Here is a 51,351-nt window from a genome sequence, read left to right as displayed (position 1 = left end):
CTAGTTCCTGGGGAAAGTTCCTGCGGTGGAAATGCGGCTTAATTGATGCTTCCTCATTTCCTCGCTCCAACATCCTCAAGGCCGGAAACCAATCGAATTAAGCAGTCTTGAAGGACATCTCAATTCTATAATTGCACCCCCGAGGAGGCGACGAATGAGCGAGGTAGCTTACTGAGGAGTCATGAGCGAGGTGTATCCTTATCTTGCATCCTAAGGGGGTAAGGCTAAGACACAAAGAAAGGAAGCAAGGGAAGGAAACGAGGATGCACAAATTAGAAATGAGAAGCTCCCCTTGCAAAACTCTGTGGGGAAGTGAATCTTGAGAATCTTGAGTTGAGAAGCCCTGATCTACAACAATCTATGAGATTATCAAAAGATGGAGCAGTGCCAACAATATGGACCCAACAGCAAACCCACAAGCTGTAAGTAATTGTTTTTGCTTCTTCACCAATCAAAGTAGAGATACTTTACATAGTCCTTAAAGGTGCTGTAGCAAAAACTGCAAAAGGCTGTGACTTCTACAGGTCAGAGAGAGTGGAAAAGGGTTGTTTTTGGTACAAAAAAATCTTGACACAACATATACAAAGGATAAATTAATTTAAGTCTGTGGTGGACTCACGCTGCAAGGTGGTATTTTTTGTACACAAAGTCCAGTTTGAAGAAAACATCTGGCTGTATGAGAACTGTCTGCCAGGTACTGAAATACCGGTGGATCTTTATCAGCAAGTCTTTCTCTGCATTGAACAAGTATAAAGAGAGACGTTAGTGATTTTACATTCTTAATGTAAAGGTGGTCAGTCATGCCATAAAATAACCATTTATGTTTCCCCAAAGAAACGTTTCAATGAACATTATAAAAAGAATCATCTTTCCAAGAACATTTTAATATTCTAAGTAAACTTTTGAAGAATGTAAAGGTTTGATGGATGTTAAAGGCTCTTAACGGAACCATACACACTAGAAAAAAAAGGTTCTATATGGCACCAAAAATGGTTCTTGGCTCGTAATCATAGGGGAACCTTTTTTAGTGCTATATATCACCAATTTTGGTGCTTCAGTGGTTCTTCAGCGGTTCTTCAGAGGTGCTATATAGCACCTTAGTCAAAGAACCGGTGAATAACCTCTGAAGAACCACTGAAGCACCAAAATTGGTGCTATATAGCACTAAAAAAGGTTCCCTGTGATTACGAGCCAAGAACCATTTTTTGTGCCATATAGAACCTTTTTTTTTTTTGAGTGTATATGCCAATAAAGAACCTTTATTTTTAAGAGTGTACTGTGAAATATTCAAATCTATAACTTTCTAAGGTCATCCATGTTAATCTTAAGTATCAAAGTTATATAATTTCCCAGCATAATCAAGGGTTTTACAGCCTTCTCCTCTGATATAATCTGACCAATAAGATCAAAAGAATATAGTTCCAAAGAACCATATCACTCTAAAAAAAATGGTGCTATATGGCACTAAAAGTGGTTCTTGGTCATAATCATAGGGGAACCACTTTTGGTGCTATATAGCACCATATCTTAACATGTTCTGTATATGGTAGCGGTGCTATATAGCACCTCAGTCATCCCAAAGAACCGGTGAAGAACCGCTGAAGCACCAAGATTTGGTGCTATACAGTTTAAAGAGGTTCCCCCTATGATTACGAGCCAAGAACCACTTTTAGTGCCATTCAAGGACCTCATATACACCTTTTCCACCAAGGCAGTGCTAGAGCTAGATCGGAGCCAGAGCCTAGTTTCAAATCGGTTCTTTGTGTTTCCACACCCAAAGCACCAGCTCCGAGCCAGGAAAAGTGGTTCTTAAGTAGCACCAAAACATTGCTGGGCTAGAACAGGGCTAGAAGTAAGATCCGATTACGTCAGGCGCTGGGGGCGGAGTCAACAAGACCAACACAAACTTGAGCTCCGCCATTGTTGAAATAGCAGCTAATGGAGCTAACAGCTGCTGCTCGTTTGTAATCTTCGTCTATACAAATTATGACAAACTGCATGAATGCGTTTCGTTGTGTTTTGATGCCGATGTAGGATCGTAAAGCCATGTGAATCACTTGTAACGCAACGTTTGCTTTGTTGATGGAAGGCTTGTTCGCAGCGGTGCTGTGCAGACCGATCGCCGTTTGATAACGAGTCCAGCGAGAGCATATGACTCCTTATGCTTTTGATTCACTCATGCTTTTTTTTTTTTATATCATACGTGGATCGGTCTGCGCAGTGCCGATGCATCTCGAACAAGCCTGGTGTGTTTGTGTTTCCCGCTGCCCAGGGTTGCCAGGTTTTCACAACAAAACCCGCCCAATTGCTGCTCAAAACAAGCCCAATCGCGTTTCAGGGGGGCTTCCCCGGTAAAAATCACATTTGGGGGTAAAATATGTGGGGTTTTTTGGCATGGTTGCCTACTAAAATTTGCATTCCCGGGGCTAAATATCACATAATTGGGGTCGCTTCAACCCGCGGACATGAAAAAACAGCCTGCGGCAAAACCGCGGACCTGGCAACACTGCTGCCTCGCTAGCGTCGCTGAGAGAGATGAGACGTACAGTGACGTAAGACATGGCTCTGTTGTGGCTCTCAGAGCATGTGGAAAAGCAAACAGTTCTTAGAAGGCTCCTCAGTCGAACCAACTATGAACTGGGACTAGCTCTGGCTCTGAAATAGCTCTAGCACTGCCTTGGTGGAAAAGGGGTAATTGAGCCAAAAATGGTTCTTAATTAATAGAGTAACCCTTGCTAACACAAAGAACCACTGGGGAACCTGTGAATAATCAAATGGCTGACCGCTGAGAGGGATTTTTAGGAAGAGTCTATTGGAAACGTCCACCACAATACAGCGCAGAAGATTGAGCACGTCCACGTGTCCTGAGCGGTCCGTGAACTCCTGCAGGACGTCAAGCTGTTTGTTGGTGGCGCTGACACACACGTCTACAGACTTCTGGAGACCTGGACCTGTAAGAGCTACACAAACACATGAACAATAGATTGTGACGATTCAGTGTAGGAACTGATCTGAGACCAGTGAATAACACCCACCTTTGGTGAAATATGTTCTCACTTTCTTCCACAGTGTGATGTTGCTGTTGAAGATGATGCCTTGTTCAAACATGCCAATGCACTGCAGACCTTTTGTACTGGCAAACCTCCCGATGTAATTATTGCTCTTCAGAACATGATACACGGCGGAGGACCTGAAACAGTTTTATGGGTTTTTTTACGCTAAAATTTGACACCATGCAAAATGGTGCCCTCATACGTTGCACTCCTCATTTGAGTCAACACTTAGGCCGTTAACACGACACCATTTTCAATTAAAAACGGAAACCGCTTCATGTGTTTTGGCCATTCATTTACATTGGGCCTGGAAACGCAATGGATTTGAAACAATACCGTTATCGTCTCTCTGTAAACTACAAAAAACTTTGAAACGGTGACGTCATGCGCATGTTTATTATGTGTTCAGTCAATATGCGCGTCATGTAAAGAATACAAAGTGACATTGCCAACTACTGGTCTGGCATGCATAATGCAGCGTTTTCAGTCGTTTTCGCGGATCCGTGTGAACGGGGATCAGTTTGACAACGTTGTACACGAAAAACACAAAGAAAAAACTATCCCGTTTTTAGTACATCGTTGTCGTGTAAAGGTACCGTAAAGGACATAATTGGGCTTTATGGACTTGAGTAGCAGACTGTACCCAAAAAAATTGGTTTCGCCTCATAGGGGGCGCTCTTGAGTACGTTTTTGAACAACAAATTTAACTATCAGTTAAGGTGCGGTGACATTTATGGTTGTCCGGTGAATCCAGTCATTTCAATTGGAATCCACATGATCAGGAATTTTGCCCCAGGGCGAAAAGTTTCCCAAAGCAGATTTTGTTCAAATTGGTTGGTTGACCAACAGAAAGCTACTTGACTTCAGTGTGAGCCTGCGAAATTTTACCAAAATGTGACCGCATTGGGTTTTGTGCTGTGTACGGAGAACCTCCATCACTGACGACACTTTAAAGGAGAGTAGTAGCTTCAAACTTTCTTTCAATTTTCTATCATTACTTTTACATTTAAAACTATTTTGCTTATAATGTGTAGCATATATTATATTGACAGTACTAAAATTGAGAAATGGGACATCCTATTTTACGTATACATACAAGACAAGTGCAACATTTTGGATCTGGCCATACAGGACTTCTATTCATGAAAGCAAAATATACACTCACCTAAAGGATTATTAGGAACACCTGTTCAATTTCTCATTAATGCAATTATCTAATCAACCAATCACATGGCAGTTTCTTCAATGCATTTGGGGGTGTGGTCCTGGTCAAGACAATCTTCTGAACTCCAAACTTAATGTCAAAAAAGTGAAAGAAATGTGTTTTAAGCTATTTTGACCGTGGCATGGTTGTTGGTGCCAGACGGGCCGGTCTGAGTATTTCACAATCTGCTCAGTTACTGGGATTTTCACGCACAACCATTCCTAGGGTTTACAAAGAATGGTGTGAAAAGGGAAAAACATCCAGTATGCGGCAGTCCTGTGGGCGAAAATGCCTTGTTGATGCTAGAGGTCAGAGGAGAATGGGCCGACTGATTCAAGCTGATAGAAGAGCAACTTTGACTGAAATAACCACTCGTTACAACCGAGGTTTGCAGCAAAGCATTTGTGAAGCCACAACACGCACAACCTTGAGGCGGATGGGCTACAACAGCAGAAGACCCCACCGGGTACCACTCATCTCCACTACAAATAGGAAAAAGAGGCTACAATTTACTCGAGCTCACCAAAATTGAACAGTTGAAGACTGGAAAAATGTTGCCTGGTCTGATGAGTCTCGATTTCTGTTGAGACATTCAGATGGTAGAGTCAGAATTTGGCGTAAACAGAATGAGAACATGGATCCATCATGCCTTGTTATCACTGTGCAGGCTGGTGGTGGTGGTGTAATGGTGTGGGGGATGTTTTCTTGGCACACTTTAGGCCCCTTAGTGCCAATTGGGCATCGTTTAAATGCCACGGCCTACCTGAGCATTGTTTCTGACCATGTCCATCCCTTTATGACCACCATGTCCCCATCCTCTGATGGCTACTTCCAGCAGGATAATGCACCATGTCACAAAGCTCCAATCATTTCAAATTGGTTTCTTGAACATGACAATGAGTTCACTGAACTAAAATGGCCCCCACAGTCACCAGATCTCAACCCAATAGAGCATCTTTGGGATGTGGTGGAACGGGAGCTTCGTGCCCTGGATGTGCATCCCACAAATCTCCATCAACTGCAAGATGCTCTCCTATCAATATGGGCCAACATTTCTAAAGAATGCTTTCAGCACCTTGTTGAATCAATGCCACGTAGAATTAAAGCAGTTCTGAAGGCGAAAGGGGGTCAAACACAGTATTAGTCTGGTGTTCCTAATAATCCTTTAGGTGAGTGTATATAAAGAGAGTCTAAATAATTTGTTAGACAGATGAATGACATTTATGTTTTTCAGAACTTGCTTGCTGAGTATAATGGTCTCTTCTCCGTTGATCCAAACCCGAGCAATGCTGCCATATTTTTCGTTGTAGTAGTTGCACGCAGTGCCAATCCCCATCCACAGGAACCTACTGTAGCTCAGAACCGGGCCGAGACCCAGCCACCAGCCGGGACCTGAAAAACAGCAAGCACATCACACCTAGGCTGAATCCGAAATCGCCCCCTAAAGCCTCATTCACTAGTCCCTACGTTAGTCCACTAATACAGTTCACTTGAAGGAGTGTATGAAAACGAGTGAGTGTATTCAGACAGCCGTTGTGTGTACATCGGCTGTACACTCATTATTGCAGTGCATTGTGGGATAGAAGGAGTGCACTCAATAACGTCCACTATGGTTTCGGACACCACTACAAATGGCTGTCCCCTCAAATAATGCCTTATTTGAGGGTATAGGGGGCAATTTCGGATTCAGCCCTAGTGTAGGTAGGTTGTTCCCATTGAATCTGATTTTAACTCACCCGGGACTGCTGATTGGTTCTTCCAGTTCTTGGCTCTAAATATTCTGTGCAGCAGAATCAGCAGTAACGTTCCCGTCAGCACCAGTAGCGTTCCCTGCACCGCAGCGGCGACGTTTACCATATCCTCGACGACCTGCTCCATCGTCAAATCATCTACAGACGCACCTTGTGCACCTAAATATATTGAAATATCTTAAAATGTTGTAAACTGCACTGTAAAACTGCAGTAGTTTTCTGGTAGCATGTTGCTAACTTTAAATTATACATTTTACAATATATGAATATTATTTCTGGCAGGATATTGGTCCAGTTGTGGGTGAGTTCTGGGGGTAAAGGTGGTGGGAGTTAAAGGAGGCTCATTTCTGGGGATTCTGGCCAGTTATGGCTGATTTTCTTGGGGGACATGGAAGAAGTTGTGGGTGAGTTTTGGTCTGCTTCTGGCATGGATCTGGTTTATTTTTGGCAAATAGCTTTTGGGCCAATCGTGGGCCGTAGTTCCATGTGGTATGTGGGCCAAACTCACAGCCGAAATTCAACCAGATTTGGCCCAATACCAATTTGCTATCTGGGATTGCACCCAGTTTGACGTCAGTGACATTCTTGTCTGCTGTTAGACTTGTACACTCTAAAAAATTCTGGGTTAAAAATAACCCAAGTTGGGTTGAAAATGGACTAACCCAGCAATTGGGTTGTTTTAAGCAAACATTTAACCCGACCGCTGGGTTAAAACAACCCAATTGCTGGGTTAGTCCATTTTCAACCCAACTTGGGTTATTTTTAACCCAGCATGTTTTAGAGTGTAGACTTTACTCTTGCATTGCCAATACAAGATCTCTTGATGGAAATAATACAACATTTATTTCCATCAACACGGTAAAAAAAGAAAAGTTGACATTGTAAGGAAACTTGCTGCACAGCTTTTTTTGAGTTTTTAAGTAGTTCACTTAACTCCATTAACTGAGTAAGGTCACATGTCTCCAAATTTAAGATCTTTTGTTCAGCTGATTGAGTTTTTATATATTTTTTTATTTTGTGTTGAAAATTGTTTATTTTGTATGTCCCCAATATGGTGATCAGTGTTTTAGTTGGGCAAATGACTTTTTAATGTTAGTGTTTCTCTGCCTGCTGTAACTGAGTTTGCTATGGCAAGAAAAGCAAGAGAAAACACAATCAGATGCTGTCGGCTGCTCGATGATAAGATTATAATTAGCGTGTAGTGGCTTCATTCACTGATCTTATGACTAAGTTTAATATGAGCAATATATTATTAGCTTTGTTTTATTGTGATTCTAGAAAAGATCCTGCACGGTTTTAATCAGAAGAACTGAATACGGTTTAAAACAGATTGTACATAAGCACTTTGACCTCTTGAGAAATTTACTCCCACAGACATCAAGAATCAGCCTATGAATCTCAAAAATGGTGGCATGCTTCATGCCCCAATGCATTCTGGGAGCCATGGATGAGTTTTGCATGATGCACCCAGAATGCATTAACTTGTTGCAACTTGTATGCTTTTTAACTTACATTTACAAATTGAATTTACAATTAACACTAGGTTGGTCCAACGATTGTTGAACCAACTTTTTTTCAACTTTCTGCATTTAATTGTCCAGTTAACTAAAACATAATCATAAATCAAAATTTGTGTGAGTTTTTTTTTTTTTTTTACAGTGAAGAGGTGCAACAATTTTTGATTGGCAATGCAAGAGTCCAGCACTCTGTAAAGTCTCCTCCAGCACATCCCAAAGACTTTCAACGAATTGAAGCTCAGGACTCATTCTTTCACAGTTTGAGCTGATGAATCTTGACATTGTTATCCTGGAATATGGCCATGATGTGTCTTCCTACATGGCTGTTTAAGAAATGAAAATCTACACACTTAATGAGGGTAAGAAGAACTGATGCCAAACATATAACATGCTAGAAACATAATAATCACTGCAATAATCATCCAGTCATTGACTCTTAAGCATTTGCCTATTTAAATCCAAACAGTGACTTTTCTTTTTTGGCTGTGAGGTGTATATCCACAGAAGAAACTTTCATAAGCTGAAAAACTTTACAAAACAAACTGGCTTCAAAAGTCATTAGAGCTTTGCTGTGTCCTGTACTTCCCTAAACCATATGAAATCATTGAAATTAAATCACATTTTCAGAAAAACTATCAGTCCAGCCGAGAAATTCCAGTCTAATGAATAAATTGACTTCCGTTGGAGTAATATAACAAACACACTCACCTCTTTAGATCTTCATCTGTTTCATTTCTAAATGTGCCGTTCAGTCGCTCAGTCTTGCCGTTTGCACGCTCCCGTCATACCGAAGTTCATTAGCTGGTGTTTTACCCCAATATATATTCTTTCCCCAAAGTTTTAAAGCTGTTTAAACCCCCCGGTTGCCAGGATACACCCTTGATTTTGCTTGTAAAGTGCCATTGAAAGCCCAAAGCAGTCTACCGGACACGTCCAGACCTGAACAATGAAACAATTATGGAGGCTTTCTTACTCCCCAGAATAAAACCACATCAACTGGGCAATGTGGGATACTGTTAGATCCTTCATGCCAAACACACATCTTTTCCTCCTCTCTTGTTATTTTTTTTTCAGGGGTTTATTGACCTTTGTCTTGGTTCCAAATCCGCTGTCATTCATTCCCTGAAGGGCCTTTAATAAAAGCAGGTCAGATTGACCCAGAACCGCAGGAGAGAATGAGCTTTTATCTACCAAAGATGTGAGACAATGTTGCCTAAGAAATGCGAGCGCTCATTCAGCTTCTTAAGGTACATGGAATACATTTTACGATGTGAACCTTATGAACTTGCTTCCATTTAAACTGGAATCTCATCAGGATGGGGGTTTTGATTGAGTGTGCAAGATTGAGTTCACAGTAAAGTGACATGCCGTCTACTTTAAGTGACATGTTCATTGAAATCTCTTATGTAATGTTCTGAATATTTGAACGGCTCTCTGGAATACCCATTTTGATTGGTCACAACGTTATATTTTTGTATATTTCACTTGTGTTTGTGGAAACATACATTCTCTTCTTGTATCTGTACAGTGGTAAAAATGACCTCAGAGGATTTTGGCATTCATTTTATGATAAAACTGTCTGTGACTCAGGAGCCGCTTACAACACTGAACCAGTGAGATAATATATGGGTCAATGACAAATAAGGTTTTTAAGATAAAAAAAATAATTTTAAGCAGTTTTTATATCCAAAAAAATCATATTCATATTGATTTTACAGCTTCAAGATTTCTGATTTTACCACCCAGAAAATGTCAGGTGGTGCGACCATATATTCATTTAAAATAATATACATTTAATGTACTTTGCATTACTGAGAACTTGTAGATATGAATCATTGTAGTGTCTAAAATGCATATCACATGGTAAATTCCCTTTCCATATCTTTATGTATGGACATTTTTCTATGTGTTCAAACACCCAATTTACCATAAGGAGTTTTTATGTTTTGTTTTTAACTGTAAAAAGTATTTGTGTACATTATATAATGGTTTACAGTTATTTTTCTACTTCATTTTGCAATTGCAGTGGAAATTGGTACTTCGAAATGTACATTTGCTGGTCGCACCACCTGACATTTCAAACTCAATTCAAATCTAACAGGCATTAACTTGGACTCCTATACAAATGTTTGACCATATGCTCAAGGTTATACATACATTTCGTAAATCAAATACACATTTTTATAATAACAACACATTTTCAAAGTTTTCCAGGGGTCAAACCACCTGACATGATAATGTCAACCTCATCATTACTCAAAAATGTCAAATGATCTATATTTATGGGAGGGTGGCTAACATTGTTACTGCATCAAAGGGGTCCTCTGGGGTCTTCTGTGTGATGTCTCGATATGAGGTGAAATTAATGTGTCGTCACGAGCCGCGGGGTTTAATTTGAAGTTGTCTGTACATGTTTTTTTTTACTCTAATAGAATTCGACCCCATTGACAAGCATTATATGAGACACACAGCAACAGTTGGAGTTCAAAATCTTCATTTGTGTTCTACTGAAGAAACGAAGACACCTACATCTTGGATGCCTTAGGGGTAAGCAGAAAAACATCAAATTTTCGTTTTTGGGTGAACTATCCCTTTAATAGACTGTATTCAAGCACAGCACAAGCAGAAACAAACTTATTACTGCACTGGCATTAGCAAAGTCATTGCTCATTGAACAAAACAACATGTTTCACATGCAGTTATCCACAACCATAAGATCTACACTTCTGCACAATGGTAACGGTCAAAACTTCAACATAAAGAAACAAATATCAAATGTAACTGATCATTAAACATGAACAGATGTCTCCCTTCACTCAAATACACACACAATAACACTTAATTTCAACATTAAAATAAATAACTTTCACCATTGTTAGATGCACTCAAATCATCCTTGTTCACATTACTTAAAAAACTCATGTAACTACATGAACTTAAATTTACTGAGTTGTTTCTACTAAAAATGAGTATTGTCAGCTTTACTTAATACTGTAAGTGTTTGTTCGGTCAACATTGCTGATTGAAACGAACAAACTGGGCAGTGGATCTGTAGTTCCCAGCATGCTTTGCAAGGGACTGCATAAGGAGAGTAAATTTAGGTATTAAATGTTATTTAATGTGTTTTTCAGTAAAGGGAAATATGTTGTTAGTTTATGTAAGTGTTTAATGTTCATTATGTTGGACATTAAGAGGAGTTTCTGTCATTTTGTGGTTACCGTTATATGCAGAAGAGTGGTGCCTGTGTTAGGCTGTGGCCACTTTTATACACACATTTATTGGATGCAATTCCTGCCCTCAATTAAATTAAGTTTGTCCATTGAGGTAATTTTGCATTTTGAATCTAAAAATATGTGTGTTATTTATTTAATAGTTTTCCACTACATTTGTAGAGCAAGTAGTTAACTTAATAAAGTAAATGAAATCGATAAATGTGTTCACCTATAATAAACTTTTATCAATTTAACATAACAATATTAAGTAAATGGCACATATAAATATTATGTAACAGTGACAAATTCAAATTCACATTTTCTCAAAGAAATGTTGTCAGCTTTACTTGAATTTCTTTTGTATGACTAAATTGTTATTTGTAAAAAATTACTCAATATTGTTGCATGGAACCACTTAACGCTGCTTTTTTGAGTAAATTCAACAAGTAATTTTTTTGAGTGAATATTAACTCTCCATTTCAAGCCATATGCAAATCATGTTGGGAACTAACAATGGTGTCTCTAAATAAAACTGAACATTTGAGCTAATTCTCTTAAAATAAATAGGTAGCCTTTTTTCGCTTAATTTGATCAGCGTAATCGGTTCCTCAATTCAAGCCTCAAAATTGTTTAAATTTCCTTTAAAAAATTAGGAAAATGTATCTCTTGGTTGTATTAGTGAAATGTTCTCAATATTTAGTATATAACACTGAACCACAATTTTATTAAGAAAATATACACAATTTATTTTGTGAAAATTACAAGACCCATGATTCATTTTTACAGTGTTGTTTTGAAACATTTAAAGGGATAGTTCACCCAAAAATGAAAATGTTGTCTATTTATGCACCTTATTTCCTGTATGAGTTTCTTCTGTTGAACACAAAAGGAGATATTTTGAAGAATGTTGGTGGATGGGCCCCTTTGACTTCCAGAATATTTCTTTTCCTACTGTGGAAGTCAATGGGGCCTGTCCACCAACATTCTTCAAAATATCTCCTTTTGTTTTCAACAGAAGAAACTTGTACTGGTTTGGAACAACATGAGGGTGCATAAATAGATTATATAATAGCATGCCATCTAACAATACAGCATTCACAGGCGCATCGCATGTGACAGTTCTCAGGTTAATCATTAAAGCTTATCTAAGAAATTATACAATAATTTACCATCATTGATATGTGGAAGGGCCGCAGTCCATTGCAACGTCACAAGCACACAAACAAACAAGGCAAATGTGAATAGCAATTGTCTCGCAGATTTGATTTTCATTGTAAAGTGAATTCATCGTTAAAATTCCTTCGACCAAGATGGCGGCGCGAGTAGATCGCGAGGCTCAGCGTCTCTCCAGATTCTGCAATTTTGCGGTATTTTTCTTGTTCATCTCGGGTCTGTTCGTACAGAACAGTTGTGCTTTTACATCGTACACCCGTTGTGAGCTTTTGGATATTGGTTTGCGAATTTCCGACAGTTTTATGGACAATCTTCAACTCCTTCCTGAGATCGCTAGGACGCCCGAGGCGATGCGCTCTGCCCGGCCGGGCGGAAGTGCTAGAAGGCGGCGCTGTGATCGTAAACAAAGGCGGGGTAAGCGTGGAGGTCTAAGAGCTAAGCTAAGGCTAACTCCTTACCGGCTCTCTTTACCCAGCATTTTCCTTGCCAATGTACGATCGCTAGTGAACAAAATGGAGGAGATTCGACTCAGCATTACACACAGTAAGAAACTTTTGAACTGTAACGTCCTAATCTTCACTGAAACCTGGTTAAACAGCGGAATACCGGACACCGCTATTGAGCTAGCGGGACGCCACACACTCCGGGCGGATAGAACACTAGATGGCTCCGGGAAGAGCAGAGGGGGTGGATTGTGCATTTATATTAACAAAGCTTGGTGCACAAACTCTGCTATTGTTGAGAGTCATTGTTCAGCTAACCTGGAGTTTCTCATGGTTAAATGTAGACCGTTTTATCTACCGCGGGAGTTCACCTCCACTATTATCACTGCAGCCTATATTCCCCCGGATGCTGATGCCAAGCTTGCTATGAAAGAACTTCACGCAGCCATCAGTAAACAACAGACTGATCACCCGGAAGCTGCGTTTATTGTTGCAGGTGACTTTAATCATTCAAACTTAAAGTCAGTGCTACCCAAGTTTCACCAGCATGTTTCCTGCCACACCAGAGGAAACAAAACCTTAGACCATGTTTACACAAACATGGCTGGCGCTTACGTTGCGACACCCCTCCCCCACCTGGGACAGTCAGACCACCTCTCTTTGTTTCTATCACCCAAATATTCACCCCTCATCAACCGTGTGAAGCCATCAGTAAAGACCATCAAGGTGTGGCCTGCGGGGGCAGACTCCACACTCCAGGAAAGGTTTCTAAACACAGACTGGAGTATGTTTGCTTCTCAAGCCACCAGTGGCGCTCACACGGACATTGTCTCATTCACTTCCTCTGTATTGGATTATATCAATACCACCATCGACAGTGTTACAACCCAGAAACAGATCACCACATACCCTAATCAGAAGCCTTGGATGAACAGGGAAGTTCGACTCCTGCTGAAGTCACGCAATACTGCCTTCAGATCAGGTGATGCACAAGCCTACAGTACATCCAGAGCTAACCTGAAGAGGGGCATCAAAAAGGCCAAGCACTGCTACAAGCTAAAGATAGAGGGTCACTTTTCCAACTCTGACCCTCGACGCATGTGGCAGGGCATCCAGGCCATCAGTGACCACAAACCCACCCACTCCACCCCCGCAGCCACTGATGTCAACTTCCTGAACGAGCTAAATTACTTTTATGCTCGTTTTGAAAGAGACAACAGAGAAACTGCCACCAAGCTCAAACCCTCAGCTGACCACCCACCAATCACACTCTCCTCCACAGATGTCTGCAAGGCACTGAGCCGGATCAGCGCACACAAGGCTGCTGGACCAGACAACATCCCTGGACGTGTGCTCAGGGCATGTGCGGAGCAGCTCGCTGGGGTTTTTACAGACATTTTCAACCTGTCTCTTGCCCAAGCAGCTGTACCGACATGCTTTAAACGCACTTCCATTGTGCCAGTGCCGAAACACTCTAACCCGAGGTGCCCTAATGACTACCGCCCTGTAGCACTCACACCCATCGTCATGAAGTGCTTTGAGCGGCTGGTCCTGGAACACCTAAAAGACTCTATACCATCCACATTGGACTCACACCAGTTTGCCTACCGCAGCAATAGGAGCACAGAGGATGCCGTTTCCATGGCACTGCACTCTGTGCTCACCCATCTGGACCATAAGAACACGTATGCACGCATGCTGTTTGTTGACTTCAGCTCAGCATTCAACACTGTCATCCCATCCAAGTTAATAGCCAAACTTGGAGACCTGGGCATCAACACTTCAATGTGTAACTGGATTTTGGACTTCCTAACTGACAGACCCCAGAATGTTCGTTCAGGATTCACCTGCTCCACATCCATCACACTCAACACTGGTGTACCACAGGGCTGTGTGCTAAGTCCGTTTCTCTACTCCCTCTTCACCGCCGACTGCAAGCCTGTGTATGGATCTAATTCCATCGTCAAGTTTGCGGACGACACTACGGTGATTGGGCTCATCGGCAACAACGATGAGACCACCTAAAGGGAGGAGATCCAGCACCTGGCCACATGGTGCGCTGATAATAACCTGCTCCTCAACACCACCAAAACGAAGGAGCTCATCGTGGACTTCAGGAAGGAGTCAAGAGGCACACACGACACCATCCGCATCAATGGAATGGCTGTTGAACGTGTCTCCAGTTTCAAGTTCCTGGGGATCCACATCTCGGCGGACATGTCGTGGACGACCAACACCTCCAGCCTGGTCAAGAAGGCTCACCAGCGCCTCTTCTTCCTGAGGACACTGAGGAAGAATCAGCTCTCCTCGGCTATCCTGGTGAACTTCTATCGCTGCGCAATAGAAAGCATCCTGACCAACTGTGTGGCAGTGTGGTATGGGAGCTGCTCTGTTGCGGAGCGCAAGGCACTGCAGCGGGTGGTGAAAACTGCCCAGCGCATCACAGGGACTCCACTGCCTGCCATCGAGCACATCCAGAGGAAACACTGTCTGCATCGAGCTCGCAGCATCCTCAAGGACTCCTCTCACCCAGCCCACAGACTGTTTTCTCTCCTGCCCTCCGGCAGGCGTTTCAGGATCCACCGGACCAGGACCAGCAGACTAAAGAACAGTTTTTTCCCCAGAGCTGTCTCTTTATTGAACTCAAACCCCCGTTGATCCACTTCCCTCATAAACTGATAACTCTCCTACCTCACATCTTCCTTCACTTTGTTATTTGCACTACCGACTGTTTATCACAGTAACAACTGTTTACATATGCATCTTGCACTGCCATATCTTAACTGGATTATGCTCATTTGCACTGCCGACTGTATTTATTGTACCAATGTTTACATTTGCATTTTGCACTGTACTTCTAACTGTAATATGCAACCACTTTCCACTGCACTTTACACTTTTTTTTTTCCGGATAGCTCTGTCCATAATTTATTGCACTACCCTAATCCATATTGTATACCTCTATCTGTAAAATTCTGTTTATAGTAATAGCCATCTGTATATTGTATTCATAGTACATATTCACCTGTAAATTCTGTTTATAGTAATAGCCATCTGTATATTTATTCACTGTACATATTCACCTGTAAATTCAGTTCTGTTTATAGTAATAACGTCTCTCTATTTATACATATTTATACATATTCAGTACATATCCATGTCCTGCACTTACGCATCCATTGTATATCCTGCACTTGCTGCTATTGCACTTCTGGTTAGACCTAAACTGCATTTCGTTGCCTTGTACTTGTACTTGTGTAATGACAATAAAGTTGAATCTAATCTAATCTAATCTAAAATGCTTTCGTCTAAAAGTAAATCATGAGGTTGATTTTGAGGGAAAAAACTCATTTGACGTTTGTAGTGATTGTGCTGTAAAAATGACTCTCAGTTGCAAGTAATTATTGTAGAGTTTATTAATGCTTTGCACAGTAAAGTAAATTCTACAAAGAACTGACATTAACACCGTAAAAAGTCATCAGTTGACTTAACTTAAAAAAGTGAGGAAACCCGTTGGCTTAAAATTATTAAGTAAATAAACTTCATGTGCAATTGAAGTTATGTGAACTTGACAATTCCACATAACTCGATTTTTTCAAACTGTTATGTTAGATGCGATTAATTTAGCAGCACTAATATATACAATATAGATATATACTTTCTAGAAACTGGAATTATATTCATTTTGTGAAGCATATTTACAGACTTATTAACAGAAAGGAATATGAAAAAGTGTCAAATTTCATCATCTTCCGAATCCATGTCAGTCCTTAGGTTGTCCTCATCCTCGCTGTCGTCCTCTTCCTCATTGTCTTCATCCGCTTCACCAGTGTCGGGAATGATGACCACGTCCTCTTTGATGTTGGGGTCGATGTCTTGCTTAAACCAGACCGCTTTGTAGCCGTCCTCAGTGCGTCGCTCTTTGGTGAGGATTGGTTTGACTTCCTTCTCTCCGTCGGCGGTTTCTGAATCAGCCAGGCTGCTGGAGTCGGGCGCAGTGCTGCTGGTGGTGTGGAGGATGGAGGCGGCGCTGGCGCTGGGGGTCATGTTCTCCTGCGCTGGTCCACTTCTCTGCTGTGGCTTCAGCCCAGACTCCAGTTTACTCTCCAGGTCTGCAGCTAAGTTAGAGTTGACACTTCCAGAATCGCCATCATGCTGGAAGCCCTCGTTGCTGTACTGCATACCCTTCTTAGGGCCACCTGAGCCCCCACCAAGCTGTAAAAGCAAAAATGGTACAGTAAATATGCTCTAGATATAGAAATACTAACATTAACAGAATAGTTATTGTAAAAATTGTCATCATAAAGTTTGACGTAACGCAATAACTGTTTTATGAAGGCTGAGTGTAACCAATTATATGAGAAATTGATCCAATATGAATTTACATGACAATGCATATGTTTACTATTTTTGCAATTCAATCTGAAAATTTAAGGCTAGAGAAAGCTTCTACGAACTATTCAATTCAATCCAAAAATTAACGCAAGAATTGATTTACACTGAACAAAATTATAAACGCAACACGTTTGATTTTGCCCCCATTTTTCATGAGCTGAACTCAAAGATCTAAGATTTTTACTATGTACACAAAAGGCCTATTTCTCTCAAATATTGTACACAAATCTGTCTGAATCTGTGTTAGTGAGCACTTCTACTTTGCCGAGATGATTAAGAATGTTTTTATAAACATTTGAATAACAATTCTTGTTAAAAAAGGATTTTAAACTGATTTGATTTGTAGCAATTTATGAAGAATGCTTTTATGAACTATTCAATTCAATCAGAAAAATATTTGTCATTTTATAAACATTGAATGTGAAAATGTATGTGAGAATACGTTCAGTTCAATCTGTACACAAGATGGTTTTATGAACATTGAATGTGACCAATTTAGTTTGAATTTGATTTACACAAGAATACGTTTATTTGCAATTTTTGCAATTCAATCAAAAAATGTAAGGATAGTTTTGTGAACGATTCAATTTGATAATTAACGTGTGAAATCTTCTACGAACTATTAAATTAAATCCAGAAATTAAAGTAAGAATGGATTGATGAACAGTTTGGATTTACATCAATACATTTATGAACTATTTTTGCAATTCAATCTGAAAATGTAATATGGTTGTAAGAAGAATTCAAACTGAAAATTAACTTAAGAGTGGTGTTATGAACATTTTAACAGGTTTAACAATTGATTTGATATGTGGCAGTTTATATATACTGTACAAAAAGTTGCTTTTTAAATTGTTTATGTAATGTAAACTAAATTACATTAAAGGGGTGGTAAACCACGATTTCACTATTCTAACTTTAGCTAACGTGTAATGTTGCTGCTTGAGCATAAACAACATCTGCAAAGTTACAACGTTCAAAGTTTAAAGCAAAGGGAGATATTTGCTTTTAAAGAAATCAGTTTCTAAGAACTACAGCAAACGGCCAGCAGGCGACTACACACATTCCTCCAGGGTTGGTGACATCAACAGGCTCAATATTTACATAAACCCCTCCTCCGAGAATATGAAATAAGGGGAGGGGGGGGGGGGTGAGGCCATTTTGTATCACGGCGCTGTTGTGGTATAACGTTAGTTAGGCTGGAGTGTTGTTGCCGCGATGCCAAGGAAACGCTGTTATTTTCATCCGGATTGCAGGTCTGGGGTACTTGCTCTGTTCAGCCTTCCTTGTGGGACGGGGGTGCGTTGCAGAGCGTTTAACATAAAACATGTTATATGCACGTGTGTTTGAGTCAGCGGGGAATCAGGCGCACGCAGGGCTCCCTGCAGCACATCTAACAGAGGAAAACATCCACCGTCTTCGCGATTTCAATGCCAGATTTGCACAACGTCAGCTGCGTGAAAAAAACACTGCCGGTGCGTGGATGCACGACGCGCGCGCTGCACATTTCACGGAGGACAACACAATCTTCCACAAACTTCGCGAGTTCAATACAGGATATGCACAACGGCTTGTCCTGAAAGCTGGATTTACAAACAGAAGCTGTTTACGGGCCACAACCTGTAAGTCTGATTTATATTTCATCGATGTGTTTTCCTGTAATAGGTTGTAGCAAGGAAGTAAACAGATGACAGCGCTGTTCTGCAAACCAGTCTGTTAAATGCTCATTCATACTTAACGTTATCCGACGAACACCTAACGTTACAAACACTAACGTTAAAATCTCAACAGCGAACCTGACATTAGTGTAAATGATTCTTTGATTAGAGCTTTTATGTATTGTTTATCTACAGGCATGCTAAACATGGTTCTGTGTGTGATTTGGCTAACTTACTAGTTAAAGCCAGTGCTTAGTGTTCGTTTTGGGTTAATAGTTCATGCGACAGATATTTGGCTATAATCGCTCTAAAAATACAAAAGTAACAGTGCCATTCAGTAGCGATCATTATAGATCCGCAGTCTTTACTCTTGAGGACTGAACAGGTTCTGCTCGATCATCTTCACTCAAATGTTCTGGGTCTGATTCGGGCTCAGATTGGTATGGTTTTTTGACGCCGTTGTTTCTAATACTGACCAAAGCACAGTCCAGAGCCATAGAGAGAGAGCCATCTCTCTCTATGGCTCTGGCACAGTCTACCGGTAAGGTAAGGGGCGTGACGTTTCTGACGTGCACTGCGTTTAGCGAATCACAACACACTAGGCCAGCTAACCAATCTGAGCCCATTGCGTATTTTTGAGGGACTGGCTTCATAAAACCCAGAAAGCATCAGACCGTTTTACAAGGAGGGACAGAGCAGTGTAGAATAAAGGTCAAATATATGAAAAATAAGGCAATTTTTTTTTAAACGAAGCATGAATACATGTTACAGTGCACCCCACAAACACAGTCAAGCCTTCAAAAGAATGTGTTTTACCACCCCTTTAAACTGACTTAGAAAAGTTGAATCTTGTATAACATTCAATTTTTTTTTAAATTGCTTAAAGGTGCAGTGTGTAATATTTATGAGGATCTATTAACAGAAATGCAATATAATATACATAACTATGTTTTCAGTGGTGTATAATGAGCCGTTATGTTTTTATTCCCTTAGAATGAGCCATTTCTATCTACACACACTGCGGGTCCCCTTACAGTGAAGTCGCCATTTTGACCCACCATGTTTCTACAGTGGCCCTAAACGGACAAACTTCTCTACGGAGTGCTAGCCACTCTCTCTGTCTCAGACAACGGCATTTTTGTCCTATGTCGGCCACCGTAGCTTCTCTATGTGCTCCGAAAGGGAGGGGTGAGTGAGCGTTGGGGGGTGCAATTCACAACCTCACCACTGCCGCTAAAATTTACACAATGCCCCTTTAACTTATTTAAAGAGTTAAAGCAACCCCAGACAGCAACATACTGTGGTTTCTAACACTGTGTTGCTGTTTGGAATGTAAAAACATATGTCATAACTTAATGATCATATAATTTTTTTACCGTGTATAAAATGCTTTTATGAAGTATTCAATTCAATCAGAAAAATGAATGTAAGAATATTTTTATGAATGTTTTTTTCTTTCACTAATCAGTACGACATTTTACGCAAAAAGGGTTTTATGGACATTCGATTTTACTGTTCAATCTGATAACTTATGTATAAAAAAAATTGCATGATTGAATTCAATATGGCAGTTACATTAAAGAAAGGTTTTGCTAACAATTCAACATGACCATTTACAAAAGAATGGTTTAACGAAGGTTTCAATTCAGTATGACGATTTACATTAATTGAATGACATTAATCAACAATCATTCTAAACTGAGCGTAACTTGTATTTAACCTAACATCCATTTGTTTGTGGAAACTCACTGTGCTACGGAAGATGCTGGCCTCAGAAAGCTTCTTCCAGTCTGTGTCGTGGCCCTTGATGCGGTACGCCATCAGTCCAATGAAAACCAAGCAGAGAACGACAACCACAGCCAAAGAAGCCCCTACAGCCGCCATTTCCTCCACACTATACTCGCCTGCTTTCCCCTGCTGTCCTCCTGGAGCACAAGAGGAAACCAAGTTTTTGGCATGATTAAATATTAATTGAGTTTACATGTATGATACACAAACTGCTGGAATTTCACAATTGCAATAATTTTGAATTACATTCTTAATGTGTTTTCACAAATATTATCGCACACCCGTAATAGCCAGCATCCAAAAGTGTCCAACAGCATAAAACACAAAACCTTGAATTGACAATTTCATGTCATTAGCACTGATACATTCATGAATATTTTAAATCAGTTTTATTATGTGCTATAATGATACCAGTGGCCAGTTGGATAAAATGCTAAGACTAGTCTTACAAGTTAGTCGTCACATTTTTTTACTTGAAGATTGTTCATAATTTTTTTTAAGTCAGTTACATAATTAAAAATGTAAATAGGTCTAATTTTAATTTGAAAAATAAGACTAGTTTTTAAGACCGTCTTAGCATAGAGGCTAATGCTGCTTTCACGCCATGTCGTAATTACGAGATGACAACCTGTGACGTTCTACTCGGAGCTGTTTACATCCTCAAGCCATGTTTACACCTGGTATTAAGATGCGTTTTGGTCGATCAGATCACAAATAGACAAAGAAGACAAATTACCCTTTATCCCTGGTGTTTTAATCAGCCTCTTATGTCCACTTTCAGTCAGTTCTGTCCTGATTTCTGAGCGGGAAGGTCTATGGGCGAGTAAATGTATGTGTTTTTTCAGATCTTGCCATCTAATGGACAAAATGAGCGCACGCAATTTACATATGAACGCGACCGAATTTCTGAACTCAGAGTTTCTGCTCTGACAGACACAAAACCAGCCGAACGCTGTGAGTGTGTGTTAGAAATCAGTAATGGTGAGAGAACATTGATTTTGGTACGTTTTTCATCTTCAAACCAAACTTGGGTCTCCAGCCGACAAAGTTTAAATCCCGTCTGGCTAGCGCGCTTCCCATAATGTTTCCGCATTAGGTTAGTAGGCAGAGAGTAGACGGTCTTTTGTGACTGTTCAAACATATTCTACCGCATGAGCGTTTACACTATGAAAGCAATCAGGTCTGTTTCGACTACCTCTAGAAGTGGTCGAAAATGGACAAACTCAAAATGTTTAGACCCCGTTTACACCTGTATTTAGCGCCGTCCACTTGTGATCCGATCGACCAAAACGGTGGTATCTTAATACCAGGTGTAAACAAGGCCTCGGAATTATGCATTTCTATGGCAACACTATCAATGCCAAAATGTAGGACAGGAGGGGTTACATTGGTGCTGTGACCCAGATGGGGTTGTGAGGTTTAGGGAGGTGAGTGTAGCACGGCCAGCTAGCAAGAGCTGTGCAGGGAAGCCTTACTACCCAAGCGACGGATTCTAGAGTCTGCTAGAGTCTTTAGTGTCCTTGTTAGCGCACATGCCTCCCATGCCAGAAACACTATTTTGAATAGGGATGCACCGAATCCAGATTTTTGGGGTTCGGCCGAATACCGAATCCACTGGTTAAGATTCGGCCGAATCCGAAACCGAATACCGAATCCTACTCCCGTCCGCGCAGTCCATTATCACAGTAAACACATTAATGAAGTTAACAACGTCCACAGCAGTGTAGGGATGCTATTGACCAGTTTTGGTCAAGTTTACTAAAGGAAACATTGTCATGTATGTTCTTCTCGCCGCTATTTCATGATGGTTTATAGAAAAATTACCCCGAGTCGTCCTCTGTCGTTTCAAAGAACAACCCAACGGAGAGCAGGAGACGCGCGCTAGGGTTGTGCCGACATCAAGATGGAGCGCCACCATCGTGATGCCACGCCCCCGTTGCGAGTCTGCGATACACACTAATCCACTTCTATAGTATTAGTTAAACTATAAACTTAGCAGGAATTGCTCTGTAAATTAAATTGAGAATGTAACTAATGCATATGCGATTTTAAATACTGTAGTCTATGCCAGATAGCCTATATAGCCTACACTTTGAAATCATTTGAGGCTGAAACATCCATAAAGCATGCGTGTTTATTTTAGCACTTCCGTCAGTGAAACAACACAGCAAACAAAAACGATTTTCAGTAAATAATGGTAACCTCAAGAATATATGAAAATTAAATATTAGTTAGAAAAATATTTGATTCATACTATTTCCCCGCAAAGACGCGTCATATAGCCTACCGCTCTGCGCTTTGAGAGGAATGGGACACTGAATAGACACCTTCTCGAATATCTTCGTCTTCATATGTTCTACTGATGTTGCAAAGCAACACTTGTTGTAAAAGGTCTGAAGAGCGGATTTTATCTTCCACAGGGTCAAGACATTTAGGCAATGTGATTATTCACTGCCAGAGAAAACGAAACTAAAATCACCGGCGTGTGTGTGAAATGCGCTATTCAAATAAACCAAACTTGACGCGCCTTAACAAGTTTAATAACAAGAACAAACTGTGTTAAATAAAATTTGAAGTAAAAAGGTATTCGTCCTACAGTGTTTTTTATAGGCATACTTTCCCACAGTAAAGGATGTGTATAGTTATAATAGACTTAATTAGCCTATAAGCAAACGAAAGGAAGAAACGTTTATAATCCCCTGCGAACATGGCGACGCGAGTGAAGAGTTGGGAAAAGAAACGAGATGTCCATGTCCATTGGGATAAAATGGACTAGACCTATTGTTAAAATTCACGGAAAATCGAGTGACCATATCCAGATAGCAAAACAGAATGAAAAAGAGCTCTCTGATCATTATTTCCTTTCTAGGCTAAACAAAGCTTGTGCTTCACTCCTGTGGTTATATTCACGTGAAACAACATTCACATACAAAACACTGGGTTAGTAAAATAACGAAGTTATTATTTTTTTTAAAAGTAGAAAATAGTATTTATGTAAAGAGATATAGCCTATTAAAATAAAAAGAGCTCAACTCTTAAGTGGAAGGAACCTATTTTTTCCCCCTCACGTGCAACCTAGCGGATGAATCATTATTTGGGTTAATAAAAATAACGAAATTATGGTTTTAAGAGAATAGTATGCTATATACGTAAAGATATATATTATCTACCTATTTACCTAATTCCGGTTCTTCAAAGCTAACGGATTCAGTGTATTTTCGTTTTGTCATCTTAATTTGGTAATTATTTAAGTAGGCTATATATATTTTATTAATTTTATTTATATTTTATCTGATCTATAGATCTATAGGCTGTTTGCACGGTAAAATAAAATACTTTTTGGCTGCTGTCTGTAGATTCCTTCATGCACAACTCGTATTCTCTCGGATGTTTCATATGCAAATGTTTTAACAGCGGCTGTTGTTTTGGGTCCTTGTCATCACGAGACAAATCGGCATTGCAAATTGAACGCGTTGCTCAACTTGAATCGCCTTCTTTTGACTTAAAGTATACTGCCACGTTTTCTGTTCATGAGTTCCATTTTCACTTTCAACAGCGGCGTCATTAAGTTCGACCAGCGGGGCGCGCATAGTGCAAGCCTAGGGTTCGGGTTCGGTGGAAATAAATTCTGAGGTTCGGCAGAAACCGAACCCAGTCAAAAAGCCCAATATTCGGCCGAATCCGAACCCGAACCCTGGATTCGGTGCATCCCTAATTTTGAATCCCACTCAGAGTGGGGTGAGTAGGACCAGAGGGGTTACATTGGGGTTCAAGGGTTGAGTGTAGCAGATGCTAGTTTGAATCCCGCTCAGAGATGTACGAGTAGAACCGGAGGGGTTGCATTGGTGCCGTGACCCAGATGGGAGTGAGGTTTAGGGGGTTGAGTATAGCAGAGGCCAGATAGTAAGACGTGTTGGGAAGCCTCACTCCCCTGATCTCAAGAGGCCCACTTGCGACTGAAGCTAGTGGCTGCAGTTTTTAGCGTCCTTGTTAGCACACCTGCCTCCCATGCCGGAAATGCTAGTTCGAATCCCGCTCAGAGATTTACGAGTAGAACCGGAGGGGTTACATTGGTGCCGTGACCCAGATGGGAGTGAGGTTTCAAGGGTTGAGTGTAGCAGAGGCCGAATAGTAAGAGCTGTGTTGGGAAGCCTCACTCCCCTGATCTCAAGAGGCCCACTAGCGACTGAAGCTAGTGGCTGCAGTCTTTAGCATCCTTGTTAGCACATCCCGCTCAGAGATGTACGAGTAGAACCGGAGGGGTTACATTGGTGCCGTGACCTGGATGGGAGTGAGGTGTAGGGGGGTAAGTGTAGTGGAGGCTCGATAGTAAGAAATGTGCAGGAAAGCCTTACTCGCCTGATCTCAAGAGGCCCACTAGCGACTGAAGCTAGTGGCTGCAGTCTTTAGTGTCCTTGTTAGCGCACCTGCCTCCCATGCCAGAGCCACTATTTTGAATCCCACTCAGAGTGGGGCAAGTAGGACCAGAGGGGTTACATTGGGGTTCAAGGGTTGAGTGTAGCAGATGCTAGTTCGAATCCCGCTCAGAGATGTACGAGTTGAACCGGAGGGGTTATATTGGTGCCGTGACCCGGATGGGAGTGAGGTTTAGGGGGTTGAGTGTAGCAGAGGCCAGATAGTAAAACGTGTTGGGAAGCCTCACTCCCCTGATCTAAAGAGGCCCACTAGCGACTGAAGCTAGTGGCTGCAGTCTTTAGCATCCTTGTTAGCACACCTGCCTCCCATGCCGGAAATGCTAGTTCGAATCCTGCTCAGAGATTTACGAGTAGAACCGGAGGGGTTACATTGGTGCTTTGACCCAGATGGGAGTGAGGTTTCGAGGGTTGAGTGTAGCAGAGGCCAAATAGTAAGAGCTGTGTTGGGAAGCCTCACTCCCCTGATCTCAAGAGGCCCACTAGCGACTGAAGCTAGTGGCTGCAGTCTTTAGCATCCTTGTTAGCACACCTGCCTCCCATGGCAGAAAAGCTATTTCGAATCCCGCTCGGAGTAGTAGAAGAACCGGAGGGGTTACATGTGCCCTAACTGGCAGAGTTAGACTGACGTTAGTCACGAACACCGTAAACCGAAACAGCAGCCGCCTTTTACAGTTCCTCCTGAACCAAAACAACAAGCTTATGCTGTGTTCACGCCGTAACTACTGTAATTTGGAAAATATGGAAACCCGTGATGTTCGGGTTCGTGACTCGAATTTATGCGTTTCAATGGAAACATTATCAACGCTTAAATGAATCTGCAGCAGTCAGGTGGTACAGGTCAGTGCCCTCCAAGTTGTTTATGTTCATTATTATTGTAATGTTATGTGCTTTGAGACATGAGGTAGTTCAACGCCATCGCTTTTCGTCTTTTGTTTGCTCCCTGTTATTCGCATTCATGTGTTTTGAAGGTGTGGCTTTGGAGATACTTAAAGGGAGGGTGGGAAATTGTGCTTTCTAGCTAGCTCGCTATTGCTAGCCTTTCCGAAAATTGCCTACCCTACCTTTAATATCTGCTGACACTTTATTTTAATAGTCCACCAAGTAACTTTGCAAGTACATGTCAACTTATTCTATTAACCCAAACCCTAACCTAACAGTCTCATAGCTACTCTAATGAGAGTTAATTATGGTAATTCAGACTTGGCGTGAACTCTCCTTAAGTTAAGGCAACTGGCCACAGTGGATTTAGTAAAGCTAGTTAGCTTATAGCATAAGTGTACCTGGGATGCGGGTTGTAGTTGTGGCACCTGGTTGAGAAGTGGAGGTTATGTCTGTTAGCTGTGTGTTAGCGGTCTGATTTGTTGTTATAATGGACGAAGTCATGATAGTACTGACTGGTGTGGTAGTGGAGACCCCTGTAAAAAAAAGGGCGTCACCATTCAAGAGCTTTGACTGATTCAAGTCAATCTTTGAAATTCAATTTATTGACCAAATCAATCGCATTGTACTATTCATGGATGCTTCTCTGCAATGGCTTGAAATGAAAATGGATTGAACTGAACCCTAGAAAGGGATATCCACACATCCTTCACCAAATCTGTTTGCAGAAAGCCAGGATTAGCCCACACCCTGCCAGCCACTTTCAGTCATCCCTGTTGTAATTAGGCGTTGTCTTGATAGCATGCAGTATTGGTCCGGTCTTACCTGGCGTGACCTCAACCGTGAGAGAAGCCGTGCTGTATTCATCATTGTCCGTGTCAACCACCCTCATCTGAGTCACATTGAATCATCATAGTCATAAATATTTGCATGTGTCAAGTGCACTAAACATTGTATGAATTATTAAATTCTTACTTGTAAATCCACACTGCCAGGGGAAACTGCCTTCGCCATGAGTATGAAACCCTCTGGAGTAATTGAGAATTCAGTACCGTTTACAACCTCAAATTTGATATTTGGATTATACCCCTACAAAGACAGAAATCCAGCTGTTTACACAAGAAATATCACGCATCATTTATGAAACCCGAGCAGAAAACGTGTAAATCAATCAAAAACCATTCTTAGGGAAATTGTAACATTTGAATTGAATGCAACAATTCAGTCAAGAGTGGTTAATTTATTTCAGTGTGACTGTTTACATAAGAATGGTTTCATGAGTTATTAATTTCAATCCAAGAATTTATGCAAGACATTTTAAAAAAGAATAATAATTCAATTCACTGTGACAACAACGTTTGGTTTATGATCAATTCAATCAAAGAATTTACTTAGTGATAGTTCACCCAAAAATGAAAATTCTGTCAAACATTCTTCAGAATATCATTTTTGGGTGAACTATCCCTTTAAAAATGTGATGTGATGATTTTTGTAAGATTGAATTCAGTGTTAGTAAAACCAATGTAAAACTTCACCCAAGAATGTTTTTAAGAATCATTAAATTAAAAGAGACAGTTTTACAAACAATGCAATGGTGCAACAATTTCTGTCAGAATTGTTTGACCCACTTTATATTAGCTGGCCTTAACTATGTACTAACATTTAACTTAATCATTTGATACAATGCACTTATTGTGTACATACACGTTTCTACATCGTACTTACAATTAAAAAATAAAATGCATGTAATTACATCTGTCATGCTATTCTGTAGTTACATTTATAATTAAACTGTTGACACTTCCCTTACACCTAACCCTACCCTTAAACTTACCCATACCACCACACCTGTCCCTGACCCTACCCTTAAACCCTACCCTTAAACTTACCCATACCACCACACCTGTCCCTGACCCTACCCTTAAACCCTACCCTTAAACTTACCCATACCACCACACCTGTCCCTGACCCTACCCTTAAACCCTACCCTTAAACTTACCCATACCACCACACCTGTCCCTAACCCTACCCTTAAACTTACCCATACCACCACACCTGTCCCTAAGCCTACCCTTAAACTTACCCATACCACCACACCTGTCCCTAAGCCTACCCTTAAACCCTACCCTTAAACTTACCCATACCACCACACCTGTCCCTAACCCTACCCTTAAACTTACCCATACCACCAAACCTGTCCCTAAGCCTACCCTCAAACCCTACCCTTAAACTTATCCATACCACCACACCTGTCCCTGACCCTACCCTTAAACCCTACCCTTAAACTTACCCATACCACCACACCTGTCCCTAACCCTACCCTTAAACCCTACCCTTAAACTTACCCATACCACCACACCTGTCCCTAACCCTACCCTTAAACCCTACCCTTAAACTTACCCATACCACCACACCTGTCCCTAACCCAACCCTTAAACTTATCCATACCACCACACCTGTCCCTAACCCTACCCTTAAACCCTACCCTTAAACTTATCCATACAACCACACCTGTCCCTGACCCTACCCTTAAACCCTACCCTTAAACTTACCCATACCACCACACCTGTCACTAACCCTACCCTTAAACCCTACCCTTAAACTTATCCATACCACCTGACCTGTCCCTAACCCTACCCTTAAACCCTACCCTTAAACTTACCCATACCACCACACCTGTCCCTAACCCTACCCTTAAACTTACCCATACCACCACACCTGTCCCTAACCCTACCTTTAAACTTACCCATACCACCACACCTGTCCCTAACCCTACCCTTAAACTTACCCATACCACCACACCTGTCCCTAACTTTACCCTTAAACTTATCCGTTCCACCACACCTGTCCCTAACCCTACCCTTAAACTTACCCATTCCACCACACCTGTCCCTAACCATACCTTTAAACTTACCCATACCACAACACCTGTCCCTAACCTAACCTTAAACACACCCATCCCACCACACCTGTCCCTATCTTTACCCTTAAACTTACCCATTCCACCACACCTGTCCCTAACTCTACCCTTAAACTTACCCATATCACCACACTTGTCCCTAACCCTACCTTTAAACTTACCCGTACCACCACACCTGTCCCTAACTTCACCCTTAAATTTACCCATTCCACCACACCTGTTCCTAAACCCTACCCTTAAACTTACCCATACCACCACACCTGTCCCTAACCCTACCCTTAAACTTACCCATACCACCACACCTGTCCCTAACCCTACCCTTAAACTTACCCATACCACCACACCTGTCCCTAACCCTACCCTTAAACTTATCCATACCACCACACCTGTCCCTAACCCTACCCTTAAACCCTACCCTTAAACTTACCCATACCACCACACCTGTCCCTAACCCTACCCTTAAACCCTACCCTTAAACTTATCCATACCACCACACCTGTCCCTAACCCTACCTTTAAACTTACCCATACCACCACACCTGTCCCTAACCTTACCCTTAAACTTACCCATACCACCACACCTGTCCCTAACCTTACCCTTAAACTTACCCATCCCACCACACCTGTCCCTAACCTTACCCTTAAACTTACCCATACCACCAAACCTGTCCCTAACTTTACCCTTAAACTTACCCATACCACCACACCTGTCCCTAACCCTACCTTTAAACTTACCCATACCACCACACCTGTCCCTAACCCTACCCTTAAACTTACCCATACCACCACACCTGTCCCTAACCCTACCTTTAAACTTACCCATACCACCACACCTGTCCCTAACCCTACTCTTAAACTTACCCATACCACCACACCTGTCCCTAACTTTACCCTTAAACTTACCCCTACCACCACACCTGTCCCTAACCCTACCTTTAAACTTACCATACCACCACACCTGTCCCTAACCCTACCCTTAAACTTACCCATACCACCACACCTGTCCCTAACTTTACCCTTAAACTTACCCATTCCACCACACCTGTCCCTAACCCTACCCTTAAACTTACCCATACCACCACACCTGTCCTTAACCCTACCTTTAAACTTACCCATACCACAACACCTGTCCTCAAACCCTACCCTTAAACTTACCCATACCACCACACCTGTCCTTAACCCTACCTTTAAACTTACCCATACCACAACACCTGTCCTCAAACCCTACCCTTAAACTTACCCATACCACCACACCTGTCCCTAACTTTACCCTTAAACTTACCCATACCACCACACCTGTCCCTAACCCTACCCTTAAACTTACCCGTACCACAACACCTGTCCTCAAACCCTACCCTTAAACTTACCCATACCACCACACCTGTCCCTAACTTTACCCTTAAACTTACCCATACCACCACACCTGTCCTCAAACCCTACCCTTAAACTTACCCATTCCACCACACCTGTCCCTAACCCTACCCTTAAACTTACCCATTCCACCACACCTGTCCCTAACCCTACCTTTAAACTTACCCATACCACCACACCTGTCCCTAACTTTACCCTTAAATTTACCCATTCCACCACACCTGTCCCTAACCCTACCCTTAAACTTACCCATACCACCACACCTGTCCCTAACCCTACCCTTAAAGTTACCCATACCACCACACCTGTCCCTAACTTTACCCTTAAATTTACCCATTCCACCACACCTGTCCCTAACCCTACCCTTAAACTTACCCATACCACCACACCTGTCCCTAACTTTACCCTTAAATTTACCCATTCCACCACACCTGTCCCTAACCCTACCCTTAAACTTACCCATACCACCACACCTGTCCCTAACCCTACCCTTAAACTTACCCATTCCACCACACCTGTCCCTAACTCTAAAGAACCTTACCCTTAAACTTACCCATTCCACCACACCTGTCCCTAACCTTACCCTTAAACTTACCCATTCCACCACACCTGTCCCAAACCCTACCCTTAAACTTACCATTCCACCACACCTGTCCCTAACTTAACCCGTATCCCACCTCCATATCAGCAAAAGTGTTTTGCAATACAATATGAGCACAATAAGTAAATATACGTATTTTTGATGTAAGTACATAGTAGAGTTTAGAATTTAGAATGGTTTTATAAAAAATTTATCTCAAGGTCTTTTTTTAATTAACTACAACCTATTCAATGCAATCTAAAAAAAATTGTAAGCATGGTTTTATGAATATTGAATTCGATGTGATGATTTATATGAGGATAGTTTTTTTGCAAGAATTAATCAAAACATCCGATGATTTTCAAATGATTTACAAAAAATTAATTAGACTCATGTTTTACTATTGATGCTCTGTGTTTTCTATTATCTAGACTAACTTCCAGATCTTGGATGGAACACGCGCACAGACTCAGAATACTGTTTGTCTTACATTAGAAAAGTTCTTACATTAGAAAAGTCTTTATCGGTAGCCTGGACTCGGAGGGGTCTGTTGGACGTTCTGCTCTCCAGCACCAGGCTGTCCACATCTGCGTCCTCTGAGATGAAACCTTTGTAATTTGGGTTCACAAATGTCGGAGGGTGACTGCTGGATATCACCACCTTCAGGATGACTGTAGTGGTGGCAAACTGATTAGCGTTATCCTTCTGATATGCCTAAAGAAAACAGGGAAATTTAGTTTGGGAAGCAACTACAATCTTAAAGATAAAGGTTTTGGTTTCCATTTTGGTTCCCAAAGAACCTTTTAGTTAATATTATTAAAAGAACCATTTTTTTCTTAGTGTGAAGAACATTTTACTCTAAAGAACCTTTTGTATAATGGTTGTTAAAGGGGTCATGAGCTGCATTGTTTTATTAGTTATTATGTTTCCTGTGGTGCACTTATAATGTTAGTATGGTTTATACATAAAAAAATTGTCATAATTTAGAAATAAAAGGCATTTTTTTTATCCCTCTGATTTGAACGCTGTTTGAAGGGGCGTGTCTGCTTTGAAACTTCAATGTAAATGCCCACTGCTGTGATTGGCTGCTGTGAGACTTCAGTGTAAACGCCCACTGCTGTGATTGGCTGCTGTGAGACTTCAGTGTAACCGCCCACTGCTGTGATTGGCTGCTGTGAGACTTCAGTGTAAACGCCCACTGCTGTGATTGGCTGCTGTGAGACTTTAGTGTAAACACCCACTGCTGTGAGTGGCTGCTGTGAGACTTCAGTGTAAACGCCCACTGCTGTGATTGGCTGCTGTGAGACTTCAGAGACTTCATATTTAAATCTATAGCATATTGCATGAAAGGTGGCAGTGATGAGCATTGTGGCCGATCACAGATATATTGAGCGCATGAATGATCAGTGATCTCATCATTGTAACTCGATTTATGCCCAAGAACGAATGCTTTCATCATAACTAACAGTGCAAACACAATGTAAAGAATCCAGAACTTGGTCACTGATAAACTCAAAAAGGGAGCGTTCTTTGATTGCTTTCTATATACAATCGCAGATTATTTTATCCTACTAAGGAAACAATGTGAAGTTGAGCGTTTAGTCACTGGTTTGATTTACTGACACAGACGAAGAACAGAAATCACTGGTCACAGATCAGGCTTTAGAATTAACATGGTTATTTACATGTTGTGGCATTACTGTGGAGTCCATATTGTAAAATTCTGTTTGCGAAGAAATTGCGACTGATTTACCAAAGAATCCACGGTGAAACGTACTGAATACAAATAAATAATGCTCAACTGAGACATTCACATTGTTGAAAATAAATAACCACATCTAGCTTTAGGATCCTTTGGAAGGAAATTTTATTTTTAGTCCAGAGAACCTGTACCGCTCTCCTCTCCTCGTCATCTCACTAACACGCCAGTGGGCGGGGCCAAAGTTGCGATGATGAAGTAGGCGTTGATTTTCTGCGATTTTTCACCTTTTTATTGGCACATTCCACAACGAGTCATTCTCTGGGCTTGGATACAATAAAAGCTGTTTTTGGACTAAAAATGTAGTTATATTCTTGTAGTTATAATATGTAGATATTCTTATAGTATTGTGACCTCTTATATGTCAAAAGCTCAAGGAAAATTTGATTTCTCAGTTCAAGACCCCTTTAAGGTTCTTCATGGAACCATCAAGTGTACAGAAGATATACTATGGTTCCCAAATTAAGCTTTTGATTGCATGTAACATTCAAAATACAGTTTTTTTCTCTCTCTCACCATGACTGTAAGAACAATCGGTCCTGCCTCCCCTACTGGTTTCCGCATTGTGATGCTCCCGGTGTCAATGTTGATTTCAAATGTAGGATCGTCATTGTTTTCTGGACATGTAAAATTCATAAATTAAAACCTGTCGACTCTTCCCGGCGGAATATGAATTCTTTATTTCAACCCATGAAGACACTAAACTCACCTCCAAGAAATGTGTAATGAATGGCCTCGTTTATGCCATCGTCTCCATCAATGGCCAGGACTTGATTTGGCTTCAAGGACAAAGGACCTGTCTGTGGTGTACAAAAACATTCATATTCATATGCTCATCCGACGATGTGACTCAAGATCAGGCCACAACTTTAGGCTAAATCACACTGTCCCAATTAATATTGAATTTTGATACGTTTCCTAATATTTCTACATCCATTATCCAACTTTATGATGTGTTGGTGTTTGCTGGAGCAGTTTGAATTGGCGTTGAGAAACTCCCCAATACCCACCTCTTGCTCGTTTAATCTGACCGTCCCTTCATAACCAGAGTTTATGCACACTTGTGCAAACTCGGGCAGGGCTGAACAGGGCTGGAACCACGGTGGACGATTGTCAATGTCCACGATATTGACTACAACAGTGGTTGTGGCAGTGTGTGAGACAACTGCTGATGATCCAATTGGCGTGTCCTGAAATGTCATCAAATGAAAGTTGGTGGTGCAAAAAGGAGCATCTTTGGAAATGAAACCTTGAGGTCAAACCAACTCACCTGTGCATATAGCGTCATTGTGATTACTTTAACTTTGTCATAATCCAGAATTTCTTTCACCAGAATGTTGGGATTGAAATTAGTCTGGAGGTAGAATTCTTCCTGAAAGAGAACAGAGGCCTTGAAATGCTTGTTTTTGATGATTGTATTTCAATAATAATTTGGAACCAACATTAAATGGGAATTTTCTAAGAGAATTGCAAAATGTAGATATTTCAGAACACATAGTTCCCTAAAGGACTGTTATGATTACCATGAAATACAATGTATACAAACTCTATACACATTCTTTAGGATTTTTGTTGCATACCCCAGGAGAATCCAGACGGTAGTCAAGTCTATCATTTTTATCAGGATCGGTTGCTGTGATTAGGCCAATACTGGTCCCCACATTTGTGAACTATAAAAATCATGAAAAGCTTTCAGATTTTGAAAAGGTCATGAGGCAAAAGCAGATACATAAAGAGGAATCAAAGGCAACATTTAACGTTCATTGGGAAAGAAGTGTAATAGGATCTTGACATTGTACCTCATCGACGTTTAGTGAGTACTGACTCTGTGCAAACGCTGGTGGGTTATCATTTACATCATCAACGGCTATTCTCAGAGTCAATGAAGTCTACAAGATAGAAATTGGACATGCAGGAGTTGACTTCAATAGCAAACATAGGAGCAAACATTTGAAAGAAGGAATTTAGGTTCATTTAAATAAAACACCATTACTTACAGGAGTTGAACCAACTTTTGTACACTCAACATTCACCACATATGGTTCGACATATTTCTAAGAAAATCACACAACATAAAAGCTCCGTTAATTTGATACATGTATTTGATACATGTTCATCATATTGCATTTTAAACTAATTGGTTTCTTTGAAATGCTATACTTAAATGAGGACACAGGTAGGGGTGTAAAAGTACTGAGAAATAATTAAACTAAACTTTTTCTACTTTATCAAACTTTCACTTATTTAAAAGTCAAAGTATCAAACCAAAACCATGCTTGAAAGTAAAATAAAAAATTACACGTGTAATTGTACTTAAGTATCTAAAGTCAATTCTATTCTAGCTAAAGTAATTTCAAGAGAACTTTTTCATCCTTAAATAACAAAATGCACAAAGCGGCCTGTTTAAATCACAATTTTCTCAATTTCTCAATCTGACGATAAAGCTTTAGAATCATATAAGTTGAAAGCAAAGTCTTAAAGTTAAAGCTGTTTGACAGTACCGAGTACCACAACACACTTGGAGCCAATCAGCAGTAGGGGGCATGTTCATTCATGATAGGGGAGGAGCGAGAGTGAGCCAATCAGCAGTAGGGGGCATGTTCATTCATGATAGGGGAGGAGCGAGAGTGAGCCAATCAGCAGTAGGAGGCGTGTTCATTCATGATAGGGGAGGAGAGAGAGTGAGCCAATCAGCAGTAGGGGGCGTGTTCATTCATGATAGGGGAGGAGCGAGAGTGAGCCAATCAGCAGTAGGGGGCATGTTCATTCATGATAGGGGAGGAGAGAGAGTGAGCCAATCAGCAGTAGGGGGCGTGTTCATTCATGATAGGGGAGGAGAGAGAGTGAGCCAATCAGCAGTAGGGGGCGTGTTCATTCATTATAGGGGAGGAGAGAGAGTGAGCCAATCAGCAGTAGGGGGCATGTTCATTCATGATAGGGGAGGAGAGAGAGTGAGCCAATCAGCAGTAGGGGGCATGTTCATTCATGATAGGGGAGGAGCGAGAGTGAGCCAATCAGCAGTAGGGGGCGTGTTCATTCATGATAGGGGAGGAGCGAGAGTGAGCCAATCAGCAGTAGGGGGCATGTTCATTCATGATTAGACATGTGCCGGTAAACGGTAATAGGATATACCGCAATAATGAACATGCACAATATTGTTATCGTGGGCACTTCAAAATACAGTGAATAATTATTTATTACGAATTATTCAGATTTTTTGAATGAATTTTAAGAATACTTTACCCATCAACCGTTTAAAATGAAAAACACGTCCAAGAGGAACACGCACTGATGTAAATAGACCGTGCATGAGCCGAGCACATGGCGGAACGAGGAGACACGCTGAAGTGCACATTCATTCTTCGACAGCAGAGGGCGCTGACGGAACAGCAGAAATGCAGCCGTTTCCCCAGTAATCACATAACCTAATACATAATACTGAAAGACTTAAGGCTATTCATTTTCAAACTTGCATTTTATATTTTAATCTGGACTAAATGACATGCCCTAGATATTGTTTGAATATGTTCTGACTGTTGTTCAATCACACACTTTACAAGGCTCCAGTATTTAACATTAGTTCCTTCATTAACAAACTGACAATGAAAAATACTTCTAAAGCATGTATTAGTTTTAGTTAAATGTACATTTCAGCATACCTATTGTTCTTTATAATTCTTTTGCACTTTAATCTGTTTTAAATATTTGTTTACTTTATACATTTTTGTGTATTGCTTTATTGTATTTAAATGTTTGGTTCTTTTGTTATAAGAAAGTGATTTAACCTGTTATAGTATGACAACACTTTTTTTGCAACTTATTTCAATATCGTGATAATACCGTATACCCAGTGCTTAATTTGTAAAGTGGGAGGTCCCGGAGCGCAGAGGGGGGGTGGATCCGGCAACTCAAAACGCAAGTTGGAGGTAACGGAACAAAACATTTTTTACACTGCCTATAGCAGTGCTTCTCAATCTTTTTTCAATAACGTACCCCCTATCATTTTTTTTCTCAGCCAAGTTATTAAAAATCATTTGAGATAGAAATAAAAGTTATGACTATAGTGATATGCCCAGTCAGAATTATTAGATTTATTAAACAAATTAAAAACATTTGCAATAATAAACAATATCACTACCGATAACGAGCATCATATATAAATAAAATATAGGCCTATATTTTAAATATATATATATATGTATTCGGGTGACATTATTTTTTTACCACTTTCATTAAATTTTGCTTTGTAGAAAAAGCCTTTCTTTGAAACGAATTTCGTTTTGTATAAATTGTATATTAATTTTAGTAAATGTTGCATTAACTAATTGCTTGTATTTAATAAATAAAAAGCAAATATAACAGACAATATAATAACCGTGAAATGGAGGCACCGGTGCGCCGCGTTCAGTTGCATTGCGCGTGAACTGCAGCGCATCTAATCATAAATAAATTAAACTCAGCATAGGCCTATGCATACATTAGCCATTAAATATATTTGTTGCATTGGATGGTATCCTTTCTACAACAGACCAGGGATTTCTCGCGGCTCGCATCAGAAGAGCATTGCGTCAAAAGACCGCAAAACAAACAAGGCCGCCTATAGCCTATTCAAGGCAATTTTTATTTTTATTTCAGAACATGCACTGCACGGGTGCGAAATGTAAAAAAATACACTGCATGAATTGTTTTCACAATCAGTTATTTTTCGGAATATTAAATTAACCAAGAAAAAAAAAGAAGAAAAACACTCCATCCAGATAAACAGCAACAGGCTATTGTGGGACTTAAATAAACACAATGAAATTTCATATATATATATATATATATATATATATATATATATATATATATATATATATATATATATATATATATATATATATATATATATATATATATATATATAATACTACATTTCATATAAAACTATATAGTAGGCTATTTTAATGATGGACGAATAATCAACACAAACACATCAGGTCGTTATCCTATTTATCCAGAACGGCCCATACAGCATCGATAGTGCCCCCGGCCTCGATTCTGCTTCTTTCTCTACACCTCGTGTCCAGTGCATTTTTCTAACAGCGATCTCAAGGCTCGACAACAAGCGCGAATAGCATGTGTCACTTTAAGTGCTTCACCTTTCGTCGTCCCTCTCCCCTCCCCTTCCATAAAAAAACAAAAAAATGTATGGAACTTTCATAGGGAATAAATACGAACACAACCAATAACATTGAACACTACACAAATAGTATTTATTTTATTTTTTTAGACAATAATTTGAATAGTGACATTTGAAGTGCCGGATTCAATAAAAAAGGTTCCGGATCCAACATCGGAGGTGCCGGAACATGTTCCGGCGTGTTCCGGCTCAAATTAAGCCCTGCGTATACCGTGATAAAAGCTTCAGCAATTAATCGCAACATGAAAATTTTATACCGGCACATGCCTATTCATGATATGGGAGGAGAGAGAGTGAGCCAATCAGCAGTAGGGGGCGTGTCCATTCATGATATGGGAGGAGAGAGAGTGAGCCAATCAGCAGTAGGGGGCGTGTCCACTCATGATGGGGGGAGGAGAGATAGTGAGCCATTCAGCAGTAGGGGGCGTGTTCATTCATGCTATGGGAGAAGCAAGAGTGAGCCAATCAGCAGTAGGGGGTGTGTCCAATCATGATGGGGCGAGGAGAGAGTGAGCCAATCAGCAGTAGGGGGCGTGTCCACTCATGATGGGGGAAGGAGAGAGAGTGAGCCATTCAGCAGTAGGGGGTGTGTCCACTCATGATGGGGGGAGGAGAGACTGAGCCATTCAGCAGTAGGGGGTGTGTCCACTCATGATGGGGGGAGGAGAGACTGAGCCATTCAGCAGTAGGGGGTGTGTCCACTCATGATGGGGGAGGAGAGACTGAGCCATTCAGCAGTAGGGGGTGTGTCCACTCATGATGGGGGAGGAGAGACTGAGCCATTCAGCAGTAGGGGGTGTGTCCACTCATGATGGGGGAGGAGAGAGTGAGCCATTCAGCAGTAGGGGGTGTGTCCACTCATGATGGGGGAGGAGAGAGTGAGCCATTCAGCAGTAGGGGGCGTGTCCACTCATGATGGGGGGAGGAGAGAGTGAGCCATTCAGCAGTAGGGGGCGTGTCCACTCATGATGGGGGGAGGAGAGAGTGAGCCATTCAGCAGTAGGGGGTGTGTTCATTCATGCTATGGGAGAAGCGAGAGTGAGCCAATCAGCAGAAGGGGGCGTGTCCACTCATGATGGGGGGAGGAGCGAGAGTGAGCCAATCAGTAGTAGGGGGCGTGTCCACTCATGATGGGGGGGGGAGGAGCGAGAGTGAACCAATCAGCAGTAGGGGGTGTGTTCATTAATGATATGGGAGGAGCGTGAGTGAGCCAATCAGCAGTAGGGGGCGTGGCCATTCATGATGGGGGAGGAGAGAGTGAGCAAGAGGGAGATTTGAAGAAAGAGAGATGGCCAAGAGACATTACAAAAGAGAAAAGTTCAGAGGAATATCATTAGAAAAAGAATTATGATCAGTCAAAAGCTTTAGGACCCACATTAATATTAGAAAAGCTTTCAAGTGCTGGAGAGACCGAAGGGGAAAGGCCTGAAAACAGATGCCGAGGTTGTGTTGTTTCTGCTCCATACATGGTTAACATTGGACTTCAGTGTGTGCTGCTGGCGACTAACAACGCTGTATACACTCGTGTACTGTAGGCCTTTAACTGTATTTTCATTTTTTGTTCTTCCTTGTCGTTGTTCGTCATCTTCGCTTCATTTTTCACAAAGCTTTATTTGCTTCGCTTCTGCTATTATAGAGAAACATCAGAGCAATGAAGGGAGGGGTGTGTTTGTTTGGGTTTATTTCTTATATCAACAGTATTCCCCTACGGCCATTTTCCTGGCTGCATTCGCACCACCAGTAGAAAGTGACGTAAGCCACGCTTGTTGTTATGACTTTTCTTTTGACGGCTGCAATACTTTTTTTTTTTTGACTGCGCTGAGAACACCAACGAATGAGCACACAGCGCTCCCCTTCTCAGTCTTCATTATTTTCTGTTTAACAGTCCTGTCTAATACATTATTTGGTAGAACTGTTTATACAAAGAAAGTAAACAGTATATGAAAAAGTATTAGCGTTTGGTTAATGCCCAATGTCACTGGCTGAGCAGAAATACAAAATGTTTTTCGCTTGGTCCCCACGGGGTGTGAAAGCAGCAATCACGGATACTTCCGCCATTAGTTCTATAGGAACTATGAAAAGGTTCCTCCGGTACGAAAGCCCCTAATGATTCTCAGAAATCGCTTACTACACCTTTAAGTTAGAAAACAACCAAAACACACCAGTTTAGATTGAAGACTCAAATTGTGGTAAGTGCAAAGGACTTTCATTGGCTTGTGATTATAGTAAGTACTTTGTACTTTACACCCCAGGAAACAAGCAATGTAAATTATACATTTAGAGTGTTTTGGCTGAACACAACAACAGTCTCTTCATATTAACCTCAAAGTCCAGCACGGTCTCAGCAATGAGATTGTATCCCATAAGCCCGAAGAGCACTGGATCTTGACTAGTGATTCTGGCCGTCACCCCTTCCTCAGCAGTGATTGTTGTAACAATGGCACCAGGAGCGTTGTTTTCCTTAATAGAAGCTATGGGAATTGCCGAGCAAATGCCTGTACCATTCATGGAAAGGGAATTCAGAAAAAATAGTCATGAATGGTTTCATGTTTGGCACTGCAAAAAGTGTCATCATTTACTCACCTTCAAGTTGTTCCAAACCTGTATGGATTTTATTTAAAGGGAAAATTCACCCAAAAATATAAATTCTGTCATCATTTACTCTCCCTCAAGTTGTTCCAAACCTGTATGAGTTTCTTTGTTCAGCTGAACACAAAAGATGGACCCCATTGACTTCCATTATATTTTTTACCCCATACTATGCAAGTCAATGGGTGCCGTCAACTGCTTGGTTACCAACATTCTTCAAAATATCTTCTTTTGTGTTCAGCAGAACAAAGAAACTCATACAGGTTTGGAACAACTTGAGGACGAGTAAATTATGACAGAATTTTCATTTTTGGGTGAACTATCTCTTTAAATCCACATATATTTAAAACCACTGAATTAGTTGAAAAAAGTCATTTGAATTAAAAATATGATTAAGTTGACATTTCTTTTAAAATAAGGGTATAGACTAGATTTAAAGTTGGGATACAGTTGGAAATAAGACCACAATTTTAGTTTTAGAATTTCCAACGCATTTTTAAATGTTTCCATAGTAAAACATATGCATCATTACTGTAATTAAAATGTGTAAAAGGTTCATGATTAATGCTAGAAGATGATCAATCAGTGTTATAATAAAATCAACAAATTTCCACAAAATTCAACCATATCTTGTTCTTAAAAAACAAACAAAAATCGCCTCGATGTTCAATTAACCATAACTAGCACAGCTTGAAATATTAACATTAAATATTAACAACTTAATTCCTGTTTTGAAAACATATCATCTCTGATCATAGGCCTACATGTTTTTCCGCAGTGTTACGTGCCATCTCTCAAACCACCCGGGGATTTTTATGTTTCTAAATGTTTTAACCTACATAAGAAGATCTGATTATGAAATATATTTTTTTCAAATAAAATGTTCATCACTTACTTTGCGCTTCACTGAACTTGCTGAGAGTGAAAATAACCAGGAGAAAGAAAACAGCAGAAGATTCTTTAGGCCTCAAATCCATTTTGTGTTAGAAGATGGATCGATAAAGGAATATCGAAGACGACTCCCTTTGTTCTGACTGAATCAAATTCCCATCAGGTAATTGTGAGCGATACTAATGTGTGAAAATAGACTTCAATCTTAACCTTTGAGACGGACGCTTATCTCATGCAGGTTTATTGGCTATAAAGATGAGCGCAGGTGGACTTTTGCCTCGTATACATTCACACAGCTGCTTCAGATGTACATGTACATCTCATAAACCATGGCCAAAATGAGGAATGATATTTTCAAAATAATATTTTGTTGCGTGCAGATGGTTACCATATCTGTGCTGTTTCCAAAATGTTATACCATTGCAAATGTGAAGTTGACACCATTATATATATATATATATATATAAACTTAAATTAAAACAATTGTATTGGAAAAGTTTGGCAATAAATATGAATGTTGACAAGATGACAAGTCTGTTGTATAGGACTAGATGTTAATATCCCTTATTAAATACATATTTGTGGCACCGACGAGACTCCGTGGGATGGTCAAATGAGTGATGGCACCCTTCGGGTTATCAAGTGGGCGCCCTCCTTCTTTGGTGTTTCGTTGATGGACCCACGACACCTCCAGAGGGTTCAGCAGTGAATCCCAGCATCCCAGGTTCACTCCCTAGGTGCCATCAACTCACTTGAAGGCCCAGATAGAGTCCATTCTTTTCATCCACAGCCACTGGCTCCCCTTTTCAGCGTCCCTGGAGAGGTCTTTGACTGCCTGCCGATGGGCCTTTCCACGCACTCCCATCTCCTTGAGTAGCCTAGATGTTGAGGTGGCTATGAACCCTCTCCAGCCTACTTCCATTGGGCGCACATTCGCTTTCCAGCCATGTTGTTCTGCATCGGCTGCAAGCTCAGCGTACCTCAGCCTTTTCCGTTCATAGGCCTCTTCCACTGCACCCTCCCAGGGCACAGTGAGCTCGATGATGTACACAAGCTTGAGTGAGGCTGACCACAGAACGAGGTCTTGTCGCTGGTTGATAACTGCGATCTCAGCTGGGAAGCAGAGTTTCTTTTCCAAGTCTGCCAGGAGCTACCAGTCCCGTGCTCCACCCAGCTGCCCAGTGTCTGGTCTTGTGATGGTGTGGCTGGCTTGACCCTCGCCCTCCCGAAAAAATGCTGTCGGCTGCCACCGGGATGATGGTAGAGGAAGGGCATTCACACTTGTCCGTCGACTTTCCAGCACTGCTGCTAGGCACTTTAGCACCTGGTTATGCCACCAGGTATAACGGCCTTGGGTGAGGCTGGTCTTGCATCCCACTAAGATATGCTTCAGTGTTGCTGGACTTGGGCATGTGGGGTCTTTGGCATACCACTGGTTTAGGTTTGCGGGGGAAGGCAATACATCGTAGGCAGCCCTGATGGTAAAACTTGCCCTTAATGCCTCCATCTCCCACAACTCATTCCAGGAGATTTTCCTCTTCTCCACTCCTTTCCATGCCATCCACTGCCCTTGCTTTGCCTGCACCACCGCTTGGGCGCACCTTCCTGCTTCCTCCTCCCAACGTACCTCCTGGACCACCAACTTGCGTCTCTGAGATGTAGAGGCCTTGCTCCACGCTGGTGTTCTGGCCACAATGCCTAGACCACTTCTCCACTTCTCCCCTCCTGCATTCGGCCCACAATGTCCTTGTGTCTGAGTGCTGCCTTTGCCTGCTCAGTTGCAGCCAATGGGGTCCACTTCCTCCCGGTAGCCAGAGTTGGGGCAGTTTGGGCTACAAATGGATCATTTGAATCCTGTAGCATCATCTCCAGTCTGACTTTGGCGCACTTGTATTCCTCTGTCAGACTGGAAATGGGCAGGTGTAACATCCCTTTGCCGTAGAGCCCGATTCTGCTGAGGCACCTGGGAAGGCCAAGCCACTTCCTTATGTACGAGCTGACCAACCTCTCCAGCTTCTCCACCTTTGAGAGTGGGACCTCATAGAGGGTTAGCGGCCACAGGAGGCGTGGAAGTAGTCCAAGCTGCATGCACCAGAGCTTCAGCTTGCCAGGAAGCACGGTTCTGTTAATGTTCTCCAGGCCGCTGGCAACCAGATAGTATTAAGGTGTCCTGCCCAAGATTGTCTTGTATTTAAAGAAAAACCAATGATGGAGACGCCGGGTATGAAGGGAGGGCCAGCCCACCAGTTTACACAGGTCACAGTGATGAGTGTGAAAGGGTGCGTTAGTGGCAAAACGGATGGCTGAGTGATAGAGTGTGTAAAGTTTTTGTTTAGGGCCATGTTTGGTGGCATTCTGTAGATAATGTCGCCATAGTCAAAAATTGGCTGTACTGTCGTCTTAACAAGGGTGCATTTAGTTGCATGAGTAAAGGAAGCTTTATTGCGGAAAAAGAAAGCTTTGACTTTTGCTTGAAGGTTAATGTGTGTAATAAATGACAGGGATGAATCCAACCTGGTGCCTAGATATGTATATGTTTTGACATACTCCAGAGTACGTACCATTCATTGTGGTCATATCCTAACAAACCATACATCAATGGAAATAAGCTTATTTATTTATTCAGCTTTCAAATTATGTATAAATCTCAATAAATAAAAAAAATCCCATGACTGGTTTTGTGGTCCAGTGTCACATATAGAACCACACACACACACACACACACACACACACACACACACACACACACACACACACACACACACACACACACACACACACACACACACACACACACACACACACACACACACACACACACACACACACACACACACACACACACACACACACACACACACACACACACACACACACACACACACACACACACACACACACACACACACACACACACACACACACACACACACACACACACACACACACACACACACACACACACACACACACACACACACACACACACACACACACACACACACACACACACACACACACACACACACACACACACACACACAAACACACACACACACACACACACACACACACACACACACACACACACACAAACACACACACACACACACACACACACACACACACACACACACACACACACACACACACACACACGTTGGGTTTTCATGTTTTATGGGGACTTTCCATAGGCGTAATGGTTTTTATACTGTACATACCGTATATTCTATCCCCCTACACTGCCCCTACCCCTAAACCTAACCCTCACAGGAGACCTTCTGCAATTTTACATTTTCAAAAAACATCACTTAGTCTGATTTATAAGATGTTTTCCTCATGGGGACCTAAAAATGTCCCCACAAGGATGAGGATTTCGGATATTGCCATCTTTGTGGGGACATTTTGGCCCCATAACGTGATGATTACCAGTCCACACACACACACACACACACACACACACACACACACACACACACACACACACACACACACACACACACACACGTGATGCTAGCGCATGCTATCATCGATGGGTGTAGGCAGATTTCACTAATGGTAACGGTAAACTTCAAGCACTGCAATCTCGCTCTCATATTTACTGTAAGTATCTTAGTACGCACGACAGACACGACAAGGAAGAAACTATTTGCTAGACATACCTGCTATACTTATATTTCGTCTTTCAAAACCACATGACCACCGCACATCGACGAACCTCATCAAACAACTCTGTGCACTGTTACTGAACAAACATTAAGAAACGTTTGAGGATATTAAACCTAATGCTTTGAAAAGTTGGTTTTCCTCACAATTTGCTTGCAATATTGTGATGGTGGTCTCAGAATGGTAATAATACCCCGGTACTGTGATGTACCATTAACAACTTCGTAATATATAAGATTTGAATGCTAATTATTTGATTTTATTTAGTTTATTTTTAATTTTTATGAACTTCAGTTAAACATGACCACACCAGTTTATTATGACCTCATGCAATCTAAGCCAGGCTGTGATTGGTGATATATTCATTCTGATCCTGTGAGTCACATCAGTAATCTTTGCATAAAGCTCTTATGAAGGGTCATTAAGTTATTGTTTAGTGTTTAATTCATAAACCAACATGCCTCTGAAGAGCTGTGGTTTAATAAACAAAGACATAAAGCGGTTCTCACATCCGGAGGTCATTTTTATTCAAATATATACAAACAGTTTGTCTCAAACATGGTAAAACTGATTCAGACATTGTGATGTAGTTGTCTTCAAGTTTCTTGGACATGAAGCCTTCACTGGTCTTCACTGGTACATGTTTGGGCACGAATACTGTCTCATCAGGAAAATCAATCTGTCTGAATCTCCACCGACGCCGCTGCAAACACAGAGAACAGGCAAGCGCGAAGTGACATTCATGCTAGAATATTTCATTTGAGAGCATTCACAGCTTAGTGTTAAAATAAACATATTACTAAGTATATCTGTATGGGTCAGCTTACTGCACTGTACAATTATATGATCAATAAGACATTATATGATTTTACATTGCTTTAATGCAACTTTTTTATAAGCTATAAAAGATTCAACAAATGTTTTTAGTCCGTTTAATGTAATTTAAATTGAAATGACTTAAACATCCAAGTTGATTGTATTTAAAAAAAAAACATTTGTAGAGTGTGCAAACAGAAACAGACTATAAAAGAAAAATGTGCACACCATAATATATAACAATACCTGAGTTTGTTAAATGTTGAGAGAAAATTGTGCATAAAGGCTTTACCTTTTCTTGTTGCTCTGCATACGTTTCAGGAAGGTGCAGATGGATGTGATTTTAGCTTTAGATTTCAGGAGTTCAGCGTATCTGTTTGTGAACTCAATGTCGCCCAGCTGCCTCGTCTGAAGCCCAGATCTCCTGGAGATATAGGCCAGATTCAATGTCAAATTGTTGACTCAAGTACATCAGTTTCTTCCAGAAAAAGACTCTATTATATGGCAAGCCATTTGGACTTTTATTCATTCCCAGGATATGATTTCTTGAGATGACCAATTACATTTTCACTAGTTAAAATGATCATTCTTGATATTAGGAATTCAATTTCTACTAACTAAGGCAACTTTTGAAATCAGGAATTAAATTTCCACTATAGTAAAAACGTTAATCACTTGCAGAAACAAATTGTTTGATATCAAGAATAAAATTTCAACTAGAAAAAAAATATATATTATTCATGATATCTTTGTATTTTCACTAGTTAAATGTCACCATAATGTTATACAAAATTATATTTTGTTGTATTTTGTTATATTTTGTATATATGTTGACCCAATGTTTTATTTTTTTAGAGTGTAGTATTGTATTTCTGATATGTGAAATTGGAATTTCAACTAGTAAGAGATCAATTCTTGAGATCAACAATTGAATTTGAATGGCGGCCTATGGTGACATTTCACTGGTGAAAATACAATTACAGATATTATAGTTATATAGTATACAATTTATTATAGTATAAAATAACATTTTTTTCTAGTTTATATTTAATTCCTGATATCAAGAATTCGATTTCTGCAAGTGACGCTGTCATTGTTGATATCAAGAATTATAATTTTTACTAGTGAAAATGTATTTCCAGATATCAAAAATGGCCATTGCCAATAACTATTGTTTAAAAATCCGATCTTTATATCTGATATTATATTTTAACCAGTGAAAATTTAACTGTTGATATTAAGAATGAATATCCTGGGAATGAATAAAAGACAAAACGGCTTGCCATACTAGTATTTCATTTAAAATGTGTTTATCAATTGATACTCCATTTCAAAAGTAGATATTACTATTACAAGAAGCTGAGAAGAACTCCACTAGGTGGCGGCCTGCACTTAACTACACATGACAAGACCACAAAAATGACTTATTAACAAAGTTTATGACACCCACCCGCCTTGGTCTGCAACAAACATATCTGCATCTTCCCTGGGAAACAACTCTTTTCTGGGAGAAAAGATGTCTGTTCCTGAGACGCCGTCCTCTTCTCCGAGATACCTGCGATGATAAAAGCCAAAACAGACACAAGTCGATATATCACCTGTGAATCTCCTGCAGTTTTATCAACGTACAAAAGTTTATTTGGTATGTGTGTTTCAGAAAAAACAGCAAGGTAAGAAAATTGAAAATCTTATCACCTCCAGACAGAATTGAAGAGAGTGGGATGAAGAAGCAAGGACAAAGCGATAAAAATCGAACAAGATTTGACAGGTCTAAAAATACACGACTAGCCAAAGTTATGAACCTGGCTTTCATTTTTATTTCACAAACAAAAGATCAGATAGAGGTTGAATATTCAGCAAGTTTTTGAAGTTGAACGTGGCCTGACCTGCCCAGAACTGGAAGGCTGGTCGCACACTGGATGAGAAATATCGCAAGGATGGACACCTGCGTCAGACTTGTGAGAAGAGACATTTCCACACCTTAAAAAGACAAAAATGGGGAGTTTTAGGGTGACAGATATGCCAATTGAATGTGTGACAGAACCTCAGTCCGAAACTTCACTCACCCTCGGTTTGAAGCTCTGGTGGCGGTCTAGCAGTCGTCCAACGGTTCTTGTCTGGTTTTTTTATTCCCATCCTTTTTGTACCCCAAAAATATTGATTGTGAATCGTCACCATGACTCAAAGTCATATCCCAAGTGTGTTTTATTGTGTTCACTATTTGCTTTCTCGTCTGTCAAGTTTTCCTACACTTCATGTGTCGAACACATGAGCACTCATGCTAATAAAGATAAATATGATTAACAGTGTTGACTTCCTTAATTGGCGGTGAACCGGTTGAGGAGGAAGGAATTGGTTTACTCGCTTGTTTGATATTGTTGAGATTGCTAATAAATCAATGAGGAAGGAAAGGCCGTGTGTTAAAGAGAAAGGAGATAATGGGTGGTCATACAAACGCGGGCATTAGCGAATGAATGACGATAGTAAATATCATGATTAGGGTTCCAGTGAACTATTCAGTAACTAAGAATCAGCAGTATTTCTGACACACATGACAAACATCCCTTTTGCTCATACTTAATAAGGATTTAAACAAACCCATTTGTGCTACAAATATACTTCAGGTCTGCTATTACTCGAAGCAAGTATAATTTTTACCTGCCAGATGTTAAAACATCTAGAGACCAGACTACCATAGAGACGTAGCAACCACATTACGGCACACTAAACAACAATACTCAGAACATTAGCATTGTAGCAGTAAACAAACACTCATATTTTCTTCAAATAAATAGTTCACCCCCCAAAAAGAAAGTTCTGGTATCCTCTACTCAACCTTGTATTGTTCATAACGTGTGATGTTATTTTGTCTGTGGAAAACAAAAGGATGAGATTCGATTTTGATTAATCGTGCAGCCCTATATATAACTATATTGTACTATATTCAAAGTCTTCTGAAGTCGTTTTATAGCTTTTTATGAGAAACTGACTAAAAGGTAAGTCACTTCCCACTGAAAATCTTCTTTAGCACTAGCAGTGCTTGTATATTTGAACATATATTGTGTTCACAATACACAAAAATATTAACATAAAGGCGAGTAGATTTTTGAGTCAAATAAACTCAATTTTCCACATGCATTATCGTATATCCACCAGTAGCGGGCGCTGTCATATATTGAGGAAGTTCAGTGCTTTGAAATCCAATCAGGTCATTTCTTCGCATTTGACAAAAGTGTTCCAGTGAGCATCATATTTATTTAGTTAGTTAGTTTAATCTTATTTATTTATTTTTAATTCCAGTTTTTTCTTTAGAAGTTTCCATGGACCCCTTTGCGCCCCCCTACGGGTCCCCAGTTAAAACATTGCATGTGTCCCAACAAAACTCCTCAATAAAGCCCGTAATGCCAGGTTTATGGCTAATGATGTGTTGCCTATGCACACTAAAAAAGTGTCTTTTTAATTTCCCTTAAGTAATTTACCATTAAGATGAGGACATTAAAGGGTTAGTTCACCCAAAAAGGAAAATTCTGTCATTAATGACTTACCCTCATGTCGTTCGAACTTCGACACCCGTCAGACCTCCGTTCATCTTCAGACACAAATGAAGATATTTTAGTGTAAATCCGATGGCTCAGAAAGGCCTCCATTGGCATAATGTACTGTACACTCTCAAGACCCATAAAAGGCACTAAAGACGTCGTTACAAAGTCCATCTCACTACAGTGGTTCTACAATAACTTTATAAAGCGACGAGAATAGTTTTTGTGGGCAAAAAAAACTAAATAACGACTTATAGTGATGACCGATTTCAAAACACTGCATCATGAAGCTTCGGAGCGTTATGAATCAGTGAGTCGATTCAGCGGTTTGGATCGCCAAAGTCACGCGATTTCAGCAGTTTGACACGCGATCCGAATCATGAATCGACTCGCTGATTCATAACGCTTCAAAGCTTCATGATGCCGTGTTTTGAAATCGTCATCACTATACGTATAAGTCGTTATTTAGGGGGGGGGTTTTCGCACAAAAACTATTCTCGTCACTTCATAAAGTTATTGTAGAACCACTGTAGTGAGATGGACTTTGTAACGACGTCTTTAGTACCTTTTAAGGGTCTTGAGAGTGAACCGTGTATTGTGCCAATGGAGGCCTTTCAGAGCCATCAGATTTCAACTAAAATATTTTCATTTGTGTTCCGAAGATGAACGGAGGTCTTACGGGTGTCGAACGACATGAGGGTAAGTCATTAATGACAGAATTGTCCTTTTTGGGTGAACTAACCCTTTAAGGACAACAGATCAAATGATGCTCTCGTTTCTCTTTTACAGACTCGACTTTGACTAACTCACCAACTGCAGTGAATCACAGTCATATGCTTTCTAAGCAGCAGCATCATTATTAACTCTAATTTCAGGGTTTATAAGTTTATTCAGTTTTTTATATGAGGGAATAATGAGCGCTAAAGCTCTCTCAGAGGTTATTGAACACATTCGTTTCTGTTAAGAATGAGAAGATTAACAGCCGAGACAGCTGGCACGACCTCTTTTTATATATCTTTGGACATATTTTATAATAATACACAATTAAGGGGAGGTAAAATGCAGTTAGTGGACCGGGGAAGACTGTGGTAATTACAACACTGGCATGATTGAAATTGCCACGTATATCCGGGAGGGTTCAAATGACGTGCGTGTTTATGATTGATATGTTGATGGCTGAGCGGCATGAGAGAGAGATATGTGATAGATATTCAGAATGATTGTTGAATGTAATTTTAGGCTGGTGTCTTTTTGAAATATCATATTTCCTACCCGCTGAACTCAGTTCATTTAGATTAAATGAAGATTTTGCTGAAGTTACATAATAAACGGACCCATGTTAAAGGGATAGTTCACTCAAAAATATTTTTTTTGTCATTATTTACTCACCCTGAATTTTGCTTATCTTCAGAACGCAAATGAAGATCTTTTTGATGAATTCGGAGAGCTTTCTGTCCCTCCATTGACAGTCTACACCGCTACCACTTTGACGCTTCAAAAAGTTAATAAAGAAATCGTAAAACTAATCCATATGAACTGAGCAGAAATTTGATGAAACTGATGAAATTTGTTTAGTCCAAATTTTCTGAGACTCGATCGCTTTATATGATGAACAGATTCAATTTAGGCATTAATCAGCTCACACATCAGATCTGGTAAATGGAAGCTCAAGCATGCTACAAACTTCCAAACTTCGTTAGCTCAAGATCAGTGTGTAGAGCTTCATGGAATGGGTTTCCATGGTCGAGCTGCGCATCCAAGCCTTACATCACCAAGTGCAATGCAAAGCGTGGGATGCAGTGCCTTGCCTGACTGCATTGTGCCAAGTGTAAAGTTTGGTGGAGGGGGGGTTATGGCGTGGGGTAGTTTTTCAGGGGTTGGGCTTGGGCCCTTAGTTCCAGTGAAAGGAACTCTTACTGCTTCAGCATACCAGGACATTTTGGACAATTTCACGCTCCCAACTTTGTGGGAACAGTTTGGGGACGGCCCCTTCCTGTCCCAACATGACCAGTGCACAAAGCGTCGGTCTGTATGAGTCAGTTTGGTGTGGAGGAACTTGACTGGCCCGCACAGAGTCCTGACCTCAATCCGATAGAACAGCTTTGGGATGAATTAGAGCGGAGACTGCGAGCCAGGCCTTCTCGTCCAACATCAGTGCCTGACCTCACAAATGCGCTTCTAGAAGAATGGTCAAACATCCCCATAAGCACACTCCTAAACCTTGTGGAAAGCCTTCTCAGAAGAGTTGAAGCTGTTATAGCTGCAAAGGGTGGGTCAACTCCATATTAAACCCTACAGATTAAGAATGGGATGTCAAGTTCATGAGCATGTAAAGGTAGGCTTCCCAAAACTTATGGCAATATAGTGTGTATATATAATAGCTTCTATGTTAGATGCGAGTAATTGTGATTAATCGGTTTGACAGCACTAGTTTTTATGTAAATGGCTTAAAAGTAATGATCAGTCTTAACTGTCTTAAAACTGGGCACGGATGTTTCTCCTGAGATAAAGACCCCTCTCCTCTCCAGCA

The 51,351-nt window shown here is 40.8% G+C and overlaps 2 protein-coding genes across 2 annotated transcripts in view; both read right to left on the bottom strand.

Annotated features, from left to right (window-relative positions):
- Positions 1-6,135, bottom strand: part of cyp19a1b (cytochrome P450, family 19, subfamily A, polypeptide 1b) — a gene marked incomplete at both ends in the record, with an annotated part of 9,889 nt that extends 3,754 nt beyond the window's left edge. Inside the window, 5 exons of the mRNA XM_079808863.1 lie at positions 620-734; positions 2,784-2,960; positions 3,036-3,190; positions 5,466-5,649; positions 5,994-6,135. Coding sequence (XP_079664989.1) covers positions 620-734; positions 2,784-2,960; positions 3,036-3,190; positions 5,466-5,649; positions 5,994-6,135 — 773 coding nt within the window. The remainder of the gene's footprint in view (positions 1-619; positions 735-2,783; positions 2,961-3,035; positions 3,191-5,465; positions 5,650-5,993) is intronic.
- A 9,611-nt stretch (positions 6,136-15,746) lies between these two features.
- cdhr5b (cadherin-related family member 5b) lies at positions 15,747-41,109 on the bottom strand. Its single transcript, XM_079809313.1, has 14 exons — positions 40,805-41,109; positions 39,643-39,815; positions 34,136-34,192; positions 33,938-34,027; positions 33,719-33,808; positions 33,409-33,510; positions 33,149-33,328; positions 32,848-32,938; positions 32,655-32,755; positions 30,887-31,093; positions 26,485-26,598; positions 26,335-26,401; positions 20,156-20,331; positions 15,747-16,568 (listed from the first exon to the last, which is right to left on the bottom strand). Exons 1-14 carry the CDS (start codon positions 40,884-40,886, stop codon positions 16,089-16,091), a joined length of 2,010 nt encoding a protein of 669 aa, XP_079665439.1. The 5' UTR covers positions 40,887-41,109; the 3' UTR covers positions 15,747-16,088.
- Between the last annotated feature and the right edge of the window lie 10,242 nt (positions 41,110-51,351).

This window comes from Gobio gobio (assembly GCF_949357685.1).
Source record: "Gobio gobio genome assembly, chromosome: 25".
Lineage (NCBI taxonomy): Eukaryota > Metazoa > Chordata > Actinopteri > Cypriniformes > Gobionidae > Gobio > Gobio gobio.
The sequence above is the reverse complement of the archived record's forward strand: the minus strand, read 5'-3'. Positions and strand labels throughout refer to the sequence as shown.

Coding starts and splice junctions, on each gene's coding strand:
- cdhr5b (XM_079809313.1), bottom strand. CDS start 40,886: ATGGATTTGAGGCCTAAAGAATCTTCTGCTGTTTTCTTTCTCCTGGTT. Junction 31,094..32,654: donor CGATTGTTCTTACAGTCATG/GTGAGAGAGAGA, acceptor TGTTTTCTTTAG/GCATATCAGAAGGATAACGC. Junction 16,569..20,155: donor CCAGCATCTTCCGTAGCACA/GTGAGTTTCCAC, acceptor TTGCTTTTACAG/CTTGGTGGGGGCTCAGGTGG.